This window comes from Coenobita brevimanus, chromosome 58, assembly GCF_032717465.1.
Source record: "Coenobita brevimanus isolate Jiangsu-jjx chromosome 58, ASM3271746v2, whole genome shotgun sequence".
NCBI lineage: Eukaryota > Metazoa > Arthropoda > Malacostraca > Decapoda > Coenobitidae > Coenobita > Coenobita brevimanus.
In genome coordinates, this window is record NC_137011.1 from 28,947,370 (window position 1) to 29,019,458 (window position 72,089).

Below are 72,089 nucleotides of genomic sequence, written 5' to 3' on the forward strand. Positions count from 1 at the left end.
ATGTCACTCTGTCCTCTGCCATTATGTTAGCCTTCCTCAGTTACTCGCATCCCCCCTCTCTCCTATCTCTTCACCCCATCCCTCCATCTCATCCTTGGTCCCTCCCTCTCTCTTCCCCTATCACCTCTGCCAAAAATAAAAATAAATAAATAAATAAATTATATAAGGGGCTTGCTTATATCTTGGCGTTCCCTGTGTTTTTAAGCACACTGTAAGTCGCGAGTGCTCTGTGATGGAAGACTGACAGCTCTACCGATGGTCTGTGGTGAGCTGGAGAAAATTGTCTGGGGTCATCGTTCTGCAGTGTTGATGGAGCTTGTATCTAACCAAATCAGTTGGAGAGGCCTTTCGTAAGCGGGATGAAGTATTGTGATAGTTGTGGTACGGTATACGTTAATAATAATAATAATAATAATAATAACAATCGCACCGGAGAAGCTTATGGATATTATTAACAGCCTACACGCAAGTAATCTCTAACCCCTTCAGATCTGACCATCTCTCCTAATCTGTACAAAACTCTGGCGGCAGCAGAAATCAAAAGAAACCATCACACGGAAAGGGACAAGATCCCCCAAAATAAAATAAATAGGACGTCCAGGGGTTCTATTTTAACCTTGAAAAAATAGTGCGGCGGAAACAGGGGTGGAATCAAGTGACATAACACTAAAAGGGACATTGGTTATGAGCCATTGAGAAAAATAAAAGGTAACATCTCAGTTAATGGGATACATGCCTCCAAGACAACACATACCTAAATAAAAAAAAAAAAAGAAAAAAAAAAGAAAGGGAAGAAAGACGTCCACAAGGTCTGTTTTAACCTGTCAAAGCGTCTGGGAGCGGAAGGAGTAACATAAAAGACGACATCACTCTGGAGGGGATACGGGACACTGAACGCCATAATGAGGGTGCCTAAAAGCGAGACTGTGGAGGCTGGTGTGGTGTCGTGGTGTATTGTGTCGCTACAGCTTCTCCTACTGCTCTTCCCACGCGCCGCAGCTAAGGCACAAGGTGAGGAAATGCAAAAAAAAAAAAGGAGCATAGATTAAGTTAGTTTAGGTTAGGTTACACAGGATTAGATTATTGGTCTCTGCAGCTTAAACAGAGGTGAGGCAAGGTTACAGTAAAGTAGTTGAGATTCATTAGGTTATATTAGATTGTGCTACATCATTGTACGCCTATCTTGCTCTCAGTTATATGGTAAAAAGTGTACGGTACTAGTCAAATACTCTCTCTCTCTCTCTCTCTCTCTCTCTCTCTCTCTCTCTCTCTCTCTCTCTCTCTCTCTCTCTCTCTCTCTCCGCCTACTGTACATCCGCCAAACGTTACCGTAAATAGGGCGGAACTCACAAACGTTAATCCCTTAAGCCCGAGAACATCATTTCCTTTTATTCTTGCTACTTCCAGACGATTTTCTTCAGCTCAGGGGAGATTTTTGGAACTGGGGGGATTAAATGTAGCCGTCATTAACTCTTTCAGTACTTGTGGTGCTCCTGTAAGCTGAAAAAACCGTCTGGTGTGGTAAGTATGAAGCCAAACCTAGGCCACTGCACTGGAGGGGTTAAGAAAGTATAATTAGCTGTTTGTCTGTAATCTGTTCTTGGCCTAAAATTACCATCCCTCTACCTTCTACGTTGAGCTATTGGAGATGTTGAGGGAGGCCTTCACGTGGTGGCACCGAGGTAATCGATAGGCTCCTCTGCCTGGTTATACAAAAATTCCTCAATCCCTCCTTACCTCTGAAAGGAGGATGGTGGACTGCCGCAGAAGGACAACTACAGCCTGCGGTCCACTGGCTCCACCTCTCATTATGAACCTGGAGGTACAACAACTAATACTAATACTACTAATATTAATACCAATGTTAATACTAATTCCGGTATTAATACTAATAATAATACTTCTAATATTATATAGAACTATACTTTTTTTTTTCACTTTTATTGGCCCCAAATTGACATAAATCTATCTTGAATGCTAAATCGTTACAATACATTGACGCCAGAGTATGGTGCTAGTCACGAAGAAGTACTATGGAAAGGATATGGAGTCGTAGCATTGTCTCTCTGCAACTGAGCTATGATATAAGCTGCAAAAAGACGAAAACTGGGCCAAATTAAGGCGAAATAAAAAAAAAAAGTGCTATGGAAAAGGTGTAGCGTTGTAGTTTTGTCTTATTCTGTTGTTTAGCAACAGAAAATTAGCTGCAAAAGGACGAAAATCTTCACCAAGTTGCCGTGAACGAACTATAGGTATCAGGAACAAATGATCTTTTTATATAAGATGGTCCATATATAACGCTCCTCTTCCACTATGCAGGACGATTTCTTATGTGCTGCTGGGACGGCCCAGTCAGCGTTATCATTCTGTCTTCCATTGTTTACCCATTTCCTCCTCCCACTGCCACACCCACTCCCACAGCATCAGACTGAGCCGTCCCTGCAACACACCAAGCTACTAACAAGTGTCTAGTGTGGCGCCATTTACGAACCATCTTATATATGCAACATTATAAGGCATTTATTGTTTAGGCTTTTGAAACTTCACCACTTTACTAACTAGACGTAATGTTTTTTCCGTCTTGCTATAATTTATTCTCTAACTTGGCCCAGAATTTTATCTTTTATGCAGCTTCTTTCACGTAGCTCAGTGACAGAAAAAGGCAATACTGTGGCTCTACATCCTTTCTGTAGCGCTTCTTCGTGACTAACATCGCATTCCAGTGTAACCTCTTGTTATAATTCAGCATTCAAGGTGGAAGGGTGGCAATTATAGGCAAAGTGAGCAGAGTGTACCATTTGGCGTCTGTTATATGCTTAGGTGCTGGATAGGGGCGCCTTCATGAGGTGGCTCCGATTTAACTAGGCAGGCTCAGCTGTCTGGTTATACAAATGTCCCTCAACTACTTCCCTGTCCCCCTAAAAAGAGGATAGTAGACTAGAGAATGGGGAGAACGGCAATTTAAGCCCGTAGTCCACAGAGTTAACATTCCAGATGAATATGAGGCTACAACAGCTGCTACTGATTACGATTTTTTTTATGCTGATGAGGAAAAAAAAAATGGCTGAATGATGATGAATGAATGGATAGATGGATGAACTGAAGAGGTTAGATTGCCTATAGCATTCATTAACTCTTTCACTACAAGAAAATATTTTCGAACTTGAGAACTTAGTTATAGCCTTCATTAACCCTCTCACTACAAAATACCTCCAGGAAGCTTAATTCAGTCATAAGGTCCGGGCCTGACGAGTGTATAAAACAAATAAAAAAAGTCCTGGGATTGAAAGAGGTAAAGCTGACAACGTTTTTCAGAACTTTTACATCGGTTACTTAAAAGTATGGATGGACAGTGGATGTTGTCATATGGAAACGGTATCAAGGCAGGAGCAACTGTATTCCATGTTATGCAGAAACGTTAATAATAATAATAATAATAATAATAATAATAACAGTGAGTGGTGTAATATTTGTAGACGCAAGTGGAAATCACCGGCAAGATTATGTAGTGGACATTACAGCCTGGGACAAAAGTTTACCTGATGTTTCACTTCTACCTCTCACTTTCCTTTACTGGCTAGTATTCCTAAGCTGATGGTATGTTTCTCTGGTCTAATATATCACCTCTTCTATGTCTCACTTTCCTCTGCTGGTTAATATTCCTAAGCTGAGAGAGATTTGGTACGTTTATCTGGTCATAGATGCAAAACTTTACATCACCTTTTATATATCCGACTTTCCACTTAAGTGAGACTTGGTATGTTTCTCTGACCTTAAAATATAGCTAATTTCACTTCTTCTGCGTCTCACTTTCCTCTGATGACTAATACTCCTAAGCTGAAGGAGACTTAGTATGTTGATCTACCCATACACACAAAACTTTTCCTAATATTTCATCTCTTCTCCTTCCCACTTTCCTCCGCTGGCTAATGTTCCTAATCTGAGAGAAGGAAGGAATAATAAAGAATTAGTACTAAGCCATAATATGGCTATAAGGCACTGTGCGAGTAGTGGGAAATGACTTGAAGAATCACGGAAATATGAAGAAGAGACATACGGTAGAAGAGTAGAAGAGAACAGTAAGGAGAGAAACACTGGAGACAAAAAGGCCCCTTTTAGTCACCTCTTACGACAAGCAGGGATACTGGGGGAGTATTCTTCCTCCCTCCCCCTCCCCAGGTGGTGTAAACTGAGAGAATTAGTATGTTTCTCTGTCCATAGATACTTTTCAGTTTCATCCGCTGGCTAATATTCCTAAGCGGACAGACAGAGACTTGATAGATTTATCTGCTTATTGATGAGTCCGTTTGCTATGATGCATCAAGGAGGAAACTGACGGATCTTCCCCAAGTATAAAATTAACTAAACGCAAGAGGATCGAGAGAACACCAACATATAATTCCCAGCAACACTCTATAATTCCAGTCGTTTAGAGATGCAGGTATTAGCATAGATGAAAGCTGCAGGAGAGAGAGCATGTATAATTAGTTGAGGGAAAGAAACTGGTAAATGAGAACTGGATAATTACAGGGAAATTATTTTGCGTGACGAATGAAGCTGCCGAACGACGTATATTGTGTGTGTGTGTGTGTGTGTGTGTGTGTGTGTGTGTGTGTGTGTGTGTATAAGCCTCTGTCTTCTTGTATGTATGTATGTATACGAATGCATGGATATAGAATGATGATGGCGATAATGGCGATGATGGTGATGGTGATAAGTTGATGATGGTGAGGACGATGATGATTAAGATGATGATGATGATGATAATGAGTACGTACAATGCTTGCGTTCTGACTTACTTATTCACTTATTTTCTTCACCGTAACTGCAGGGGTGGTGGCGGTGGGTACTCCAGGTGACGATGATGATGGTAAGTATTGTTATGTTGTTATTTGTATCATTTCATTATCAGTTAACCTCACCTCGTCATAATAGCAGGTAATTTGGACTAACTTTATTTTAACCGCACCTGACATATTCTATCCCGACCTACGAGTATAATGCAGCACTGAGGCCCCGGGAGCACGCATGAGGGTTTCCAGGGGGCTATTTGAAGGATCGGTGACACATTTGTACACAATGTACAGTCGTGGAAATAAATAATCACCTATCATCCGGTACCCCGTGCCTCAGGCTGGAGGCTGGCTCCTTTATGCGCGGCAAGTCACAGTGGAGTAAGAGGGGCAGAGAAGGAGGGGCCAGAGAGAGAAGGGAAGGTGGGTGGGGGGACGAGTGATGGTGCGAAGGTGGAGTGAGGGAGGAGAGGGAGGGTAGGTAGGAGAGGGAGAATGAAATGCGAAGTGGTGGTCACATTATTTGTCTATTCTCTTTCATTCAGGGCATGATATAAAGGAGTTAATATTCGGTAGATAATGCTGCAATACGTCTTGTATAGCGGCGTCAGATAACAAGCTTTAGATAGGTGGTGATTTCAATTGCTGGCTCGTGAGAGTAACAAGCTTTATATAGGTGGTGATATCAATTGCTGGCTCGTAAGAGAAATATACTGACGTGACAGATCAAACATTAGCGCAGAGCCATCAAAACTATGTGGGCACAAATCATCAACGCGTGAGAGCCAGAGAACGAGAGGACACAGGCCCGCCTCCTCCAGCACACCACGGACGAGCGGGAGCTGTTCAGACGAAATGAAACCAGCAAACCATCAACAACGTTGTTTCCTCGGTGCCGCGAAGACTGCAAGAGGTTTTTAAGAGTCAGGAGGCCACTGGACTATTTACTAAGACTTTCTTTGTTGCTTTGGCTTTACCAATGTCGGTAAATATTGACATAAATATATTTGGTGAGCTTCGGTAGAATTTTCTTTTATTTTCCTTCTAACATTTTTAAAGAGATATCGTAATTAAATCGACCCATGTGCACAGACATCAATTTTATTTTTCTTTTATGCAAAGTTATCTTAAATAGCCTTTAAATAAAGAGATGCCATAAAATAGTTGACATGATGGTGATGTATATATAGTGGGAGTGCAAACCGAGAGGATGATCATATGTACTGCGGACACAGCCATGTCAAAGGTTGCATATGATATTTAGTTCCAAAATTAATTACATGAAAGGGTAGAGGACGATTCTTAATTAAACATTACGGAAGTCAAAGCCATCCAGATTCCATGCTGCGTCCGAAGTCAAAATATACGGATAAACACAAATATCCGGCTCCGCACTAATATTTGATCTGACACGTCAGTATATTCCTCTCACGAGCCAGCCCTTGATATCACCACCTATCTAAAGCTTGTTATCTGACGCGGGTATACAGGATGTAATATAGCATTATCTCCCGAATATTAGCTCCTTTATATCATGCCTTGAATAAAAGAAAATATACACATAAAGTGACCACCAATTCGCATTCATTCTCCCTTCCCTACCCTCCCTCTCTCCCCTCCCCCACTTCACCCCCACACCATCATTCGTCCCTCAACCCACCTTCCCTTCTCTCTCTTGCCCCTCCCTGTCAGCCCCTCTTGCTGCACTATGACTTGCCGCGCATAAAGGAGGCAGCCTGAGACACGGGGTACTGGAGGATTGGTGATTATTTATGGCCACGACTGTACTCATTTTTATATCATCGTTCATTTGATCGAAAACTGATAAACTTGCTTCCATAAAACATGCTGATCATTCACACTTATGTACGGTACAATATTTAGGTGCTGACTAGGAATACATGGGGCCTGAGGCTAATTCTGCTTAGAGGCCCTTTCAATTACATATATACATGCATACATATACTGCACTGCACATTAATATACATATTCTAGTAATATAATACTAATACAATATTCCCAAATTTTCTCTGTACATCAAATTAATGATATATTTTTATTACATTCTTCTGCCTAGCATGTTCTTAAACTTTACCGATGTTATTTATTTATTTATATTTATTTACTAATTCATCCACTTATTTACATGTCTGAGGCCCCACAAGCTTCAGCCTCATTAGCCTCCACGTAAGTCTTCCACCGATAATCTTGGCTGTCTGTGTTAATATAATGCCTTGACATTGAGACAGCGTTGTAAAAATGTGTTCATACCTACTGGCTTGATAAAGTAATTACCACTTTAATCATTTTAAAACAGCGACGTGTATTGCTAATCTATACTGGAATAACGTTATGGTGTATCAGTCTATCTCCAGTGAATCAGGTATGGGGTTACGAGTCGATGATCTGATAACTGAGCTATACGTGATAAGGAAAAGTTTGAGAACCCTGTTGTAATGCAATGAGACAGACAGACAAACAGACAGAAATCAAAGCAACGCAGACTAATCACTTGTTACGCCCTAGATGAGGGGTTGGCGTCCCTCACCTGCCGAAACCTTGACGAGCAGTGCGAGGAGCTGGCGGAGGCGGGGCAATGCGAGGCCAACCCAACCTTCATGGAGCGGGCGTGTCAGTCTTCGTGTGGCACCTGCATACCGCGATCTAGAGGTGAGGCTGACACACGTGGCTCTGATTAACTTACTTTATAGACGTTAGGTCACCAGTGTGTATTAGTTTGTCTCATGTGCATTCACTTTGTTTCATATATATATATATATATATATATAATATATATTTTTTTACACCGAATTCTTAGATACATATATAAATTAGGTGGTACTGCGTTGCCTCTCGCGTTCGGCACTTACATTTCATATATATATACTAGACCATACAGCATTCACATCCTGCCAGTTTTTATCTATGAAATACCTGTACAGACTCTTTACATACTCATTCTCTATCTCAGGCTCCTGTAACTGTCCTACTGTAATCTTGCAACATGTAATATGTAATCCCTCTTCTTGCTACCCTGCACATCGCCCATGGTACCGCAGTGGAGGGGTGCACAGACCAGCGTGGTGAGTGTGGGGAGTGGGGTCGTAGGGGTCAGTGTGCCATCAATCCAGCCTTCATGAATGTCAATTGTCCTGCCACCTGCAATACCTGTCCACCTGCAGGTAAGTTTAATTATCTGTCTGTCTGTCTATCTACCTGTCTATCTATCTGTCTGTCTCCAAGTCTGTCTATCTATCTATATATCTATTTATTTATCTATACCTGTCTGCCTGTCTCTGTCGCCATAGACCTGTCAGTCTATCTGTTTATCTATTTATCTATTTCTGTCTATCTGTCTATCTATACATCCATCCATCCATCATCTTATCTATCCATCCATCTATCTATCTATCTATTCATCCATCAGTCCAGCCGGCGATGCATCCATCCATCCATCCATCCATGCATCCATCTATCTGTCTACATATTGTCAGTGAATCTCTCAATATACTGTATCTAAGAGGGGTCAGTATCACTCAAGCAGACTTCATGAATGTCAGCTGCCCCGCCACAAGCAACACCTGTCCACCGGCAGGTAAGTTTCATTCTCTCTCTCTCTCTCTCTCTCTCTCTCTGTATATATATATATATATATATATATATATATATATATATATATATATATATATATATATATATATATATATATATATATATATATATATATATATATATATGTATGTATGTATGTATGTATGTATGTATCTTGTAACTGTCTGTCTATTTAATTGTTTGTCTATCTGTACTTCATGAATGTCACGCCTTCGACCCAGTCTTGACAGTTTTGATAGTTCAGTGGAAATCTCATACATTCTTAACCTAAGTTTATTTCTTTCCAAGTCCCAAATAGTTTCATGTCATACATATATAAACAGTACGCCTACTTATATAGTCGTCTCTTTATCAAACTAAAATGCTGTATATTAAAACTAATATGTCTACATAATGGTCTCTCTGTACATTCCATATGTCACTTCATTCGTAAATTGTAACACTGTTGAGCTGACGACGCCCTACAAGTGGTGGCACTGTGCTCCCTGGGTACGACAGCTACGGCGTCTACCCGGGAGCCAAACCTCCTCATTTTTCCCTCGACCTCGCTGTGGGAATGACACTGGTCCAACCCTGGCGAGGTGCTGTCCACCACAAGGGAACACCTGTTCCCTTCACTCTATGTATGCACTATACTGTACCTGTAGGGAGGCCCCACAGAAGCAGCTGCTATCTGTAGTCGACGGGTCTGCGTGGCCAGGCAAGCAGGGTTTAAGCAGACAAACAATTCTCTCACAGTTCCCCTAACACTGAGTCCCCCCACAGCCAAGTCAGACTGCGTGGACCAGCACCAATACTGCTTCCTGGGTTCCGTGTTGGGCCTGTGCCGCACCAACCCGTCGTTCTTCCTTATCTTCTGTGCAGACTCGTGCAGGAAATTCATCCCAGTCTGTAGTCAGGGTGAGTGTGCGTCCATACTTGCCCTCGAGCATAGGTTGACATGTTAAACTACCCACTCACGAACAAGCTAACAACACAAAACTTATGAAAATTTTTCTGACATGTTGGCGATCAATTGTCCAAATAATTGTTGCTGTCAAGTAATGCAACATGTTGGTAGCAGTGTTGCTAGCATATGTTCGAAGGCAAGTGTGGACGCACATTAAGGTGATTAAGGTGATGTAGTGGGAAGAGGGGGTTCTTAAAGAGTAAAATGTAGAAAAATTGAATGTCAGTCCTTAACCTCGCGTAGTCAATAAGCATTAATCTACTCGTAAGTCTTTCTTTTGCTTTGCACTAGTTATCTTGCAACCCTCCATGGAATTATTCCTCTGTAAATTTTTGTACCCATGTATTGTAATATATATATATATATATATATATATATATATATATATATATATATATATATATATATATATATATATATATATATATATATTTTTTCAGGATGTAGCACCCATGTTCAGTTCTGTACCCATATAGTCTTTTTTTCCCCTATGTTAAAGAACCCGTAAATTTAGCTATCCAAATAACACAGTTCTTTTTTTCCAGGATGAAATACCCCGGTATATTTCAGTGTCCATATTCTGTAACCCTTCAATTTTTTCCTTCCAGGACGAAGCAGCACCGTGCCTGACTTATGCCTGACACGTGCACGGGGGGAAGGTAAGACTGTCGGGGTCATTAGTGGTGCCAGAAGGAGCTGCAGTTGAGATCATAAGTTGTGTCAGTTGTAGGGACAGTCAGGGAAAATGTTGTGTCAAAAGTCAATGTTAAAAGAGGTACAGTACATAACTTAAACTACCAATGACTCTCCAAGATATCTTTTGACTCCAACTGTACTTCCTCCGTCAAAGACTCCGCACAACTTGTTTTCCCTCTGTGCACTCGTGAGGTACATGATCTGTTCGCCATTTAGCCTTTTCCTGTCTAAAAACAAGTCACGTATTCCAGGTGGCACAGGAGGCTTCGGAACACCTCATTCTGTAGGACATCAGTCACAGAGAAAGGGCTAGTGAGATCTCATATGTAGAATTAATTGCTAAGGAAGGGATGGTACCGAATCACCTGTGCCACTCAGAATATGACCCTGTGCCTCACAAGTGTGTAATTCACCGGGTCGGTCAGGATCACTTGATGGTCGTGATCGTCAGCTTTTTACCCTCCCGGAAGGGAGCTGAGAGCCCCTATAGTCCGATCTAAGGGCAAGGCTATGACCTTCACACACGTACACACCCGTCCCCTTGCTCAAGGGGGACTGTAACCACCCACTTCGTCAGTGAAACTTTTCGTAACCTGAGCGAGGCGCGAACTCCCGTCCACCAGTTGGCAAGTGAGAACGTTAACATTGCACCAGCGAGCGGTGTGTGTGTGTGTGTGTGTGTGTGTGTGTGTGTGTGTGTGTGTGTGTGTGTTTGAACTCTGATACTGACTTCTAGAAATATTTATATTTAATGTTTGTCCTACTGCAAGGCACCAATACAAATAATTACATTCCAGAAGTACTCAAGAGGATTTTAGTGGTCAGAACTTCTATCTGTCTATCATCTATCTGTTGCCAGACTCCTTAATCCCGTGAGGGATGGCCACAAACAAATCGCCTACATGCCACCGTGTCCCCAGTCATTTCACTGCCTTTCCCAGGTCAACATCCCCCTCTCCCATATACCTCTAGACTCCATCCCTCCATCTCATCCTCGGCCTCCCCCTCCCTCTCCTCCCTTCCACGTCACTCACATACATTCTCCTTGTTAGTCTTTCACTCTCCATCCTCTCCACATGGCCAAACCACCTCAGTGTATTTTCTCCTAAGGCCTTCTATCACACCCACATCCACACCGCAACGCTCCTTCACTTCATTTGCCAGTCTGTTTCTCCTTGTAATTCCACATGCTCCTCTCAAATATCTCATTTCCACTGCTCTCACTCTTGCCTTGTGTCCTTCCAGCGAGGTTCAAACTTCACTTCCTTACGTTAGAGTTAGTATGACAATACTGTCATGCAGTGGCTTTTTAAATTCCTTGCTCACTTCCCTACTGTATCTCATATCACTGGTTTCAAAGAACCAGCAACATTTCTTCCATGTTGTATCCTTTCAAGCAATTCATCTTTCAAACTTCCATCCTTACTCATCACACTACCTAAGTACTTAAATGCACTCACATTTTCCATTTCCTCATCATCCAGCCTCATTGTACATTCAGTGACTTCATTTCTCTCGAACACCATAACTTTGCTCTTCCCTACATTTATCTTTAGATTACATTTCCCACACGCTCTCCCAAGCTCATTCACCAAGTCTTGCAGTTCCCCTTCGTCTTCACTTAACAATACAGTATCATCTACAAACAACATTACAGGAAGTTTCCAGATGCTGCCCTCTCTCATGAGGGCCGCTCCAACATCCGCCGCTCCAACTTGTATCTCTATTATAACTCCATCCATATTCAGACTGAACAATCATCGAGACATGACACCCCTGTTTCACTCCAAGATTCAGACAGAAAAAAATCACTCATTTCACCATCCACACACACTGCAGCCTCAGCACCCTCATACATACTCTTCACGACATTCAACTGCTTGCCATTTTCTTTATATATTCTTAGTATTTTCCACATTCCTTTTCTATCTGCTTTGTCATGTGTTTTCTCCAAATTCATGAAGGCCGCATATAACTTCTTTCCCTTCTCTAGAAACTTTTCCACTAAAGGCCTTAGGATGAATATCTGATCTACACAACTTCTCTTCCTAAAACCTCCCTGTTCTTCTCCATCTAATTGCTCTGTTATTTTCCTAACTCTGTCAATAAGTATCATACCATACCCTTTTCCTATTACACTAAGACACATCCCCCTATGATTACCGCACACTTCTTTTTTTCCTCTTTTCCTTTGTATAGGGGAATAATTATACCTGACTTCCAATCCCCAGGTACTCTAGCTTCCTCCCAGGCCAATCTGCACATCTTTCATATCCATTCCGCTACTGTCTCTCCCCCATGCTTCAGCATTTCACCACACACTGCATCAGTTCCTGGGGCTTTCGACTTTCTTCATTGTTTCCACTGCTTCTTTCTTACTGAACTCTTCCTCCCTTCTCACCTCCCTCCTTCTCCCAGCAAATCCCCAGCCACTTATACTCGCATTACTGTCATTCTCTATGTTTAACAGTTATTTAAAGTGTTCTCTCCATCTGCTCATTTTTTCTCCTTTCTCTTTCTCTTTGTGAAGTCAGACCTTCACGACTACTTAGATATTTCTCAGAAACTGACACTATGAACATGACTATCAAATAATTCAAACGTATTCGTGAGAAAAGACCTGAATGCGATGCATCGTTACAGAGTTTGAGTGTGGCGTCGACCCAACTTCATCCCTATCGAGGAACCGACGCAGCAGCACCAGCCACAGAGCCTCCAAGCGACCAACACACACTCTCACACCAAAACAGGACTCCCAGAATATCACGCAGAATCACACAGTTCCTTTACACAGACAAAACTCATGGAAACGGTACACGGTAGATGAAGAAAGTGAAATATTAAGTTCAGACCCGCACCCAGTAGCTTACGAGGGTGTTAGACTAAAGTCCGAGTTTCAGTTTAAGGCGCAAATTCCTCCATCTTCACCACATAGACTAAAATCCTCTAACCGATACACGAGAAATGAGGAAAGCGAAAAGAGATTCATTTCGGACTTGCACCCTGTAAGCATCGATGAAGACGTCAGGGTAAAATCAAATTCGCGGTACAGAACGCATGATCAACCACTTTCTTCAAACAGACACAACTCCTGGAATCAGTACGCTAGACCAGTACCTCGAGAAAAGCGCGAAAATAACTTCAGGTCAAATCAGGAAACCGCAGAGATATACAGTACGAAGAAACACAGTCCGGATTTAAATCTAGTAAACAATGAAGACAGTGCTAGGAATAAAAATTTTCTCGGTGTGTTTACAAATACATCAGGGATTCGTGTCCATGCGTCTGGGAACAAAGATAGCCTGACCATCCTAAGCGCCAAAACAGAGAGGTATACTCTTCTGGTTTTGGCTTGGGAAGTTTTGTTTAAGGGTTTGGAGAAGGGAATCCGGTGGAACAAGCCTGAAGAGGAGATGAGTGACATGGGAGACGATGAAATGTTTAACAATATTACATCTAGGTTTTCCAGGCAACTAGAAATAGATCTGATTGAATTATGTTGTAATCCTACCTCATCTACCACTCCTCTTCCCACTTCTACCAATGCTCCTCCTAATGCTACCAATCCTCCTCCCACTGATTTTCCCACGCAAAGAGAGTTTGGGACACTTGTGAGAGACGGAGAGCAAAGGGAGAGGAAGAGAGAGGTGAGGGAAGAGAGAGGGGGAGAGGAAAATGCGTGGGAGGAAGAGGGTACCGAGACGGTGAGGAGGAGGGAAGAGAGAGAGGAAGAAGAAAACTCTTGGGAGGAAGGAGATGGAGTGTGGAAGAGGAAAGAGGGTGTAAGAGAGGGGAAAGTGAGAAGAAACGAGTCATGGAAAGAAGGAAACGATGTATGGAAGAAAGGAAAAGGTGACTGGAATGAAACTGATGAATGGGCATGGGAGTTGGGAGAAGGAAGGAACGTATGGGAGGGAAGAGAAGACGTATGGGAGAAAGGAGAAGGGTTATGGACGGAAGGGGAGGGAGTGAGGGTGGGAAGAAGAAATGTATGGAAGAAGGAAGAGAATGTATGGAAGGAAAGAGAACCAACAACATGGAAGAAAGAAGACAGTGTGTGGGAAAAGGAAAGCAGTGAGTGGGAGAGACAGAGCAGGCTATGGAGAGACGGAGAGAGCATGTGGAAGAAGCCAGAGAGACGAGATCATTGCAGTACGGAGGAACAATGTAAAAAAGATGAAGAGAGTGACTCTACATCCCATCCGGCTCCACAAGCATCCCTACAAAACATCTACACCCTCTTAGCTACACCCAACCTCAACCAGGTGTATCGGCAGGAGCGACAGGAGGGACCCTTTCAGCCATTTCCAGGTAAGGAACAATTTAACGGCGGTATTCTTAATGTCTCTATTAGATCACGTCTCCACACACGAAGCAAGGGAGTGCGGGCTGGTGGGGGCGCGAGTGGGTTGGCGAGGCGAAAGTAAATGTTGCTCTCTCCCTCTCTCTCTCTCTCTCTCTCTCTCTCTCCAGTGCTAGACAGACGGTGCTAGTGAAACATCAGCTATGAATTCTGAACTGTCCATTTTATAAAGCGAGGGAAGTTAATTATCATCTCCTCTCGTGTGGACTGGGCAGGCTCTCCTTTTCTCTCTCCTCCTCACCGCGCCAGTGTGACTACCTGCATGGGTTACGGTGATGCAGTAGGTCCCACCCGCAGCCGCCCGCACCTCCCCGCCTCTTGTGTGAATGTAGCCATTCTGGGGGCAAACACACACACACACACACACACACACACACACACACACACACACACACACACACACACACACTGTGACACACACACACACACACACACACACACACACACACACACACACACACACACACACACACACACACACACACACACACACACACACACACACGCACGCACGCACGCACGCACGCACGCACGCACGCGCGCGCGCGCGCGTTTACCTACTTAGGGTTTCAGTGTTGGTGGGTACTCTAAACTGATTTTCTACGTCTTAGACAAGTGAAACTGTCTTGTATTATAGTACAGTAATTACAAGAGAGAGAGAGAAGGAGGAGGAGGAGGAGGAGGAGGAGGAGAAGAAGAAGAAGAAGAAGAAAGGAGAAGAAGGAGGAGGAGTAGAGGGAGTTCATAACTTCCTCTTCTCACAACTTTCGTTCTTTTAGGCAATACCAACGTCACGTGGTGGTATCAAGAATATAATCTGAAAATGGGCTGCTGGTTAAAAAAAAAAAAAATGGTGATGATGATGATGATGATGATGGTGATGATGATGATGATGATGGTGATGATGATGATGGTAATGATGATGAGAGAGGCTACCCTGCGATAGTCTAACTTCAGTGTTTTTCTCAATCAATAAGCAGATTCTTTTGTTCATTTGAGGGAAACTTAAGCAAGCAGGAATATAGAACTAAATTTATCTTTGCAGTATCACAGAATCACGTCGGTATTTTATTCAAAGTAAGGGCCGTACTGTAAGTGACTTTGTAATTACGTAACATCTCTTCCTTAGCGATTTAGTTGCATATAACACCTCAGTGTCCTCTAGTATGATATTGATTTAAACTATGTCAGTATTATAATGCAATATCTATCTATCTATCTATTGCCAGACGCCTCAATCCCGTTTGGGGTGGCCACAAACAAATCGCCTCCAAGTCGCCCTGTCCCCCATCATTTCACTGCCCTGCTCCCAACTCACCCCCTCCTCTCTCATATACCTCTCCACCCCATCCCTCCATCTCATCCTCGGCCTCCCCCTCCCTCTTCCCCCCTCCACCTCACTCACATACACTCTCTTCGTCAGTCTTTCACCCTCCATCCTCTCCACATGGCCAAACCACCTCAGTGTGTTCCTCATAACGCTTCCTATCACATCCATATCCACACCACAACGCTCCTTTATATCCTCATTCGTCAGCTTGTCTCTCCATGTGACTCCACAGGCTCCTCTTAAATAACTCATTTCCGCTGCTCTCACACTTGACTTGTGTCCTTCCAACAACGTCCAAGCTTCACTTCCATACGTTAGAGTTGGTATCACAATACTGTTATGTAGTAACTTTTTCACTTCCATGCTCACTTCCCTGTTTCTTATCACTGCTTTCAAAGAACCAGCAACGTTTCTTCCCTGCTGTACCCTTTCAAGCACTTCACCCTCCAAACCTCCATCCTTACTCATCACACTACCCAAGTACTTAAACGCGCTCACATTTTCCAATTCATCACCATCCAACCTCGCTGTACATTCACTGACTTCACCTCTCTCAAAGACCATCACTTTACTCTTCCCTACATTCACCTTTAGATTCCGTTTCTTACACACTCTCCCAAACTCATCCATCAAGCCTTGCAGCTCCCCTTCGTCTTCACTCAACAACACAGTATCATCTGCAAACAACAGTATAGGGAGTTTCCAAACACTATCCTCTCTCACCAGGGCCACTCCAACATCCACTACCCTATCTTGTACCTCTTTTATTACCCCATCCATTTACAGATTGAACAACCATGGAGACATAACACATCCCTGCTTCAACCCAACCTTCAAAGAGAAAAATTCACTTAGTTCACCATCTACACGCACTGCAGCCTTAGCACCATCATACATACTCTTCACAGCATTCAACAGCTTCCCATCTATTCCATATATTCTTAATACTTTCCACAATCCTTGTCTATCCACCCTGTCATATGCTTTCTCCAAATCCATGAAAGCCCCATACAACTTCTTTCCCTTCTCTAGAAACTTTTCCACTAAAGATCTAAGAATGAATATCTGATCTACACAACCTCTTCCCTTCCTAAAGCCTCCTTGTTCTTCTCCAACTAATTCCTCTGTTCTTTCTCTAACTCTGTCTATAAGTATCCTACCATACACTTTTCCTATTATACTAAGAAGACAAATGCACTTATGATTACCACACACTTCTTTTTCCCCTTTTCCTTTGTACAAGGGAATAATTATACCTGACTTCCAATCCTCCGGGACTCTACCTTCCTCCCAGGCCAATCTGCACATCTTCCACATCCATTTTACTACTATCTCTCCCCCATGCTTCAGCATTTCACCACACACTCCATCAATTCCTGGGACTTTCCCCAATTTAACTTTCTTCATTGTTTCCACAACTTCTATCCTACTGATTTCTTCCTGTCTTCTCACCTCCCTCCTTCTCCCAGCCATTCCCCATCCACATATAGTCGCATTATTTCCATCCTGTATGTTCAACAATTCCTTAAAGTGTTCTCTCCATCTGCTCACTTTTTCTCCCTTCTCCACTAGTAATCTACCATTTTTATCTTTCACTCCCCTGCTAACCTCACTTCCACCCTGTCTGACTCTCTTCACCTCTTTCCAGAACATTTTCTTACAGTCCCTCCACTTTACACTCAAATTCCTTCCAAATTCCTCATCCACTCTCTTCTTACTCTCTCTTACTAATCTTTTCACCTCTCTCTTTCTTTCTAGATATAACTCTCTCTTCCGCCTCTCAACTTCTTCCACGCCCCTATTTCTCATCCATTCATTGTATGCTTTCTTCTTTTGTGCCACAGCCTGTCTCACTTCTTCAGTCCACCACGCTGTTCCTTGCACCCCCCTCCGTCTTCTCTTCCTCCCACACACCACATCACATGCTACACATATTTCTTCTGTAAATATCCTGCACACACCTTCCACGTCTCCGATCTGCTCCAATTCATATTTGCCCAATCGTTCCTCCACTTCTCTCTTATACTCTGCCTTTTTCTCATCCTCTTGTAACCTTTCCACTCTCCTTGCAACTACTCCTTCCTCTCGTGTTTCCCTTATTGTATTTCTCCATCTTACTTGGATCCTAATTCTGGCCACCACCAAGCAGTGGTGAGAAAGTCCACTCCCCCAACCTCTATAAGCTCTTGCATCCATTACACATCTTCACATCCTTTCATCCACACACACATAATTAATCATTGCCTTCCTTTCATTAAGTTCACCACCCACCCTTCTCATCACTCACCATGTATACCTGTGGATCATTTTATGCCTGAAGAGGGTATTGGCTATTACCAACCCCCTCCCAGCACAGATGTCCACTAACGCACTGCCATTCTCATCTATCTCAGCAGGCACACCCCACTCACCAACTATTCCATCCACCTTCACATTCCCTACTTTACCATTCATATCACCAATCAAAAACACTCTCTCATTCCTTCCAAACTTTTCCATGCACACTTCCACATTTGTCCAGAACTCTTCTCTCACTCTGCTAGCACGATCTTGCGTTGGCGCATACACACACACAATCGCCCACATTTGTATTCCAACTTTCAACCTTACCCACACAATGCAATATACAGTAAATAATATAGAAGAGAATGTTAATGTGTACTATGTGTATTATCAAAAATAAATCGCTAAATAGGAGGTGTTACGAAGCCTCCTATGCAACACCAGACGACTCTACTCACCGGAAGGAGAATATCACAGTTAAAGGGTGGGGTGAGAGAGAGAGAGAGAGAGAGAGAGAGAGAGACGCCTTCATGTGATGGCACTAATATAACCAGGTGGCTCCACTACCTGGTTATATATCTCTAAACTATTTCTCTATCCCCTCAAAAGATGGATGGTGGACTAAAGATGGGAAATTTAAGCCTGCAGTCCGATGGGTTCACATATCAGATGAGCCTGCAGGGACCACAACAATAACGACTACTACTACTACTACTACTACTACTACTGCAAACAGTAATAACAACTCACTCCCTCCATCCTCTCGCCAGAGTGCATCACCGTGACTTGCCCTGAAGACATAACGCTCCCACCCCTACCACAAGTAATCGATATGTGTGTGATGTCTGCGTTCGGTATGTCTATAGACATGTGCATCGTGGCCATCTCCGCCCTTCCTATCGTGGCCGCCTTTGTCCTTCCCGTCGTGGCAGGTTTCCCGGCAGGAGCTTCACAACCCTTCTCCCCGGCAGGAGCTCCCCAGACACCCTTGCAGCAGCGGCCTCCCACGAATTTTCCCTCCACTACACCATTTATGTCAACTTTTACACCAACTACACCATCTTCCACACCCTCTACACCAACTACACCATCTTCCACACCCTCTACACCAACTGCACCATCTTCCACACCCTCTATGCCCTCTACACCCTCTTTCATACCACCTATACTCCCGACTGCGAGTGTGCGAGTGAGAGCCTTCGTACCCTTCTGCAGTGGAGGCGGGTACCTTAGCCTCGTGGAGCGCCTGCGAAGACTCATAGCCGGCAACACAGGACGTCCCCTTAGCCCCCTCGCCGCTAGCCTTGCTGTGGCTGTTAATTTCTGCAAGGTAAGTAAAGAGGTAGATCCCTGGGTGTTTGCCAAAGGATAATTCGTAAGTAACCCTCCACTAGAGATCCGGTTGGCGTTATCTTAATGTGTTGCGGGTACGGCTCAGTGTATGTGGCAGTGGGAGTAGGAAGTGAATAAATGATGCAGGATAGACACTGATAACGCTGGCTGTGCGGGCGGGCGTGTAGTAGTGAGAGCAGGAAACTAATAAATGATGCTGAATAGACACTGATAAAGTTGACTGAGTCGTCCCCGCAACACAATGGAAATCGCCCTGTGGAGTGGAAGAGGAGCGTTATATATGGGACACCCTGTACAAAAGGCTTTGGAGATTTCGTAACCCCTGTTCCTTAGTTATTTATCCTGTACATTGCACCTCAATATTCTCGCATTTTTCTAATGGAAAGTTTGTCCGTATTAAAACGATTAAATAATACAAGAAAGTGTTTTAACGCGTAACATGCAAAATAAATCGGAAGTACAATCTATAATCCTTCACCCTTACCCCAGTACCACCTATAATCCTTCACCCTTACCCCAGTACCACCTATAATCCTTCGCCCTTACCCCAGTACCACCTATAATCCTTCACCCTTACCCCAGTACCACCTATAATCCTTCACCCTTACCCCAGTACCACCTATAATCCTTCACCCTTACCCCAGTACCACCTATAATCCTTCACCCTTACCCCAGTGCCACCTATAATCCTTCACCCTTACCCCAGTACCACCTATAATCCTTTACCCTTACCCCAGTACCACCTATAATCCTTCACCCTTACCCCAGTACCACCTATAATCCTGCAACATTACCCCAGTACCACCTATAATCCTTCACCCTTACCCCAGTACCACCTATAATCCTGCAACATTACCCCAGTACCACCTATAATCCTGCAACATTACCCCAGTACCACCTATAATCCTTCACCCTTACCCCTGTACCACCTATAATCCTTCACCCTTACCCCAGTACCACCTATAAACCTGCAACATTACCCCAGTACCACCTATAATCCTTCACCTTTACCCCAGTACCACCTATAATCCTTCACCCTTACCCCAGTACCACCTATAATCCTGCAACATTACCCCAGTACCACCTATAATCCTTCACCCTTACCCCAGTACCACCTATAATCCTGCAACATTACCCCAGTACCACCTATAATCCTGCAACATTACCCCAGTACCACCTACAATCCTTCACCCTTACTCCAGTACCACCTATAATCCTGCAACATTACCCCAGTACCACCTATAATCCTTCAACATTACCCCAGTACCACCTACAATCCTTCACCCTTACTCCAGTACCACCTATAATCCTGCAGTATTACCCCAGTACCACCTATAATCCTTCCCTTACCCCAGTACCACCTATAATCCTCCCCTTACCCCAGTAACACCTATAATCATGCATCCTTACCCCAGTACCACCTATAATCTTTCACCCTTACCCCAGTACCATCTATAATCCTGCAACATTACCCCAGTACCACCTATAATCCTGGAACATTACCCCAGTAATATGTAATATTCCGATAGAGAAGAGGTCTGCAATCCTAATGGACCCAAGTTCGAATCCCAGCTGCGGCAGGGAACAGTTTAAGGATCTAAATTTCGTTAAGGCAGACTTTACTGATCTACCATAAGACCCGCCGACATGTCGCAAAAATACCCTCTCCAGTACCAACACACCAGTCCTGTTTGAGACAGCTCTAGCATGTTTTCAGTATGGACGGTGGGTTGGCGCCCAAGCGGTGACACGTGGAGGTATATGGTATGTAGGAGGACTGCTGGGCCTAGGAAACAGGCTGTTCAGTCTATGTCCAAAGTCGAGCGCATTAAAAAAAAATAGAATCAACCCCAGTACCACCTGCTCCTTCACTCATGTATAATCGCTTTATTCTTCCCCAGTACGGTGTGGGCACTGCACAGGGCACAGTGGGCACGGTACCAGAGGCCCCACAACAACTAGGGTCTCCAGCAATGACCACTATATTATTCAGGGACATGGAGGCAGCCAACGCGATGAAGCCTCCACACAAATGGCCAGGCATCGTGAGTACCCTGTCTTGCTTCCGTGCTGTGAAAACAGTGTGTGTGTGTGACTTTTAATAGCCACATATGGAAACTAGAGGGCACTCAGAGTGCGTATATCTCCGCCAATGCCATTGCAGGATCCGGAATGGCTCACCCGTACACAAAATTTTATTGAAATTCATTGAGAACTTATGGAGATATCGTGTGGACAAACAAACAAAAAATTCCTGGATCCGGATGATGACCCGGGCCATCACCAAAATCTAAATGATTGTTCCTTGGGTCATACCCTAATCCTCAAAAAATAAATAAATAAATAAATAAATAAAAAATAAGCAAAATCCGTGCATAACTTTTTGAGTAATCCTGCCAACAGACCAAACAGACAAACGAACAAACCAATGTGGGCAAAAACACAACCTCCTTGGCGGAGGTAATTATATATCTACACACTGAAATTATTCTTACTTGAGAAAATACCTGAAGAAGGCTGGTGATTGGACCGGAACTGTTGTGTGGGTCACTTTACTGAATATATTATAGGCTACTGCACAGCGCTTTCTCTTGCTCTGTCTCTTGATTCTACCTACACCATCTCTTAGGTGGAAAATAGGGTTGGGATGAGGGTGATGATAATGATGATGATGATGATGATGATGCCAAAAGTTCCCATAATTCAATGTTAGTTATATCTGTGTTTGTTTGATAGTGTAACGATGATGATGATGATGATGATGATGATGATGATGATGATGATGGTGGTGATGATGATGATGATGATGATGATGATGATGATGATGATGATGATGCCGAAAGTTTCCATAATTCAGTGTTAGTTATATCTGTGCTTGCTTGATTGGGTGATGATGATGCCTAAAGTTTCCAAAACTAAGTTATATTTGTGTTTGTCTGACAGAGTTTGCCAGCGCTGCACCTGTTTCTGCCAGGCGGTCGGCCGCCCCCTCCCACGCACCCCCCTCCTAAGGTCCCAGGTAAGACATCACATATTCTCATGGCATGCCATTTCTCTATTTCTCAGCTGCTGACGTGGACAACACCAGATATGTTACCCCCTCGTCGTTATATGTCTGAACTATTTCCGTGCAATCAGTAGGCATGATCTATTTTAGTTAAGTGATTAATGAACCTTGAATATTGTGGGAAACGGGTTGGGTACTGTTATTAGGCCTTAACTTCCGCTAAAGAAGTAATGTCATGCAGTTTGCCATAGCCTTTTTGTTCGTACTTAACCTAAAATTGCCACTGCCGTCTTTGATTTCTGAGTTGTAATAATAGTCTGAAGCTTGAATATGGTATGCGGTTACGAAGAAGTGCTCTGTAACGGATGTAGAGCCATTGTATCGTCCTTTTCTGCCACTGGCCTACGTAGAATAAGCTGCAAAAGGAAGAAAGTCTAGGCCAAGTTAAGGTAAAATGAGTAAAGTAGTTGTAACTCCAGCCTCAAATGAAGTTGCCCTTCTCTTGCAGTTCACCATCCTCCTTTCGGGTGATAGGGACGGAGGTGAGACGTTTGTATAACAGGGCAGCAGAGACGACCAGTTATATCAGTGTCACCGCTAGAAGGCGTCCCTCTCTAGCACCCATGACTGACAAGGAAAACACCAGACATTTTAGGCCTAATTGTCCCAGTCAACGGACATAATCTACTTCAACTAACTATACACTGTTCACTTCAACTAGGCGGCATTTTACCATTTTTCCGTCTTGACAAAGCTGACCTATAACCAGACAGTAGCATTAGAGTATGGTGCTAGTCACGAAGAAATGCTATGGAAAGGATGTTGTGTCCTAGTATTGCCTTGTTCTGCCACTGAGGTAAGGGAAATAAGCTGCAAAAGGACGAAAATCTCCGCCTAGTTAAAGTGAATGAATATTTACCATAGTAGGATATGGAATTATTCGCATTAACTTCTGCAAAAGAGGAGGCAATATAATGCATTCTGCTAATATATTGCTTTTTTTTTTTTTTATCAATTCACTTTTCTGAACATGATTTCATGATTATTAACCAGGCGTTTTGTGTTTGTTTTTGTGTTTCCCGATTTTAGAAGTGACGTCAGACGAAAATGATCCCGAGAGCCAAATTTCAGAAAGCACTCCCAGTCTGCATGGATGGTGAAAATGTTGGTGAAGTTGAAGGTAGCCTGTCAGCACTGTCTAGCAGCTGTAACAAAATGGGTATACATTTTTATAGTTTAGAGCTGTAGTCTGGAGATGAAAATGTTCCCTAGAGCCACATTCCAAAAGACACTCCTAGCCTGGATGGTGAAGCTGTTGGTGAAGCTGTTGAAGGTGTTAAAGCTATCTGACAGAAATTATAAAAAGTGGTTCTATGTTTCCTTGCTTTAGAGGTGTTGCGTGGAGATGAACATGTTCCTGAGCCTCATTTTCCAGTTGATGAAGGTGTTGGTGATGGCGGAGTTGCTGATGGTGAAGGTGTAGATGGAGCTGAAGGAGATGGTGTTAGCGTTGATGAAGATGGTGGTGTAGTGGGTGAGGAAGACGGTGGGCCCACACCAGTAACAAAGGAGAACCTAGGAGCTCGAGGGGCGTTCTCCTGCGGTGGTGCCCTGATATCTCCCTATCATGTACTTACTGCTGCACATTGTCTCATTGAGCCTGGCCTCTCCGATTCCCCTACACCCAGGTTCCAAAAGTAAGAGAATAATCTGTTTATCCGGCTATGTATTTATCTATCTAGCTATTTATCTATCATTTTATCTGACTACTTACCTGTTTGTCTTTCTATCTATCTATCTATTTTTCTAAATGCCTGTTTCTATCAGTTTTGGTTCCAAAATTAAGGCATATAAGCATTCATCACTGCAGTTCTCTCTCTCTCTCTCTCTCTCTCTCTCTCTCTCACATCTGTTTATCGCTATGTATCCTTGCTTCTGCAGTAAGAAATGGAAATTCTTGACTGTAGTGGCATCTCTGTCATAAAAGACTTTGTATAAACTTGCAGAGAAGTTATATATATATTAGACTCGTGGACGAGCGGTTGTTATAAGTGAGTTGTTTTATAAGTAGATAATCTGGTTCCCTTTTGTCATGCAATGACAGGAGAGGTAAAGATTAGTATGGGACTATTTTTATTTGTCTTGGAAATATTAACAAAGTCTCTCACACAGAGTGAAGTATAAAGTCCCGCTAGCTACCTCCCAGTCTCTCTCTCTCTCTCTCTCTCTCTCTCTCTCTCTCTCTCTCTCTCTCTCTCTCTCTCTCTCTCTCTCTCTCTCTCTCTCTCTCTCTCTCTCTCTCTCTCTCTCTCTCTCTCTCTCTCTCTCTCTCTCTCTCTCTCTCTCTCTCTCTCCTCTCGCCCACGTTGCTAGGCTGGTTCTCCCTATTACCTGCCGGTTCTATGGCCTGTCTCCTTCTGAGCTCTGCTTCCTAAATTCTGGTGAAACAGGGGTCGTGTCACGTGTGTTACATTGTGGTTGGAAAGTTCCAGAAATCTGTGTGTGAGTATGTGTGTATGGTCACTAGGCTTTGTTCGTATGCTATCTGGCTGACACACTACCTATATCATCCCCTGACTTGCTACTTCCTGTGTATGGTCAACATTTCCTCAGTTAACTTGCAAGATCATTTCCCTTTCCCAGGCTTGCGTGGAGCTCCGTCTATCTATCTATTTATCTATCTATCTATTTATCGCTATGTATACTTGCTTCTGCAGTAAGAAATGGAAATTCTTGACTGTAGTGGCATCTCTAGTTATCTGTTTATCCATCAGTTAATGTGTAAATCTATCTACCTTCTCTTTGTCCAACCTCCTAAGGCCCAGCAGTCCTGTGTCATACTCTTTAACATGTCACCTCCCTGGCACCAATACCCATCGTCCATATTAATTACAAGCTAGGGCTCCTTCGCTTCTTAACTCTCAGCTCCTCAACCTAACAGACCGTCCATGGTGAGGCTAGGCGAGGTGGACTTCGAGAGAGCAGACGAGGGCCAGGCCTTCGACTACGAAGTAGCAGGTGTACAGGTATGCGTAGCCTACAGTACACTTGCAGACAAATGAAACAGGGACACTGCCTTAACCTAGGCACACGGGAACTGGGTCACATCTGGCTGATGAGTTACAATGGGGGAGAGGGGACAGTGGTAGCATCTTCCCCTCACTTACCCCACCTGATACCATTCCCTTAATGTACCCACTGTAATTCGTTATCCATAAATGACCTTGTTCTTGTGTACCTGGGCTAAGGTAGTGTCCATAGGCGCAGGCTATAGGGCGTCTGGGGGTGCATCACCGCTAGGACTGGAAAAATGAGTTTTTTCAGGTCAGAAACTTATATTTCTGAGCAGATCCTTTTGATGGTGCGCTGGTATCGATATTTACACATTTAAAAGGAATTACAGTTAGACCTATTCGAATCCTCGCATTATCAAGGAGATATTCCACTTAAACTGATGTAAATGTTTTCGGTTTGTTCTTATACATATTCATTGTTCAGTTGCAGTTTTAATGTTAATAAAAACATGGACATGGGATTTTAAACATGTAAATTACACAGAAATTATACTTAATATATAGGCCTACTCATCCTGCTCGTGAAGTGCTACCTTGCAGTGGTGAACATGCTTGAGTACTGCAACGACCTAGTAGGGCCAGACTAAATACGTGAACCCATACTAGAAGGGGCTACTAACAGCAGTCACACTCAGAGCACTCCCCTGTGTCTTTCGAAACCCTCTTGAGTCAGAGTCCCAGCCGGAAAAGATGGTGGCTTTTCGGGGGTAGGGATGATAAGACCCTATAACCGCCATGGAGGATGGGAAGGCCACTTTATCCCCCACCTCTCCCAGTATCCTCATGAGTTAGAACCCCAGCCCTGAAAAAGTGGTAGTGGCCTTTTGAAATATGCATGAGGAGGGCACGGAGGAGGTCAGCTAGGCCATCTCATCATACACCTCTAAAAAGACCCTCTTAAGCCGCAGCCCCTGCCGGAAAAGGTGGTGGTGGCTCTTCAAGGGGGGAGATGAGCCTGTTCGTGGAGTGCTACCTACAGTGGTGGGCAGACCTGAGTCCTGCGTGGACTGAATGTGGTCATACTACTGTATATGTGTTCATTAGCAACAGTCAGCCTAAAAACACTCCCCTAGCCACTGGGGCAAGACAGCCCAACTCTGTGCCGATCTCATGTCCGAATAAATAGGGAGGGATGGTTGATGTCAGGAATGGAATCCGGCCGTAAAATTGACGAAAACCAAAATGACAAATCAAACCATGATAGCCACGGAAACTGTAAAGGCGTACCCTGTAAGCGACGTACAGAGGTCTTGCCTGAGCCCCGTGGGAAATGATGAGGTGAAGGACAGAGTAGTATGGTAAAGATTGGTCAAATACATCGACCCCATATAAAAAATGGGAAAAGATGGAAGATAAAGAAGATGACGGCCTAGTCATGTATTAGTGTACTGTATAGTGTTTAGGGAGTAGTAATTATTTGGAGATCAGGGTCACTCCGAGCATTTTCAGGGCAAACTCCTTCCCCTCCTCCATCCCCCAGAAATGTCTGCCCGTATGCACATGGGAGCGCCTCAGTTTCATTTAACCCCACCTGTACGTTAAATTCACAAACTTTATGGTGATTATACTGCACATAAAATATATATATATATATATATATATATATATATATATATATATATATATATATATATATATATATATATATATATATATATATATATTTTTTTTTTTTTTTTTTTTTTCAAACAGCCATAAAACGCTTTACCACCAAAGTTCATTGAGCTTAAACTTTATATAAGATTGCCTGTTCATACTTTTACTTTCATTCCTACAGTTACAGAATACTTTATTAAAAATTATAGAGCTTAATATGCCTAGTCATACGTTTAACTTCACTAAAACAGCTACCAGGCCCCTCAACCGAAGTTCATACAGCTTAGACTGTGTATAGGATCGCCTCTTCATAAACTTTATCTGCATTCATTCTGCTACAAAACACTTAATAACCAGAATTCATTGACCTTAACCCCTCCAGTATGATGATAGTTTTATTCACTTTAGGAGAGGCCTTCAGTAGTGACAGCGTTAATGAAGACTCTGTTTAACACCTATTGTTTGAAAAGTCTATCCCATGCCGAACAGTATCATCAAGAAACAGATAGAGTACAATAAAAATAACGTCCTAGTGCTAAAGGAGTTTAATTTGTGCATATGACTAACAGTTTTTAATTTCATCTTCGCTCATTCAGTTGCGTAACACTTTAAAGACAAACTAAAGTGAATATCAGAGCGAAATTTAAGATCACTCAAAAGCATTTCCGACGACAACTTTTTTGGAGACTTGTTCATGGGGAGAAAATGGATTGGTATCTGTTGTGAATACTTCCCCTGCAGGTCCACGAAGGGTACGCACTCCCTGCCAAGTACAACGACATCGCCATCATCACCCTCAAGAACAAGGTGAGTGTAGAAAAAATTAGGGTAAGAATGCGATATTTTCCATGGTTAGCTTCACTTCAACTTTCATTTTAACTTTCACTCCATTGACATCACCATCACTGCTCTCAAGGAAATGTTGAAATAATATGTAATATACAAATTCGCTTTTTCTTAATATTAATGGCCAATTTCATCTTGACTTTCATATCATCTTGACTTTCATATAAAAGACATCACCATCATCACGCTCAAGAACAGGATGAGATAAGATAATACTGGGACAAGAGCCGTATTTCTACTATATTTTAATGATCAACTTTATCTTGACTTTCATTTAACTTCCACGTAAGTTTAAGGATGATCTGGTTGTTGTTTTTGTCTTCGTTGTTGTTGTTGTTGTTGCCCCAGGCTCATCTGAGGTGTGAACCTGAGATGTGACTACAGGGGTGAGTTGCCCATCTCCTGCAGTCCACCATTCTCCTCTCGAGGGATAGGAAAGTAGTTGAGGAATGTATGTATAACCAGGCAATTGAACCGACTAGTTATACGTGTCCCACCACTCGAAAGCATTACTCTCGATAAAATGGTAAAATGATGCTTTGAATCAATGCATATTTAAAAATATAAATAAATAAATGTAAAACACACACATGAAATAGCTCGAAGTCTGTTTACAAAACGAAGGTCAAGATCAAAGTTAGGGGAAGCCAAGATACGTCAGTTACTATCTTGACTTGAGAACTCCAATCCTTCATATTAGCCTTTACCACTTACGGTGTTGCAGGTTGAGTTCACGTCGGCGGTGCGGCCGTACTGCCTGCCAGAAGAGGTAACTGATCTAGTGGGTCGCATCTGTACCGTGTCTGGATGGGGTAGGAGACCGGGAGGTGGGTTTTTGTGGCTATCTGGTAAATTTTCACTAATCCATCAAACTCGTCCTGGGAAAAATCACTAGGCCTATATTACTCTTTCAGTAGCTCTACGCAAATCCTTTTCTATAAACATCCCCCGGAAACTAACCGTTTCCGAGATATTAATGTAAATTATCATCTTTACTGGGAGTGAAAAAAAATAAACTAATATGACCAAAAATAATTAGAAAATTAGAATCGCCGTATTTTGACATTAAGCCAAACTGCCGCCACTTTACCTAACCTTAACCTAACCATAATACGTTTACCTCATTTTGTCTGAGAGGGACACAGGAAAATTGGCGACTTACAAGTTTTGTCTGGGAGGGACACAGGAAAATTGGCGACTTACAAGTTTTGTCTGGGAGGGACACTGGAAAATTGGCGACTTACAAGATTTGTCTGGGAGGGACACGGGAGAACTGGCGACTTACAAGTTGCGGTGATACTATTGCAGTCATGGTACAGCTGACATGTCAGATCAACTCAAAATTTCAAGCTGAGCAACTATGTGTTTAAAAAAAGGGGGGTGGGTCATTAAAATGCCTATTTATAGCTGAAAATGAAAATCGCTTAACAGTCAGCTGACGCAACAGCTGACACGTTAAATCAGCTCAAAATTTCAAGTTGAGCAACTTTGTATTTAATAAGAAAATCACTCAGAGGTCTCCAAGACCAGATATTCCAACTTTCCCTGAGAGGGGGAAAAAAAAAAAAAAGATCCCGCAGGTAACAAACCCAAACATTCTATCTGCCTATCTGTCTATAGCTGGACGCCAAAATCTCGTAAGAGGTGGCCTTTTGTCTTTGAGTTAGTTGTTTTACGGGGAGGGGCTCTAACCTTCTGCCAACCCACTTGCTGACACGTAGGGAACACGTATGGGCTGGTTGAATGGTTACCATCCAGCGTTGTAAATTATTTCCTGGCTTACAGGAAACCATTAGGTTTGTCACTCAGTGTAAAGCCACCTGAAATAGAAAGAGGAGTAATAAAATGTGACAGGAATGATGGGAGAAATAGGAAGAGAAGAGGGCAAACACAGAAAAAGTGTGATAATGGTGAAGGCAAAAGTAAGCAGCATAACATCAAGTGAGTGGATCATGGTGAGAAATAGGAAGAGAGGGGACAGACAGAAAAAGAGTGATAAAGGTGAAGGAAGAAGTAGGCAGCATTACATCAAGCGAGTGGATGATGGTCGCCACCACCCAGACATTATAAATTTAAACTGGTCTCCGGGATATGTTTACAGGAGAAAAGTTGACTAGAAATACGCTCTGTAATTTAAGTCTACTGGTTTTCCCGGCATAAGTTTGGTGTAAAAAAAAAAAAATCTTTTGGCAGTATGCTTGGTGGTATAGGAAGTTTCGTAGCACCTGTTCCTTAGCGAATAATTCTGCATATATCACAATAACATTCTATTGCATGTTTTTATATCGTTTAAATACGACATATTTTGCCTTAACTGCATACAAGAGGATATTGACGTGTAATGAGCAAATAAGCCGCTAAGGAAGAGATATTACGGAATCTCCTAAGCAAGCTATTAAACCTACACATTCTCGTATGTACTTTTTATACCATTTGAGCATGGAAGTAAAAAAGTCGCTGCATGACAGTATTGTGATGGAAGTGAAGCATGGACCTTGTTCGAGGGACACAAGTCAAGAGTGAGAGCAGTGGAAATAGGTTATTTGAGAGGAACCTGTGAAGTTACATGAAGAGACACTTTGACAAATGAGGAAATGAAGGAACGTTGTTGTGTGGATGTGGATGTGATAGAAAGAGTTAGGAAAAATTCACTGAGGTGGTTTGGCCATGTAGAGGCGACGCAGAGCGAGAGACGAACGAGGAGAGGGTATCTGAGTGAGGTGGAGGGGGGGAGAGGGAGGGAGGAGGCCAAGGATGAAATGGAGGGATGGAGAGGTATATGAGAGAGGGGTGTGTGGGCTGCGAGCAGGGCAATGAAATGAGGGGAGACAGGGCGACATAGAGGCGATTTGTTTGTGGCCACCCCTTACGGCAGTGGTTCTCAACTCGTTTCAGGCCATGGACCACCAGCCCAATTTAAAAAAAAATATAGTGGACCATTTCATTTTTGAGTAATGATAAATAAAACATAGACAACAAACATTTATGGTTAGAAATATGTTTCTTACAAACAGAATTTCGAGAAATGATATAAAATAGTAGACAGCTGACATTTTGGTCTGAAATATATTTCTTCCAAACATAATTTCCAGGAAATACAAGAATACTTCCCTAATATTTTTCTGTGAAATTTATTTCTAAGAAACAGAATTTTGAAATTATGTAGGAGTATACAACCAACATTTTTCTTTGTAACCAGACTTTTGGATTCTCTTCTCACTGACAAGCTTTTTAATGTTAGGAGTGGTACTTGGTAATGCACAATGAATATCGCTTTCCACTGCAATCCGATTCCTCTGTTTGGACTTAATGTGCAACAAACATGAAAATCTGCCTCACACATGGAAGTTGATGCAAATGGCAAAAGACATCTGACTGCATGTGTTGACAGATTTGGGTAAGTACCAATCACACTGGAATAATCAATCGGAATAATACAATAAAATGAATGGCCAATTATTTATTTTGATAAATTTTTTCGTACTGAATTTTCAATAAATTAAAAAATATATGCACCAATCTCCAGTTTATTACCAAATATAGTGAACGTCCTGTGGACCACCCAAAAAGTCATCATGGACCACCAGTTGAGAAACACTGCCTTACGGGATTAAGACGTCTGGCAATAGATAGACAGATAAATAGAATATACAGGACGATATTGAGGTGGAATCGGCAAAAATTAGTAGCTAAGGAACTACGAAAGTCTCCAAAACCACTTAGAATACGAAACTTTTCTCTCAGATCAAAGGTAGAATCATAAAATGCCAGAAATATTGATGAAAAGCGAGGAAAAAAAAAAGGAATATCGACTCTCTCTCTCTCTCTCTCTCTCTCTCTCTCTCTCTCTCCTCCCTGGTCACGAGTGGAATACCTTACATAAAGTCACGGTGGAAGGTACAGTACTTTCGAATGAAGAAGCAGAGAAAGTAAAAAAAAAAAAGAATAAGAAACGAGATAAAATAGATACGGAGAAAGAAAATGTCGACACCTAACCACCCCCCTCCTCCTCTTCTTCCTCTTTCCAGGTGCAGAATCGACAGTCCTGCACAACATCGAGGTGGAGGTGGTGTCGAATGAGGACTGTGGCTCGGCGTACCTCAACGATTCGGCCACCAGACCATTCTTCAACATAGATTATCCTGACGGCATCACTACCACCGTTATCTGTGCTGGCGGCATTAATAACGTGTGTAGGGTGAGTGTGCCAGAGTTAGAGAGGGTGGTGTGTGTGTGTGTGGGTGTGTGTTGAGAGAGAGAGAGAGAGAGAGAGAGAGAGAGAGTGCTTGTAAGATGTGTGTGAGAGGTGAATATCAGAGAGGAGCATTTTCACGTGGCGACACCTATATCATGGGGCGGCACTGCCGTTCAGTTAAAGGTTACTTAACACCCTGCCTATATCCCGAAAGGGGGATGGTAGACTGCAGAAGGGCACCTTCAATCTGCAGTCTACAAGGTTTATGCGCACATGAACCTTGGCCAACAACAACAACAACAACAACAACAACAACAGCTGCTTCTACTACTAGAGTTAATGGATGTGCACAAACTTGGATAGAAACGATACAGGAGCTATAGTTGCATGGCCATATCAGACGGAAATATTTTATCTGGCTGTCACCTCCTCAGAGAGCAACAACGGACTTTATACAGAATGTCCTGGGAAGAAAGTACATAAAATCGGGAAATGATAGATGAAGGAATTCTAAGTTAAAAATACCATATGAACATGTGTTCGTATCGTAACCCTTACGGAACTACAGTTCCTGATGTCCTTATGAACGAGAATGGCCTCAGTCATAATTCAGCCATAAGGACATCAGTAGTGTGACACAGGTTTATATAGTATTTTTATTTAGAATTCCCTTAGCTATCATTTCCCAGGGTTTTGTCCTTTCCTCCCGGCACACCTTGTATATAGCTGTAGTTCTCCCATACACCAACAGATACTGCTGCACACCATCACATGCCACCACTTGGGCTCTACGGCCGCCCAACCACCTAACGTGCTGTTTTCTCCTCAGGGTGACTCCGGTGGCCCCCTGGTGCTGAAAGAGGATGGTGTTGAGGAGGAGGTTGGTGTGGTGAGTACTGGGTATGGGTGTGGCTCTGTGCAGTACCCAGGCATGTACACACGCGTTGACCAGTACACACAGTGGATATATGATGAAATGTTTGCAGGGTGTTAGTGACTAGTGGAAGTTGCTGGGTAAGTCGTGTCTTGTAGGTTACCTATACTTTATTTACGTCAGCTAAGCTTAAATTAGCCATCTCTCCATCTTAAATAGTAAGCTGTAACAGTAGATTTACTTTAGAATATGATGCTATACTCAGTTTTTTTTTTTTTTTTTTATCGCGGCGAAGATTCACTTGACAGGTTGGTGATTATTGGCTGAATGCAACATTACTTCATAATCTGGCATTATTAACTGACAATAAATATCTGAGGGGGAAATTTTGGTTAGTAAATAGTTTTTGGACATGTTGCATTCAGCCAGGCATCATCAACCTGTCAAGTGCATCTTCGCCTCAATAAAAAAAAACAGGGTATAGTCATGAAGAAGTGCTATGGAAAGGATGTAGAGTCGCAGCATTGCCTTATTCTGCCACTGAGATATGGGCAGGAAGCTGCAAAAGAAAAATCTGCTCCTTGTTGAAGTGAATGAACTGTAATAGCGTCATAATAATGTAATACAGGCAGCTGTACACTAGGTTACGTTATCTTATGTTACACTCTGACCAGATGTTACGGAGTAGTTGACCAGCACACCGTTTAAATAAGTGAAATGTTTGGCGAGTGTTTGTGAATGGTGTAGCCTAGTGGGGCAGGCGGTGGCTTACTCAGTGGAAAGGTGATCTGTAGTCCCAATGGACGCGGGTGCGAATCCAGGCAGGGGCAGGGAACAGTCTGCATTAACAAAACTCAAATCATTAAGATAGGAATTTCGTTGAAGCAGAGTCTTTACTGATCTATAGTACCACCCTCCGACAAAGTCGTAAAAGTACCCCCACTAATACCAGTGCACCAGTGGTGTATGATACAGCCCTAACATGTATTGAATATGGACGGGTGGGTTGTTAACGTCGAGGTGGTGACATGTGAAAGGTGTATGGTACGTAGGACGACTACTGGGCCGCAGGGAACAGGCGGTTAAGCCTATGTCAAGAGTCTGTTACAATAAATCAACCACATAAAAATAGTTGTTTTCGCTTGTGGGTGGAGTGGATACTATTATGCTTTTGGCAGCAGTTACGACTGTATGTACAAAATATTATTTGAGGAGGCACTTGGAAGGGTTACTAGCTGATGCTGTAGGTTAGTATTTGGAGCTACTCTCACTCACCTCATTGCCGGATTCACCACTGTGGAAGAAGGGAAGGGGGATGAGTCTTAGCGAAAGTACCACAAGTTTGAATTCATGCAAATTTCCATATTCCTTAAACTTCATTACCCTATCCCACTTTTCACTTAAATAATTCTATGATAACATTTATGTAAGAGATTTATCGCATATACTTCGGTAAATAGCATTCTTCTATTATTATAAGTAATATCAACAGTTTGCCGGAAATAGAGGAATGTACACGTCCTCTACCTTCCCCTCCCTCTCCCAATATCAGTGCTTCCATGAACTCAGTGACTGATCTCATATTTGGTAACCATGATCTTACCACGGGCTTTCAGAATTAGATGATACTGCTACTAGTACTGGTAATAATAATAATAATAATAATAATAATAATAATAATAATAATAATAATGATAATACCGGTAATACTAATAAAAACAGCAACAACAATAATAATAACAATAACAATATTAACAATAACAGCAACAACAACATCTTCATCATCAACATCAACAACAGCATCATCAACAACAACAACAACAACAACAGCATCAACAACAACATCAACATCAACAAAACAGCAACAACAAGTTCAACAACAACAACAACAATAATAGTTATAATAATAATAATAATAATAATAATAATAATAATAATAATAATAATAATGGTAATAATAATAATAAAAACAACAGTAATAATAATAATAATAATAATAATAATAATAATAATAATAATAGTAATAATAATAAAGTAACTGTACATCATGTAATTCAACGAGTAACTAATTTTTGCTTCTCTTCTCTTCCTTCCTTGTGAATTGAATAAAATAAGAGAGCTGCAGACACTGTTTAGCATCATTACCATCGCAGCAGCATATTTCTCACCTCTGTCTAGATATATCACGGTAATGTTGAAACCTGTATTGTAGCTTTAACACATACGCATAAATTCATTCATCTGAGTAATAACGACTTCGTGAATGAGCCACAATTAGGCGTTTGGTAATATTCTTGTGATTAATATATTTTTTTTTTTATCCTCAGCGATATAATAAAAATATCACGGACTACTGTGCATTTTTTTTCCCACCAAGCCAACTCCCTCAGGCTCCTATAATAAGATGCTAGAGTTCCTGCGACCATGAGAGAGTTAATAAAGAATTCCACTAGCTACTGTTTTGTTATTCTCATGAGTTTATGCAGTGTATCAATGCAGCGTCTGTATTTGATTCATTGCTCACTGCTGGACATTCCTCCCTCAGAATCTACCCTACACCGAGACACGATTACACCCAGCCAGACTACGATGCGGCCACCACCTTCCCTGCTCCATTACCAACACAGAATACAACTCACAATCCACTACGCCCTCACTGTAATGCAGCCCCCTACATCACAACACACCTACTCACTTTTGTCCACCACGCCATCTCAGCACACTACATTCTCTCAACATAACATCAACAAAAGATCTCTGGGAGCACCTGGTTTAAGTTTCCAGTTTCCTGCAGTCCATTGGGTTCACGACCAAAACAACATCGGTCCCAACAACAGAAATCACTCACTCTGCATTCTAATATATGCCAAACCTTTTTATTACTCGAGTCAGTTTGCTTTCATCTGACAGAGCTGGGCCACGACCACAATTTGAATACAAAGCCATGGTTGCACGACATTCGATGAACCTCAGTTATGGGGAAGGACCGAGTCTCCTTCCTTACTAGTCATATCAACACTCCCATTTGACGACACTTGGTCATCAACTAAACGGAAAGAGTCAAAGGATCTATTTTCATGTTAGAGTAAATGAGCAACTGTATAGTCATGAGTTATACTGCCTTTCCTACAACGCTGAACATATAATAGGTATTTTGGCCACCTGTATTTAAACAGTTCTTACCTAAGATAGATCCCAAAGCCCATTAAGCTCGGTTGATGGCCAGGTGTAGTCAAACGGGAGCATCATTTTAACCGTACTCTGGTCACCTTGCCTGTAGGCGTAAAACTGCCATCTCTCCATCTTGAATGCTGAGAAAAAAACATTAACACTGGAATATGGTGCTATTTACGAATAAATGATACAAAAAGATGCAGAGCTGTAGTACTGTTTCACCCTGCGCATGAACTGAAGAAAACAATCTATAAGAAAACTAAAATCTCCTCCAAGCCTGAATGAATGAACTACAAAAACCTTGGATATTCATTCCTACCTCCTAACTAAACCTCATCAAATTCATGCAATCACGACACAGTATTCAAGGTGTGAGATTGGCCCATTTACGTCAGATGAAGCCAAACCGACTAAGTCAAACGCAGCCCTACGTTTGATCCTCACATCCTCTACCACTCCGAAAACCACCCTGTTCATCTCTCATTATATATTTTATCATTGTTTACCTTATCTGTCACTATTGTTTTCCGTACGCCTTTGCTTCAACACTCCCGTCAGAACTTTCTACGAAGAGAGAGAGAGAGAGAGAGAGGGAGAGGCATCACAAAGAGACACCGCCTACACAAACCCAGATGCCACAGTCCATATGATAGCATCGCAGGACTACCGGGCTTCGAGTTGTAGGGAAGAGGAGACACATTGACCACGATTTTATCCAGTTGAGGAGAGAGCCCTAGTACTGAAAGGTATATATTTATCCTGACACACATTAATTCTCTCCCAGACTGAATAAAGGCGTCTGGAGATAGCAGAAAATAACACGATAAATATGTTGCCAGATTCAAGGGGCTAAATGCAGTCCAGTCGGGCATTTTGAATTGAAACTGTCTTAAAACTGGTACTATTTTGCTCGACTTCCGCTGAAAAGAATGGCACTTGCGACCTTAGGTTCTCTTTCTTCCACTGGTCTCTTCGCTAAATTATAATCTAATATGCTATCACCCTCGGCGTGCGTGTGTGTGTGTGTGTGTGTGTGTGTGTGTGTGTGTGTGTGTGTGTGTGTGTGTGTGTGTGTGTGTGTGTGTGTGTGTGTAATGCAGCCAAAACCGAAAAAAAAATCTGATTAAACTTAACAGGATGGTTGGAACTGGGTCTCAAATAGGCCAGTTTCAATTCCATGTCAATTGCTATATTCTGAAGGAGTATTTTGGCCCTTAATAACTGTCCCCATTGGTGTTATAGTAGGCGCACGTGGAAGAGGTGGAGGGGCATTTCTGTGGTTTTTCATACGTCTTTGACATGAGAGAGAAAGAGAGAGAGAGAGAGAGAGAGAGAGAGAGGGGGGTTACATCTACACTCCTATGTCTGTTACTTCATTGATGCTACGGGTAGATGATTTTATTGAGCAGAAAATGGTGGTGATGATGGTGGTGGTGACGGTAGCTGTGGTGTTGATGTTTGTGGTGATGGTGGTGGTGATGGTGGTAGCTGTGGTGGTGGTGTTGATGGTGGTGGTGGTAGTAGCTGTGATGATGATGGTGGTGGTGGTGGTGGTGGTGATGGTGGTAGCTGTGGTGGTGGTGTTGATGGTGGTGGTGGTGGTGTTGATGGTGGTGGTGGTAGTAGCTGTGATGATGATGGTGGTGGTGGTGGTGGTGGTAGTTGCGATGATGATGGTGGTGGTAGCTGAGGTGGTGGTGATGGTGGTGGTGGTGGTGATAGCTGTGATGATGATGGTGGTGGTGGTGGTGGTGCTAGTTACAATGATGATGGTGGTGGTAGCTGAGGTGGTGGTGATGGTGGTGGTGGTGGTGATAGCTGTGATGATGATGGTGATGGTAGTGGTGGCAGTGGTGGTAGTGATGGTAGCTGTGGTAGTTGTGGTGGTGGTGATAGCTGTGGTGGTGGTGGTGGTAGAAGTAGTGGTGGTGGTGGTAGTAGTAGCAGTGGTGGTGGTGGTGATGGTGGTGGTAGCTGTTCAGAAACGGCTCTCATTTGGGAAAGTGTTATGCGGCCCATTTGCTCCAAAGTGAAGCATGGTTCAGAGATGGGTCTAATTTGGACAACTGCTAAACGGCATGATGATGATGATAATAATAATAATAATAATAATAATAATAATGATGATGATGATGATAATAATAATAATAATAACAATAATATTAATATTAATAATGTGAGTGTAAGGGACGGGTGGCACATCGGCAGACAATAGGCGGTCTTCTGGTTGGGTTAGGGGAATTTGTATCAACTCTTTTTCAGCGAATTATTTTGTTTGCATCACATTAATAATATTCTTATGTTACCGACACAAAGTATGTAAAGAAAGTACTAAAAGAAATTAATATATATGAGAGAATATTGAAGCATAATAGACAAAATAAATGGCTAAGGAAGAAGTGCTACGAAGTCTGCTAGGCCAACACAAAATCATCTCGTAGATGGCAGCAGCCACGGAGGCATCCAGGCTGGTATGTGTGTGGTGATCACAGTGGCCTATTGTTTACCAGGCGCGTCGAATTTTGATGCAGCGGCTGACTGACTTATCCCTCAGTGTGGCCGGACCGCAGTGATGTATGGCTGTATTGTATGTATGGGGCTTTGATGGCATAGGCTTAACTCTAAAGAAAATAGGATAGTCTTCTAGGTATTACAATAGGTAAACTTTGCTATATATATATATATATATATATATATATATATATATATATATATATATATATATATATATATATATATATATATATACACGGAGCCTCTGTGGTACAGTGGTAAAGTGTGCGTTTTCGTACACTGAAGAACGAGGGTTCGCGCCCCGCCAGGGTAATTAACTTTGGGAGCGTCCTTCAGGCCACATACTACATTGGCTGACATAATGGATGCTGTGGTTGAACCAGTGTCGCTTACTATAAAGTATGCTTGCACCCAGTCGGCTTGCGCGGACCGATTACACTTGGTTCACAAACTACATACACATCCAAAGCCACTCCAACACTACAGTTACACTTACAAGCACTTCTCACCCTACATACAATCTCTACTAGACAGTCTAAGCCACTTGGTAGAGACACATTGGCTGTATCGCCCCCACTTCGGTCAGGATAGGCCGGTCCTGCAGTGGACATTCAAACGGCTGATGAGATGAGAGGAGATATATATAAAGATAAATAAATAGATAGACAGATAGACAGATACTCTGATAGAAGCATAAATGTAGCAAGGCTCCCCCTGTGCTTTACATTTTGATTCACTCGTTTGACATTCTGATTGCCCTAACAGTGCATTACAAAGACACTGGATCATGTCATCACTTAAAGTAATGGTATTTAGCGTCAGTCTCAGTACTCCTTTACTCAAAATTACATAGTCTAGGTCCAGTCTAACTGAACGAAGAAGTCTGGTTGCTTCGTTTTTTAAAGTATTTTCAAGAATGTCGTTGTTTAATGGGGAGTAAGAAGACTTCTCATTTAAGTGGATAGGATGAAAACAGGCTGACCAGAAGAGCGTATGTGAATGAGATGGAGGGGAAGACCGAGGATGATATGAAGGGATGGGGTGGAGAGACATGAGAGAGACAGGTGTGAGTTGGACGGAGGACAACCTAATGGCAGAGGACAGGGTGACATGGAGGCGATTTGTATGTGGCCACCTCGTATGGGATCAAGGCGTCTGGATATTGACAGACAGACAGACTGGCAGACAGACAGACACACCGATAAATATGTTGACTGACTGACCAGTAGATAGGTAAATAGACTGATTGACCATCTGACTGACTGACTGATTGACCGATTGAGTGACTGACTGATATAGACAGATAGAAAGATAATGAACAGCCACACACACACACACACACACACACACACACACACACACACACACACACACACACACACACACACACACACACACACACACACACACACACACACACACACACACACACACACACACACACACACACACACACACACACACACACACACACACACACACGGACGCGGTGCGGTAAAAGAAAGGCGGTGAAAGAGCTATAGGATTGACACTTATCTGGCAACATCTCAGATAATAGCCTTGGACAGTAGATTAAAATGGTGTTTGTTGAAATAGCGTCTTGTAGCTGCCCCTGGCTAGATTTTCATGAGGTTATGTTTAAGACTGAGTGGTAAGACTCTCAGGTTCCTACGCCTCAGTCTCAGCTGAATAAAATCTCTGGCGTTAGTTGGATGTAAGTAACAGAGTTGTCTTGAGCGTGAAGAGACAAATGGTACTAATACTGATAAGAAGCAGCGCTCAGAGAATGCAACACCCGCGTCCTCCGACTGGTCTAAGGGCCAAATATTTGACTTCAGTCTGTGACCTTGACCTTTAACAGATTACTAACACTATCCAGCTGCTTCACTCATGTCTAACCCTAACCCTTCCTCCAATTTTGATTCAAAACAAATCAAAACTATCTGAGCTGACTTTGCCCAGTGACCTCGACTTTTCAACTTTCACTATGACCTTGACCACTGATTGCTGACAAAATCGTAGCACTTTATTTTTATTTAACCTTGACCGCTTCCACAAAGGTTATTCTATATCGGATGACAATTGTTAAATTGACATTGCCTTGTAACCTTGACTTTTGACTTATTGTTCTCAAAAACAAAAAACAGCTTCATTGGTGATCCTCAAATCATTTACCAAGTTTGATCCAAATCGGATCAAAACTGTTTTAGCTGTTTTGTTCGTACACAGGCACTGGTCTCGCTTTGACTTTGACTCAAAATGGAATGCCTTTGTTTTTGTCTGACACTTAACCCTTCCACCATGTTTGGTTCAAATAGTATTAAAACCGTCCGAGCTGACCTTGCCCTGTAATCTCAGCTTATGACCTATTTCTGTGACCTTTACCTTTCACTGATTGTTCGCAAAATCGAATCCTTTTATTCATGCCTTAGCTTCAAGTCTCCCACAAAATTTGGTCTAAATCGGATAAAAACTTTAAGATGACCTTGCCTGCGTCCTTGACTTTGACTCACTCCTCTATAAAGCAATAGGTTTGCTCCTTGACTGACCCTCAAACCTTCCATCATGCTTTGGTTAAAAATCGGATCAAAACTACTAATTTTGTCAACAAACAAACACGCAGATCAAGCTCTGACTTTGTCTTGTGACTTTAAGAAATTACTGGCCTCAAAACTGAATCACTTCATTCTTGCCTTACCCTCCACCTTCTCCCAAGTATATTCTGAACTGGATCAAAATTGTTTAAACTGATATTGCTGGGTAACATTGATCTTTGACCTGTTGTTCTAAAAAGATCGGTTTACTCATTGGTTGACTCTCAGCACCTCTACAAAGTTTAGTTGACGGCGGATACAAACTGTTTGAGTTATTTTGTTACACACACACACACACACACACACACACACACACACACACACACACACACACACACACACACACACACACACACGCACGCACACGCGCGCATCCCCCTCTCTTGCTTTCCGAGCGGAAGTGTAATAATCTCGGCTTCCTATAGGTCACTCTTAGGTAGACAAAATCGTCTGGCGTTAATTGTAATAAAATAATAGGCGCTGTCACAACCATGAGAGTTAATGCTAAAACAGAATGAATGCAAGAAAGAGTACTCAGAGAGTGTAACACCCACGCTACCAACTGGTCTAAGCACCAGATAGTTGACTTTGCCCTGTGGCCTTGACCTTCAGTGAATTGATTTTAAAATAGAATTAATTCATTCTTGCCTCACCCTGAACCCACCCATTGGTTCATGTCAAAACAAAGCTGTCTGAGGTAGCTTGACCCAGACACCTTGGCTTTGAACGTTTCCTTGTGACCTTGACCTGATTGTTCTCAAAATCGAATCTCTTTGACATTGCCTTGACCTGAACCCTTCCACAAAGTTGATGTACATTGCTTAAAAACTTTAAGTTGGCCTTACCATGTGAGGACCACTGACCTACTTAAAAAAAAAAAAAAAAAAAAAAAAAAAAGAGAGATCAATCTCTTTCAGTCCGGTGCAAAGTATAAAAAGCATATTTTGTGGTATGGATGACGTTTATAGCTCTTTCTGGTACTATGGCATGCCCTGATCTGGAAATATGTGGTTATTTTGAATATATACGTATCTGATTATAATGAGACTCAGAAATATTTTGTTACATCATCATTTATTGCAGACATGAAGAAATAGGTTACAAAAACGGATTCATTGACTTTCAAAGCATATAAATAGACAGAAATGTCGACTTCTTATCACCAGTCATAAAGAATTTATGAATGATTTTCTATCGGCAGGAGGCCATTTTGTTTTTAGGCCTAGAAAAAAAATCACCAACTGCACAAGAGTGGCACCCGGTAAACCGCAGATCAGGACCTGCCATAGTACGAAAAAGAGCAATAAAACTTCATTCATACCGCAAAAAACGGTTCAGTCCCAGAAGCCCTTTTGGTAACTGGGCTACTTGCTCTCCAACACATATTTTTTTCCATAACAGATCAAAACTTTTAATTGTTTTATAAACACACACACACACACACACACACACACACACACACACACACACACACACACACACACACACACACACAACACATACACACAGTAAAAAAAAAAAAATGGCTCTAACGGAGGAAATCGGTCCATGGAGGAAAATAGATCAGTGGGATGAAAATAAGTCGATGGGGGAAAATAGATGGGTGAGGACTTGACCTCTAGGGGATGTAGCCACTGACGGGCTGATGTACTAGTATTGCAGACCTTACTGCAGTGACTTCTTATTCCTTTTATTCCTACTATTCCTTGATGACTTCTCGAGCAAGAGAGATTAGTTATTGCCTCCATGAGACTTTAAGGTAGAAATATGGCAAATGGATGAAAAATATATATATATATATATATATATATATATATATATATATATATATATATATATATATACATATAAGAGAAAAGTGGAGGAGAATTGGGTAAATATGATTTGGAGCAGATGGGGGAGGTGGAGAGTGTGTGCAGGATACTCACCTAAGAAATCTGTGCAGCATGTGAGGTGGTGTGGGGGAGGGGTAGAGAAGACGAAAGGGGGTGCCAAGAACAGCATGGTGGAATGAAGAGGTGAGACAAGCTGTGGCGCAAGAGAAGAAAGCATATAGTGAGTGAATGAGAAACAGGGGCATGGAGGAAGTTGAGAGACAGAAGAGGGAGTTATATGTAGAGAGGAAGAGAGAGTTGAAAAGATTAATAAGAGAGAGTAAGAAGAGAGTGGATGAGGAGTTTGGATGGAATTTTAGTGTCAAATGGATGGAATGTAAGAATATCTTCTGGAGTTAGACAGGGTGATAAAGAAATTAGTATGGGAGTGACAGTTAAAAATGGTAGACTGCCAGTGAAGAAGGAAGAAAAAGTGAGCAGATGGAGGGAACACTTTCAGGAACTGTTTAACACAGAGAATGAAAGTAAGGCATGTATAAGTGGCTGGGGAATGGCTGGGAGAAGGAGGGATGTGAGAAGAGAGAAAGAAATCAGTACGAAGGGAGTTGTGGAAGCAATGAAGAAAGTCAAAATGGGGAAAGCCCCTGGAATTGAGGAATTTTCCTTCATGTGTGGTGAAATGCTGAAGCATAGGGGAGAGATAGTGGTAGAATGGATGTGGAAAATGTGCAGATTGACCTGGAAGGAAGCTAGAGTCCCGGAGGATTGGAAGTCAGGTATAATTATTCCCATGTACAAAGGAAAAGGGGAAGAAAAGAAGTGTGCGGTAATCATAGGGGCATTTGTCTTCTTAGTGTAATAGGAAAAGTGTATGGTAGGATACTTATTGACAGAGTTAGGGAAATAACAGAGGAATTAGTTGGTGAAGAACAGGGAGGTTTTAGGAAGGGAAGAGGTCTTTAGTGGAAAAGTTTCTAAAGAAAACATATAGCAGGTTGGATAGACAAGGAATGTGGAAAATATTAGGAATATATGGAGTACATGAGAAGTTGTTGAATGCCGTGAAGTGTATGTATGAGGGTGCTAAGGCTGCAGTGCGTGTGGATAGTGAACTGAGTGAATTTTTCTATTTGAAGGTTGGATTGAAACAGGGATGTGTCATGTCTCCATGGTTGTTAAATCTGTATATGGATGGGGTTATAAATGAGATACAAGGTAGGACAGTGGATGTTGGAACAGTTTTAACGACCTGTACTGTTGTTTGCAGATGATACTGTGTTGTTAAGTGAAAACGAAGGGGAACTGCAAGGCTTGGTGGATGAGTTTGGGAGAGTGTGTAAGAAACGGAATCTAAAGGTGAATGTAGAAAAGAGCAAAGTTATGGTCTTGGAGGGAAATGAAGTCACTGAATGTACAGTGAGGCTGGATGATTAGGAAATGGAAATTGTGAGTGCATTTAAGTACCTGGGTAGTGTGATGAGTAAGGATGGAAGTTTGGAGGATGAAATGCTTGAAAGGGTACAACAAGGAAGAAAGGTTGCCGGTTCTTTGAAAGCAGTGATAAGAAACAAGGAAGTGAGCATGGAAGTAAGAAAGTCGCTGCATGACAGTACTGTGATGCCAACTCAACGTATGGCAGCGAAGCTTGGACCTTGTTGGTAGGACACAAATCAAGAGTTAGAGCAGTAGAAATAAGTTATTTGAGAGGAGCCTGTGGATTTACATGGAGAGACAGACTAACAAATGAGGAAGTGAAGGAGCGTTGTGATGTGAATGTGGATGTGATAGAAAGCGTTAGGAGAAATACACTGAGGTGGTTTGGCCATGTGGAGAGGATGGAGAGCGAGAGACTAACTAGGAGAGTGTATGTGAGTGAGCTGGAGGGAGGAGAGGGAAGGAGAGGCCAAGGATGAGATGGAGAGATGGACTGGGGAGGTATAAGAGAGAGGGGGTTGTGAGCTGGGAGCAGGGCAGTGAAATGGAGGGAGACAAGGTGACATGGAGGCGATTTGTTTGTGGCCACCCCTTACGGGATTAAGGCTTCTGGCAACAGATAGATAGACAGATAGACTTTTCAGTGTTTGTGGGCAGCTGGGGTGTGGGAATACCATGCATTCACGGGTTGAAGAGTGCGAGTGAGAGTATGCAGCCCTGTGGAACTGCATTGGGATTTTTTTTTTTTTCCCTCGTTGACTTCCCTGGTATGTAATATGATTGTCTACCACATAAATAGGTCGGACGCCTGTGTCTGGTGTTTTTCCCATGTATGTGTCGTATATGTTTAGCTGTAACATGTTTATGTGTGTTCAAGACGGTGTACATCCGGTGTGAGCCTATATTGTGCTGCAATGCCTGTAAACAGGGAGCGAGTTGTGTGAGTGAGGGTTCGTTAGAGAGGGTGGAAGAAGTTGTGATTGGTGTGACAAGAGTGTCTGTGGAAGGGCTGTACCTGTCACACACCCTTATGTTGTGTTGTCTGGCATACGTTAGTGTAGTACATATGATGGGGATACATTTTCTGCAAGAAATACATTGAACAGATGCATGAGTTTGTCTTGCACTTGTGATGTGTAAGGAGCAAACAGGACATATCAGGGAGCAGCTGCCCCCACGTGGGAGACTGCGCTCTGCAGGAAGCAAGTCAGGATGAGGAAATTCTGTTCCCAGGCAGGAGGCACATCTGCTTCTCTCCATCCAGGGCAACAGCAGCACCGCGGGCAGGCTCCTCTCCAGCGCCTCAGTTGCAGTAAATGCACTAGAGTGAGTTATTCCGGAGTCTGTCATGTATCCAGTGAAACATGTACTAAGCTTCAGAAGGTTCATTTCTCGGCCATTACTGAGCTACAATAACTAATGACGTGAAAATCATGAGGGACATAATTTTCACCCCTGTCTTCAGTAACTGTAGCTCCGTGAAGATTGAGAGCTGGACCTAAGTCGAGCAAGAAAAACACGTTTCACGGGACACCCTGTATAAGATGGTCTGGAGGTGTTAACAAAATGTACGAGTGTGTTTGTGTTCTTGGTGCATAAGATCACTGAGAAATGCAGTGTGGTCTGTAAACAGCGCTCCACTGGAAACTCACCTGGAGGTATCTTATGTGTTGCGAGGACGACTCAGTTTACCGGTGTGGTCGTGGGTAAAGCAGTGGGAATAGGAAATGTTTAAATGATGCAGGACAAACATTGATAAAACTGGCTGTGTGGGTATGAATGTGGCAGTGTGAGTTGGAAATGAATAAATGATGAGGGACAGACACTGATAACGCTGACTGAGTCGTCCTTGCAATACACGAGAAGTCGTTCGGCGGAGTGGAAGAGGAGTGTTATATATGGAGCACCCTGTACTTCCTTCAGGAGCCACATTCACGAACAACCCTATGACTGAGTCCCTGTTTTAAAATAGGCTTTCATTTGCAGGGAGAACAGGTGACACGGGGGGCTTCTGCATTGTTCTTTCCTCGTCTTTCTTGCACAGACAAATCGTATGACCGGTTTGTTCTCGTCTGAGGAAATTTTGTCACTTTCACAAATTTTTTACTAAGTCATGGTTGCACAAAATTCGATGAGCCTTAGTTATGGGGTAGGAATGTGTCTCCGTGGTTATAGTCAAATCAAACCCCCTAGTCTCTTATCACATCTACCATCAATCAAGGGGTTACAATTTCTTGTCGGATTATAGTAAATGTGCTCTAGTTACACCAGCTACGGAACTGATAGCAAATTATCTGTGAATCAATGTCCTGGCTATGATGTCCGCTTTTGATGCATCCCTTGTCCTTCTTGTAAAAACAAGACCTATAGTCATTTTATTTCAAATGATGGAACTGGGTCACTCCAATAACTTGAGTACTAAGGCGTGGTGTCTTGAAATTGGATGAACCTTAGTTATGAGGTAGAGATGAGTCTCCTTGGTTACTATCAAATATATTCTTCAATTTGACAATTCTTGGACATCACCTTAACTGAAGAGAGGCTATGGATCTTTGGCAGTTGAAAGTAAATCGACTATAGGCAGAACAAAGAACTGATGATGATAAAATCTTTGTGAATACGGCCCTTGAGTTTCGCTGTGAAGGATTACATACAGCCTCCGTTTAGTTCTTCACTACGAGACAACCTTCCAGATTTGAAGAAGATCGTCTGGAGGTAACAGTTTATTTTCATTTTTATTTTTTTTAACACAAAAGTATCAGATAGATGCTGGACCAACAGAGCCATAAAACGGGGCGTCGCTAAAGTCCACGAGAATGAAACACCTTATGCCTAAAAAAGAAAAAAAAAATGGGGGTGACTGACTCAATAGGCTGTTCCCAAAGGTATTTCCGCATCTAAAATGGCATCACCACAGTAAGATAGTTTCGGTATATACTCCATTAGAGGTCCTTTAGGGAATCCGTTTCCACAGCTACTGGTGCATGCAGGGAACCACTGTAGATCCACAAGTCATTACCAGAATAATCTTTAACAGCCATGAACACTTGTTTTCTTTGAAAATCGTTTTATATCTTTATAACCTCCACCATGGCGTCCGTTTCAGTCACATCGCCGCCCCAGGGACTGATGCGCATTGGAAACTAAATCCACAAGTCATTAAAAATATAACCTTATCCTTACTTTTGAAAGCGTGTCTGTATGTATGTTTGTATGCCATGAAAATTAAGGAGCAACTATGTAGAGGGCTCCAAATGTGTCTAACAGAAGTAAGTTTTTGTGAGGACGTTGCTGACATGGCTTAAAGTCGTTAAAGTGGCTCCCTTCCCTGATGGCCAGAATTAGAAGTAATTAAAACTAATCAAGTCAATATGGTGGAAGTATGGTGACCAATTACCATGGAGTTTTTAATTTCTCTTACAACCATGTCAATATTAGCTACAATGGGTCGGATAGGTGGGTAGGGTGGGTGTGGTGGGGTAGCGTGGGTGGGTGAGTGGGAAGGCAGGATTGGTGAGGGAGTGTGGGTGAGTGGGTGTGAAGGATAGATGGGAGGGCAAGTGGGAAGGGTGGGAGGATTGGTGGGTGAGTGGGTAGGGGGAAAATAAGACCATGGGAATAGGTCCATGAGGAATATATCCTCCCCTAACGGGATTGAAGCGTCTGGCCATAGATAGATAAATAGTAATGGGTAAAATGGGACCTTGGGAGTCGCCTCCCACGGAGGGTGCCCCGCCAGTGTCAGTATTGGCATGCACTGTTATAGCGCTTTATCCGGGCAACGCCGGTTACCCCTGAAGTTCATGATAATATTTAACGGCTATGGAGGCTTTTTTTTTTCTATCCTGCAAGCTGGATCAGACCCATTTATAAATACATCGCCATAGGTTCCTTGCACTTCCTTCAAAGCGTCCGTTTCGACCGTGTCATCGCCCCAGCCTCCGAAGCGCGTAGGACACTCGATCCACAAGTCATTACCGCTACAACTTCGGTACGGGACCAGCTGTGATCACGTTCGGTGTGGAATTTCTGGTGAGGAGAGATCAGTAAGCCATTGACCACACGCCCGTCACCTTAGATCTTGTTTCTGGCCCCTTCCCTGTGTGAGAGACGTTTGCCAGTTTTGTTTCGTTTCGTCTTGTTTCGTTTCGTTTCGTATCTTTTCCTCTCTCTCTCTCTCTCTCTCTCTCTCTCTCTCTCTCTCTCTCTCTCTCTCTCTCTCTCTCTCTCTCTCTCTCTCTCTCTCTCTCTCTCTCTCTCTCTCTCTCTCTCTCTCTCTCTCTCTCTCCTGCAGCCTCACACTCACAAAAAAGACAGAAAAAATAAAACCATTTGGTATCTGCTAACCCCCATTCAGTTCTCAGTGTCACATAAGGCTATCAGTAATCTAACGCCTCTATTCAACGATGTTGCAAGAGTCATGATTTACCAGTTTACCCTCATATACCATGCCGAAGAGGGACGCCTTCGCTTGGTGATACCGATATAACCCGATATATGACATGTAGAGGTGTATGGTATGTAGGAGGACTGCTGGGCCTTGGAAGAAGGCTGTGAAGCCTATGCCCAGAGTTGGACACAAAAAAAAAAAAAAAAAAAAAAAAAAACTGTGATGGAGCTGCCCGGTTATACAAACGTCCCTCTACCCTGTCCCTATCAGTATTCATCAGCATTCATAGGTTTCGTAAGAGTCACAGTTTACCCTCATGTACCGTGCTGGAGAGGAATGAGTTCACGTGGCGGCACCGATATGACCGGGCGCTTGAGCTGCGTGGTCATACACATATACCTCAACGCTCTTACTACCTGCAGTTGAACGCCTTGATTCAACAGTGTTGCAAGACTCATGGTTTACCAGTTTACCTTCATGGGGATGTCATCACTTGGTGGTTCAGCTGCCTGGTTATACAAATGTCCCTCAGCTCTCCCTGTACCTCCTGAGAGGAGAAAGGCAACTTCAGCCTGCAGCCTGCAGTCCACCGGACCTGGGGTATCACCTACTACTATCCTGATGTATGGTTGTGGCCAATAGCTCTTTTACATTAATTCAAAGTGAGACAGCAAGCCACTCGATTGCTGAGTTTAAAAAAGAGGGAAAGAATTACGAGAAAGAGCTTAAAACCCAATGATATTATATACAGGCTGGTTCACAATAACATATATAGCTCCTCTTCTACTTCACCGGGCGAATTCTTGTATTTTACAGGGACGGCTCAACCTGTGTTATCAGTATGTATCCTGCATCATTTGTTGTTTTCTTGCTACCACTGCCATACCCATACTCAAACCAGCAGACTGGGCAGCCCCGCAAAACATAAGATTTTAGCGGTGTGCTATTTACGGACCCACCCCTAATATTCTGAATTCTGATCTTGCTACAACTAGACAATTTTTACTCAATTTAGGAAATATCTGTAGTGATAAGTGGGTTAATGAAGGACCTCTAACCCTTCCAGTTAAGAAAGAGATCTAAGTTTTTTGTTTTGTTTTTTCAGAATATAAACAGAGGAAAGAAAACCAATTAAATACGAGGGAAAATCATACACCAGACTACAGGTCTCCTGCATTCACTTAAATCTGTAACAGTTGGACTTGAACTGCTTTGGGATGAAGTCTGAGAGGAATCTTATCTGAGGAAGAGAATTTCGAAGAGAAGCGGTTCGGGGAATAAAAGAATTCAGATAGGCAGTTCTGCAATATGACTGAGTGACGGTCAAGCCACAACAGCTACTAGATGCAAGTGAGGCAACAATCCATCTTACTTCTAGAGGAGGTAGTTCATTTGTAATTGTTGGGTACATAGTTATTCTTATAGCTTTGTACTGAATTTAGTCCAATTGTTTTAGTGAAGCCTCCCCATCCACTCCACAAGGGTGGGCATTGTTCGAGCTGAGAGGGCAATGGTTCTTGAAAATTACGGTTAACTACTCGTCAGTGACAAAATTACGAATGCTGTGCAAAAATCCAAGTTTCCTTCTGGAGGATTTAGCAAGTGACCTAACGTGAGACATCCAACTGAGGGTACCGTGATGCGAAACACCAAGAATTTCAGTATTGTTAGAAACAGGAATATGGCTGCATTGAAGTTAATCAGTCTAAGCCAAGAAAATGTGTTACCGAAGTTAAGGGATTAGCTGTTAAGAAGTCCCATTGGATTATTGCTGATCCATCCATCATCCATCATCCACTCCTTTTTTGCCTTGTCAGGAGTGTAGGGGCCCTGGGCTAGACTACTTAGTCCCGACATTTAGGGAGAGGGTGACATTATGTATGCAATAAACTCTAACCCTCCCTCGGATGAAAACTCTTCCGGGCCCCATCCGGTTGGAGCGCCTTCACACATAAAATCACAAGGCGTCGTTTGGCTATATGGTTACCACCCAGCACAATTAATGTTTCCTGGGCTACAGTAAATCATTCGGTTTGTCACTCAGTGTGGAGCCACCTGAAGGTAGCGCTACACTGAGTGAGCGGATTATGGGCGCCCACTGCTACCATACTGTTGATAAGTTTGTAATATATATACATATTGTATATATATATATATATATATATATATATATATATATATATATATATATATATATATATATATATATATATATATATATATATATATATATATATATATATATATATATATATATATATATATATATATATATATATATATATATATATATATATATATATATGTGTGTGTGTGTGTGTGTGTGTGTGTGTGTGTGTGTGTGTGTGTGTGTGTGTGTGTGTGTGTGTAGTTTCTATTACATTTCTGTAGCTCCGAACTAATGAAACAAAAATTCGATTCCGCCAACATACTACTGATTAGTTCAGCAATTTCTGATTTAGTTTTGACGCGATTTATAGACAGTGTAAACAGGGACTGAATGGTGAGTGAATGTGTCCCCTCCCTCCTTCTGTCAGGCTTTTTCGTACTCTCTGAGACCCTACCTCACCCCAGCCACAGGTCGGATGAGAGATCTGCATGATGACGATTATGATTTTTTTTTCCTTGTTATCAGGATCCCAATTCACTCCATTCTAAGGTCGAAAATGGTCTGAATGATGATGATGGTAACAGAAATTTTGGCCACCGCTGCACAGCACATGAGTGAGAGGATATACAACGCGATTCGCCTTATCTTATTCAGTGATCATTCCTCGGATGCATTGAAATTTAGAGTGTAAAGTACATTCGCCCCTTTTTTCGATTTCGTCTGAGCACCCTGGAAAAAACAAAATCTATTTTGGAGGAAGAACCAGGATAGAAATGTACAGAATTTTCCTGCCTCAAAAAATAATAAATAATAAATAAATAAATAATCGTAAGTATACTCATTTTATGATAACTTAAAATTATATCTCTCCGTCTTGAATGCTGAGTTCCAACAATGGATTAACACTAAAGGACGGAGCTCGTCACGAAGATGCGTTGTGGAAAGGATATGAAGCCGCAGTATTGTCCCTTTCCGCCACTGAGCTACGTCAAATGTGCTGAAAAAAGACGAAAATATGAGTTAAGATGAAGAATTATACCACTAGTTTCTGCAGGAAGGGACAAGGTGATGAAAAAGCATAATATTCCAGTTTCTTGTTCGTCCGCAAAAAAATAATTATAGGTGCGATTTGTTTCTGTGGGAAGGAGAGAGAGAGAGAGAGAGAGAGAGAGAGAGAGAGAGAATCTTTTCGTAGTTTATTCTTGCAACTTCCAGACGTTTTTATTCAGTTTGGGAGACCAGCCTCGTAGTCAGCGGGTTGATGAGGGGCATATCCACCCCCTCCTTAAAAAAAAAAAAAGTACATTAAAACAGAACTGAATTGTCTGAAGATAGTAAGAATAAGATGAAATATACGTCATCGTAGTGAAGGATTAAGCAACTCTTCCTTCGCGATGAATTTTGCCTCTTACACCTTCTAGTTCTCTTGTATGCTATATTGTCTTCTTGGTGTGGATATTAACTGAACAAAGAACAAAGAGACAATATTATCTTTATACAGCAAACTAGTAAGAAGTGGTGGAGCACGGTTAAATTTTTGCTTCTTTCAGGCCTCTCGAGCGTTTCCCTTATCATTTTTTTTTTCCATTTGGCAACTAATGTTTTCTTATATGTAAATCCATATAAAACGTATTAATAACCTGTCGGTATAATATGAAACATAGTAAAAAGAATAAAGCGTTTTTATAAAGTGCTAGAAGGCGTACTTAGCTGATGAGATAGAAGCCTCTCACTCCATAAAGTTGCGCTTGCCGATGTGCATTTCATCGACTTGGTGGATGTGTGGCATACCGCCCTCAGTCAGCACTCATACATCACAGTGAACACGTACACTCCATCCGACTCTCACCTCCCATTAACAGCACACCCAAAAGTGCTTTACGACACTATCTCCGTGAAGCATCAGCAGTTCTCAGGTGAGCATTAGATAATAAGCAGACTCGAAATGACGACAGAAAGTAAATGAGATCAGTAAATTTTTGTGATGATCTCGAATCATTGTAAAAACGAGACAGTGAGATAACTTCTGATTTTTTTCTCTCTCTTTTGACCTTTGACCTCTTCACATAGCTTTGAGGTTAGAAAATAGATCTACTACCCTCTCCGTTCTAGAATTATCCCTTAAGCTGAGTAGAATCGAGTGGAAATAGCAAGAATCACAGAGAATGGACGTCAGCCTAGTGAAGCAGCCAAACGACGCAGTGCTTCGCTGTGAGTGAAGCAGGTAAACTACAGCTAATAATGCACTCGAGAATCCGAGATTTCACATTTACTAGTAGATTCTACAGAGTGTAGTATTTATATTTGTTTAAGCGTAATACAAGTAAAAAAAAAAATCGAACATAACTCTGGGTTGAAACTTCGCAAATACCTTTCCACTCAGTACACAACTATGCATAGGACATTCAAGCCGATAAAGTATATGAGGTGGTCGATATGTAGCTCTTCTCTTCACTCTGCCGGGCAATCGTCTCGTGTGTTGCGGGGACGGCTTCTTCAACGTTACCATCATCTATCCTGCATCATTTATTAATTTCCTAACCCCACTGCCATACCCACTCCCAGATCAGTTGACTGAGCCGCCCTTGCAAAACATAAGATACAGCTACGTGTATTTCTAATAAAGCGCTATTCATGTGCAGTCGCGTTCATAAAAAAAGGACTCGCATCTACCCGTTTTGTCTATTGTGGTGTTCATTGTTGGTGATATAAGGAACCTTTTGCTTTACTGTCTGGTGCACTGATGATACATACACCAGGCACTAAGTGAAACACTTCTGCATCTCACCAGCAGCGGACACTACAGGACCCACATTTTTGAACGCGGCTGTACAATACCAGCTTTATTATTGCCTTCTTAGTCCCGTTTGCATGATGACTTGAAGGCCTGGCTAAACTTGTTGCCCGCAAACGGTTACATTATGCATAAGAGAGGCTTTTCGAACTAGAGAGGTTAGGTATAGCCTTCATGAACCCTAGCACGATTTGCATTCAGTAGTAAGGTTGCTGTTGTTGCCCCAGGCTTATCTGAACGTGAACCCGGTGGACTGCAGGCTAGAGCTGTCCTTTTTGCCGGCCAGTATCTTCTTTTCGGGGATAGGGAGTGAGTGTAGGGTCGTCTGTATAACTGGACGTCTGCTCTGACTGTAGTGGTGCCACAGAATGAAGGCGTCCTCTCTTATCACCAGTAGCAATGAGATGAAGTCGATCACACTTTTTATTATCATAAGATAAGAGCACTTATTAGCATCAGATGAGAGTAGCCTGCATGCTACGTTACAGGCATTCAACAGCGGAACAGAGAAACCTAAGACAGTGTTCCTAACCTGGGGGTAATTTCCCCCGAAATGGTAATTTTGTCTTTTCAGTGGGGTAATATTGGTAAAACTTTGCTCGACGATATTTCTTTTTCTTTTTTTAATGACAATAAGAAAGATTATTATAAGCAGGGTCTAACTAATTTCCAGATAAAGTTTGGTAAAGATTACACCATTTTATCATAGCACACAAAATCCTGATGCCTTTTGCAACTACATACCGCTGTAAAATAGGCTTTTTTTTTCTATGCTTATAAAAAGGTAAAAAACAGGATACTTATTGATTATGATAGGCGATGCATATTGCCTTTAACTAAGCCACGCATAGAAAACCTGATTTAAAAAAAGAAATGTTTCACCCATCACACCAGCAGTCTCACAAAGCGTATGATCTACTGAAAACACTTCAGGTAGCTGACAACCATATACCGACTTCTTTCTGTAGCTTGTATATTCACTTGGAAATACATTACCATATGTTTTTCTAGTCTTTCTCCCGTTTTAAGGGATGGGGTAGTAACAGCCTATCTTTGTGTGTCAAGAGGTATCAACGGCAAAAGAGTTAAGAACCACTTTCAGATAATCAGTAACGGTACCTCAAGTGCGGTTGAAATTCAAGTCCTAGTTGATATAGCATTTATTGTTAAAAATTCCCCCCCCCCCAAAAAAAAAAAAAAAAAAAAATTGTGCATTTTTTGTGACTCCCCATATATCGCTGAATACACGAAAGAGCTAGGGAAATTTTGTGTTCTTTAATTTCCGTCTGAATATCAGCATACTTATGACTCAAACATATCTACTGTAGGTGATTTATTAGCATATATGACCTATTGCTAATCGTGCTTAACCCTGAATCTCAACAAAAAAAATCCTCTCCTTTTTCCTTTTTTTTTTTTTCTTTTTTTCATAGAGCACGGACAGGTCAGGTAACACCTGTGACGTCACCAGGTAGGGATGAAGGGGGAGGCAGCAGCAGGGGATAGGGATATGGGGCAGGGAAGGATTGGAGGATATAAAGGAACGTTGTGGTGTTGATGTGGATGTGATAGGGAGCGTTATGAGGAACACACTGAGGTGGTTTGGCCTTATGGAGAGGATGGAGGGTGAAAGACTGACGAAGAGAGTGTATGTGAGTGAGGTGGAGGGGGGAAGAGGGAGGGGGAGGCCGAGGATGAGATGGAGGGATGGGGTGGAGAGGTATATGAGAGAGGGGGGTGTGAGTTGGGAGCAGGGGAGTGAAATGGCGGGGGACAGGGCGACTTGGAGGCGATTTGTTTGTGGCCACCCCAAACGGGATTGAGGCGTCTGGCAATAGATAGATAGATAGATTCTTTACTTTAACTTGGCCTAAAATTGCAATCCCTCCACATGGAAGGATTGCAATGAACATCGTAATATGGTGCTAACCACGAAGAAGTGCTATGAAAAGGATGTAGAGCTATAGTACTGTCTTATTCTGCCATTGAGCCACGTGATTAATGAAAGGATAAAAATCTGGGCCAAGTGAAAATATTATAGTTGAAAAAGATTTATGCCCATTAACTACACAAGGCTCACCACGGCAGATAAAAGCTACAGGGTCTGAGTTTAATATGTGAGGAGGGGAGGTTCTGTGATGAGTGGGGAGCAGGAGGCAGGTTGGGGTGAGAGGGAGCAATGAGAGTGAGGTTGGTAAGGCAGGCTGGGGTGAGAGGGAGCAGGGAGAGTGAGGTTGGTAAGGTATGTGGAAAAGGACATGAGAAGGGACAGGGAAGGGGGGTTGACAGGGGGGCATGTGGAGAGGAAGGTGACAGGGGGTAAGGTGAAGTTGATAGGAGGGAGTGTGAGAAGGGGAAGGGACGAGAGGTAAGGAGGGTGATAGGGAAAAGGGTGAAAAGGAGCAGGCTGGGGGTTTAGGGGGAGAGAGGGGACAGGTTAAGGGTATGAGGGAGAGTGGAGGTGGTAAGATGGCATGTAGGGGGATGAGAGGGGACAGGAGGGGGTAGTAGCTATACAGATGGGGAGGTGATAGGGAGCATAGGGGAGAGAGAGGAGGCGGTACGAGGGCAAGAAGGGGGTGAGAGGGGGCAGGTGAGGGCGGGGTGAGAAGAGGGCAAGGGGGGGAGGATGCGGGGGTTACGAGGGGGTATGTGGGCTGGGCTAGTGGTGGTGTGTGAGTGACCCACCCACACTCCCTCTCTCACATCATCCTCGTCCCTCACCGTGTTCGCACCCCCACGCTGCCAGTCTCTCCCTCACTCTTTTGCACGTGGACAATTCACACACACAGTTACCGAAACATAAGGATTTGGAGGATTTGGTGTTACCTTCGATTTCTAGCCTTCTGACCTCGCGATATGCTTAATAAGATCGTACAGAGGCAATAATAATGAAATAGTTCCAGTAGCTCAAGTCTCGCACCTTGCACCTGGTTTTTGTCGCTAATGTCTCGGGCCGTGTTTTATTTCCGTCAGGTGAATCAAATCGTCTGGCTAATAGAGGAGTAAAACAGTCTCTCCCACAAGAACTATATCGTCTTGTGATTGGAGGGCCAATGCGGTTCAGATCTCTCCACATAGAGTTCCGTATTTCCTACTCTTAATTTGACCCCGAGTGATTTTCCTCAGCTGCATAATATCGTTTGACGTCAGCTACAGCATAGTATTCTTGGTATTAATGTCTGTTGAAAGGAAAGGTTAGAACATTTAAATGAAAGGTGGAAGAGATTTAAGTTTCATCATAATATTCATTTTCATTATCCTTAAAAAATGGAAGGAGCTGAAACGGGAAGACAGATATAAGATGCATTCCTCATTTCCTTAATTATTCATAACTTCAGAGGGATATCAGTTTAATAATATTTAATATGCGTTCATAATTATATAATCCCATAAACATACAGCAGTCCTCAGAGCTACATGTTAGGCTGCGGTTACTTAGCATTACTGAGTTAATCTACTTTAATTTAGTACTTTAAAGCAAAATTCAGAACGATGCGTCAATGTAGACCTTTGTTGTTTAACCAGTATTTATCACTAACTCTCATACGACAGACAAACTCTATTTCTTTTCATTCAGTTTCATACAGCAGACAGATCCACTTAATTTCATGCAGTTTTAAATAGTACGTATTCAGAATCGGGCAATTTACCTTCGAAATGTGAGCTCAGAATATTAGCACTTATAACCTCCTGTATTTTTTCATACAGATGGCAGTAAGTGAAGAAAATGTGCAGTTTGAGGATAACAGTGTGCAAGGAAGGACACTCGGTGAATCAGATTGCCAGGTGATGGGGAATGGACAGTGGTAAAAAGACTAAGAGAGAAAAAACATGATGCCTGTGAAGTAACCAAGCGTAGTAAAAATAAATGGATCAGTATATAACACATATAGTATAAGTGAAAAAACAAATGAACTAACACCAAAAAAATAACAATACGAAAACACTGAAAATGCATTTGCATCACTTGTATTTAGAATAATTTAGAAAAAATCAAGAATAACGACATAATAGATCAAAGAACAAGAAAAAGCAGCGCACTAACTTGGAAGAAGAGAACGATAATCTAAGAGAACAAAATCTGAGAATACAAACAATAGCACACATCCCGAAACGTAATAAAAAAAAATCTAAAACTTCCTCATCCCAAACTAAGAAAAGAAGAAAACGGAGGTAATGGAGACCTGTGTGTTGATGCCCAGGGAGTTGTGTCTTCTTCAGGAATCTGTAGGAGGCTCAGAAGAAGCCGTAGGTGGACAAGGAGGCACAAAACGAGAGCTAGGAAGAGCTGATGGACATCAGAGAAGTACTAGAGAAGACATAGGAGGAGCTGGAGGAGATCGAGATAGAATTAAACTAGAAACTAAAGGCGAACTCGGAGGCAAAGAAATCGAAGTTGAGAGAGTGGAAACAGAAGGGGCAAAAAGAGAATCAAACTCCTCTGAATGTGAATTGGGATCCAAACGAAACAAATTCGGATCCACAGATGAATTACGATCCAGAGAAGGTAAACATGGATTAGAAGAAAATGAATTTGAGGAAACTGGATTCAAGAAAGGTGGATTTGTAAATGCGGAAGAAGAATTATTAGAAGCCAAGCGTGAATTACAAGATACCGAAGTCCATTCAGGAAGAAAGAGGAGTGAACAAGAAGAGGACAAAGGTGAAGGAGGCGGTGTAGGAGGGTTGGTGAAGGTGGTAGTGGCCAGAACCGTGAGTCAGGGTACCACGTACACGCCCACCTCGGGGACGCTGCGCTTGGGTTCCATACCTCACCACGCCCTGCCACCACTACACCACTGTGGCGTGAGTACTGGCATTTCTTTTTTCTTCTTCTTCTTTCTTTCTTTCTTATGACTTTTATTTATGTACAGTCACCTGCAAGAGTTCTTTTCCTTTTTGTTATGTATTTTTGCGTTTGTGGCAACACCAAAATTAATCATGGAAATTAATTTATTACACGATTACTGCTTCATAGCAGCAAAACCTCCATTAACAGTCTTGCGTGCTTATTCTTTACAATTCGGTACATGATATTCAAATCACTGGATATGGAAATAAACTTTTGCCAGCAACTGTGCAAGTTTATTTTATCTATTTGCCTTTATTATGTATTGTTTTGTAGTTTTATTGATATATTTTAATATTTTTCTAACTGATGTATTTTATTTTCATTTCTGATATATTACCCAGACTTTTAATAATTATGTAAATATAAGAGAAGTTTTTTTTTACCTCTTTCCGAGGTGGACATGAATACAAACACTGTGCAACTTCCTTATGTACCGGTATGTTTAACCTGTCTTAAAAAATACCCATACTTCTTAGACACACAAGAGATAATAGCTACCGTTTAGGACTTAATGGTAAGCAGTTTATCGTATATTGGGTATCAGATTAACCTGACCATAATCGCTTACACAGAGTTAAGTAGGCTGCCTTGTAATATGAGGTGGGGGGGAGGCAGGGGATACGAGGGTGGTGATGGTGGAGTGAGACAGACGGTGGGGTAAGGTGGTGGGTAAGTGGGTGGTAGTGGTGGCAGATGCTATCACCACCACCCCCTGTACTGAGCCCCTCCCCCCACCCACTCCGCCCCTCCCTAAATCACTCCAGATAAGCCCTGCCTCCTCCCACATGATACCTGCAGCCCTGAGGCGGTGGCGATGCTTAATTGGTGATAAGAGGCTTGTGATGGAAATAAGGAGATATGAAGGAGCAATGATGGTGACGAGAGGGAAAATTTAAGATGCTTTTATAGTTTTGCAGTATCGTGTGTCGGCTGGATATGCTTTATAAGGTTTGTTTTCAAGGGCCGGTTGGGATTTCTTGTTGTCATAATGGTACTAAGGAGAAAAGGAACTAATTGCTCTCACTTTACACGTCAGGAGCAAGTTGCCTAGTCCCGATAGCTTTAACTTCCTGGTGGAGCAATAAATGATACGACATATACTGTATACCGCGACATAGAAGACATAGATATTAATAGATTGATAGGTAGATAGACAGATAGATAGGTAGATAGGTATAGATAGTTATAGATGATAGGTATGGATAGACAGATAGACGAACGGAGATGAATAGATAGATACGTACTGTACTATGATGGTTCAAATGAATGAATTACAGTATACCCTGTAAGATGAAACTAGGATTCCGGGGCTTTAGTGGTTTGTGAATGAGTGACAGGCTCATTTTAACTGGGTGCATCATTCGCAATTCTCCCTCTTTTGTGCTGTGTCTTTCCTTGCTTTCTGGTTTGTACCTCGCTCCATCCTCAGGTGAGAAACAGAGGTAACGATGACGATGATGATGATGATGATGATGATGATGCAGTGGGATTCGAACCAACAACGTCAACAGTTGTAGCTCTATATTCTGTGAAGAAGGCTTGATGCTTGAAGAGTGTGGTATATAGGGCGGGATGATGAGCTTGCTAATATGAAGCTACAGTTTAGAGCAGGTGTGGGATTTTTAAATATAGTTACGATCGGTTCTCTCTCGTATCTCAAATTTCTTTTGCAAGATGAGTGTAGAATCTTCTTACATCTTTTAATTCTTCCTGCAAAAAAACATCTTATTTACGAGAGGAATGTCATCGTGAACGGTTATATGTCATGCTACTGCAGGACAAGGACGCGTGAGAGCAAATGTTTCCATCCTCCTGCAGAAAGACCAAGTTAGGTCAGGGGTCTGTCCAGAATCCCATCCAGAACCGTACACTTGGTGGCATAGGACACTTCGTAGTACCTCTTCCTCAGTGATTTTGTTTTACATTTTGCACCTTATTTTGCACGTATATGTTACCGAGGAAAATTATGATCAGAAAAAAGAAAAAAAACGTAAATTAGGAGAAAGTCAAGACGCAATATATAAATACGTAGGCTATATATATAAATAAATAAATGTATATATATATATATATATATATATATATATATATATATATATATATATATATATATATATATATATATATATATATAATGTATTAAATTGTGAGGAAGAATGTTACAAAATCCTCCATGAAACTAAAAATACGAGCATTAATGTCGGGTATCAAACAAGGGTCACTCAACCAGCTTCAGAAATTGGGATGCCTTCATTGATATCCCTGGGGCCATTAGTCTCCTCTTCAATATATCTATCCATCTATCTATCCATCTATCAGTTTTGTTTCATTCTCTTTTTGTTTTTTGTCATTCTTTGCCATTCTTTTTCTTTCCTATTCTCTCTCTCTCTCTCTCTCTCTCTCTCTCTCTCTCTCTCTCTCTCTCTCTCTCTCTCTCTCCCCGCCTCCTCTTTCCCCCTGCCCTCTTCGCTTCTCCCTCTCTTATGGAGCTTCATATTAGGTAGTGATTTTCAGGGAACATGATATTTGAGTGCTCCGTGTGTGTGTGTGTGTGTGTGTGTGTGTGTGTGTGTGTGTGTGTGTGTGTGTGTGTGTGTGTGTGTGTGTGTGTGTGTGTGTGTGTGTGTGTGTGTGTGTGTGTGTGTGTGTGTGTGTGTGTGTGTGTGTGTGTGTGTGTGTGTGTGTGTGTGTGTGTGTGTGTGTGTGTGTGTGTGTGTGTGTGTGTGTGTGTGTGTGTGTGTGTGTGTGTGTGTGTGTGTGTGTGTGTGTGTGTGTGTGTGTGTGTGTGTGTGTGTGTGTGTGTGTGTGTGTGTGTGTGTGTGTGTGTGTGTGTGTGTGTGTGTGTGTGTGTGTGTGTGTGTGTGTGTGTGTGTGTGTGTGTGTGTGTGTGTGTGTGTGTGTGTGTGTGTGTGTGTGTGTGTGTGTGTGTGTGTGTGTGTGTGTGTGTGTGTGTGTGTGTGTGTGTGTGTGTGTGTGTGTGTGTGTGTGTGTGTGTGTGTGTGTGTGTGTGTGTGTGTGTGTGTGTGTGTGTGTGTGTGTGTGTGTGTGTGTGTGTGTGTGTGTGTGTGTGTGTGTGTGTGTGTGTGTGTGTGTGTGTGTGTGTGTGTGTGTGTGTGTGTGTGTGTGTGTGTGTGTGTGTGTGTGTGTGTGTGTGTGTGTGTGTGTGTGTGTGTGTGTGTGTGTGTGTGTGTGTGTGTGTGTGTGTGTGTGTGTGTGTGTGTGTGTGTGTGTGTGTGTGTGTGTGTGTGTGTGTGTGTGTGTGTGTGTGTGTGTGTGTGTGTGTGTGTGTGTTTGTGTGTGTGTGTGTGTGTGTGTGTGTGTGTGTGTGTGTGTGTGTGTGTGTGTGTGTGTGTGTGTGTGTGTGTGTGTGTGTGTGTGTGTGTGTGTGTGTGTGTGTGTGTGTGTGTAGGCAGATAGATAGGATTTAGCCAATGTAAGGAGAATCGAAGCAAATAGATAAAGGGTGTATACAGACTGCAGATAGCTAGTGAACACATAAAGGGCCATAACCACAGTAGAACAAAGCAGTAAAGAGGAAAGTAAAGTGACACAGCCCTGTTGGTACATGGGATGCATTTTGTTATTAAAAAAGACTATAACAATGGCATTAAATTTTGTGTCGAGGGCAAAGATCTAAATGCAAAAAAGTCTACAGCACCCACGAAGCTCTTCAGCCAAAGCTGGCAGGATAAAGCGAGAAGGCCCACCATACAGCATCGAAAAGTTATCAGGGAAAGTTCACATGAAAGGTTGGTTGGTAAATTAAAATTCTACATTCTCATTATAAGGGAAAAATAACCAATGACCACATAGCTATGTTCATCTGGTGCTGTCTTTGTATTGCTGTGTCTGCTCTGCTGCCGAGTTTTGTAGCATGTTTAGACATTTCACTTCATACACCTTGGTAATTATTTTTTATATGGACTAAAAACAGAATGTGGCCCAAATACGAACTTTGTGGCACTCCACTTATAATATATAACCAGTCCGATTCTTTTCAACTAATTATACTCTTTTATTACGTGTGGCCACCCCTTGAGGGATTGAGGCGTCTGGCGGTAGATAGATAGATACCGATAGTTTGTTTCGTAAGGCAGAATTATCCTCTGCAGATCTGAGTTTCTTCTTTTTCTTTTTTACTACAGAATCCTTGGTCATTTTCAGGCAAATAAAGTGAAAATAGAAAGGGACCCCAAATTGAACCTTGTGATATTTCACTTGTAACATAATTAATATTTTATATCAAATACCCATCTTTGTTTACGTTCCAGTGGAGAGGTAGGCAAGGTAGGCAGACAGTAGAGACGCAGGCGGGGACAGAAGAGGCTGGGAGAACAAGGTAGGACAGGGGATGGAGGACAGGGGTCAGGTTACCGCCTAAGGGAGACTGGCTGACGATGAAGACGAGGGAGGTGAGGCGTGTGATAGAGCGTGACGTATGTACACCTGACTCCACACACACACACACACACACACACACACACACACACACACACACACACACATCACAGTACCACAATACACCTACACATACCTACCCACGTGCATTTACCATCACAAACATCTACAGACACCATCACACACCTGACTGCTAGACCCACTTCCACACACCTACACTCTCTTGCATCCTGTACATCAGTAACACACCTGACCCCTCCACACACCTGGGAGTATATAGACATGGTACCGTAGTTGTGGGAGACGGTGTATGGTGGATGAGTGGCAATGTATGGGTATGAGAGAGTGGTTTAATAAGATGACATATTTTTGGATTCTAATCTTGCTACCTGCGATATTTTATTCCCCTTTAGGACAAACTTTTGGAACTGCAGGGGTTATATTTTCCATTAACCCTTTCGCTAAGAGGTTCTTCCTACTTAGAGTAAACTCGCCCTGTGGTAGCCAGAATCTGTCTATCTGTCAATTGCCAGACGCAATCATTTCGTCCTGGGTGGCCACAATCAAATCTCCTCCACGTCACCCTGCCCTCTACAGTTCGTCTGCCCTCCCTCCAAAGCACACCCTCTCTCTCATATATCTCTTCATCCATCCCGCCATCTCATCCTTGGTCCCCCCCTCCTTCTTGCCTCCTCCACCTTAAATTAATCTTTTAGTCAGTCTCTCATTCTTCATCCTCTCCACATGGGCAGAGCATCTCTATTTTTCTTATGACGTCCAGCCACATCCACGCCCTCGGACGTAAGGGATACAAAGGTATGATGCACTACGACCACTCAGGCTTTACCTCGTTAGCCTCCAGTTGTTTGGAGCCTTAGGACTAATTGTAAGAAGCATCAGAGGCTCGTAGCAACTTTTCCTTGACGATTTATATTGCATAATACACGTTAACATTCTTTCATGCCGTTTATATATCTTTATTTACGTCATAGCTTACATCGTTAACGATATAAAGGATATTCTCGAGTATTGTGCTGAGTAAATCGTTAGGGATTAGTGCTTTGAAACCTGCTATGCCGCTGACAATATGTCTAGTTCGAATCCCAGCATCGGTGGACACATGAACATCTAAAATTGGATCTGATAGTATGTCCTTTCATATGCTTTAATATATTGCACAGTCGATTCATACCGATAGCGTATACTCACACTGCCACTCTCCTATTGGTTCCATCTAGTTGTTTTCATCCGATAGAACTGGGCCACTCCTACAACATGAATACTAAGCTGCGTTCCATGAGACTTGGTGAGCCACACTGGTTACTGGTCATATTTACTCCCCAATCTAACTACATATGGCCATTAACAGAACTGAAAGGGGTTAGGATCTTTGTCAGGTGAGAACAAATCCACCACCCACAGTAGCGTAACACCGTGTCAGCAGATCTCGTTAAGGACAAATTGGGTAGCGAGATACACAGAACAGAACTTGAATTATTTGGTTTTCTCTAACGTTTGGGGCTACGCTGAACCCAACTTTCTCCAAAACGTTAGATAGAATAAAGAGTTCAAGCTCTGTCCTGTGTATCTCGCCCACTCAGTTTGCGTACTTATTATAATGGATCAGTACCAGTGCTCGATAAGACAGGCATGCGCTCCAGTATATCGAATATGTTTTTACAATTGATACTGTAAATTGGGGATAACTTGATAATCAGCTTTATACGTAACAATAAAACATTAATAGATTTTGTGTGTGTGTGTGTGTGTGTGTGGGTGGGTGGGTGGGTGGGTGGGTGGGTGTGTATGTGTGGTTTGCTAGGAATCTTTAAAAAAAAAAAAAAAATGGACTTAAACAGAGTAGTGAAATTCTTAGGACACTTCCCACATCATTTCAATCATGAGTGACCTGGGATAAGAGACGGCATTGTACGGTAAAAGAAAGTTCGTCAAATATTGCACCTTTCCTTACTTTTGTCTTTCCTCTGCTGGCCAAAATACCTCACCTGAGATAGGATTAGTAGGTCCCTCAGCCCATAGGTGATTCCCTGAGATACGATGCGTCAGGAAGTAAGGTGGTGAACATTCCACAGCTTTGAAGGTATGCACAGTGGAAGAGTTAGTGAACAGTTGTCTCTGGCTATGTTTCGTTATTAATAGAACACACACACACACACACACACACACACACACACACACACACACACACACACACACACACACACACACACACACACACACACACACACACACACACACACACACCAGAAGAGAAAAAAAGGGAAAGAAAGTCGAGAAATAATAGGGATAAAAAGACATTTAAGAGGAAGATGTAAGAGGGAGAGGAAGAATGAAAGAGGGACAGCAGGAGGAGGAGGAGGAGGTGGAGGAAGAGGAGGGGAAGAAAGAGGAGGAGGAGGAGGAGGAGGAGGAGCACGGAGCGTGAAAGTAGGGCAAAAGGAGAGATAAACGCAGGAATGTGATGATGATGAGGAGGAGGAGAAGGAGGATGAAGAGGAGAGGAGGAGGAGAAGGAAGAGGAGAAGGAAAGGAGGGAAGAGAGAGGGAAGCGGCATAGGGGGAGGAAGGGAGAGAGAATGAGAAAAGGAAAGAGAAGAGGGAGGAAACCTCGTAGGAAGAGGAAAAGGAAGAGGAGGAGGGGCAGAAGGAAGAGGAAGAGGAACAGGAAGGAGAAGAGGAAGAGGAAGAAGAGGAGGAGGGGGAGCAAGTGGGGTAGTGGAGGAGGAGAGAAGGAGGAGAAAGTGAGAATATTGAGGTGTAAATGATCCTAACTCATTATGGGATTCAATATGAAGCCTTGATGATCACACCTCAATACACGACCTGCAACCACGCCTCTCTCTCTCTCTCTCTCTCTCTCTCTCTCTCTCTCTCTCTCTCTCTCTAACAGATGAAATTAGTCAATAATCTTGATACAACAAGTGATGATGCTGTTGATGATGATAGATAATAGCGACTGCGGTGATGACGATGATGATGATCTTTGAACTTAGATTTTACAAAAATCATATTTGTACTTGTTAAACGATAATACCATGCTTAACTGAATATACAACTTAGGGTAACTATTATTACACATACAGTAAATAAAACATCGCCATTGGGATGATAAGCAAATGAAAGTAATAAAAACGACAAAATTCATAAAGATTACATTATACTGAGTACTAACTCTCAGGCGACCAGAAGCTACTTCTAAGCTGAACGGAGTCGTCTGGCTTTTTTTTTTTTTTTTTTTTTTTTTTATGTGTCCGACTCTGAGCATAGGCTTCACAGCCTGCTCCCAAGGCCCAGCAGTCCTCCTACATATCATACACCTCTACACGTCACCACTTCGGCGCTAACACCCACCGTCCATATTGAATACATGCTAGGGCTGTCTCATACAGGACTGGTGCATTGGTATTAGCGGGGGTATTTTTACGACATGTCAGCGGATCTTCTGGTAGATCAGTAAAGTCTGATTTTATGAAATTCAGATCCTTAAACTGTTCCCTGCCCCAGCAGGGATTTGAACCTGGGTCCGGTAGGACAGCAGGCCACCTCTCTACCGATTGAGCCACCGCCTCTCTCTCTCTCTCTCTCTCTCTCTCTCTCTACATACTATATATATATATATATATATATATATATATATATAGATAGATAGATAGATAGATAGATAGATAGATAGAGATAGATAGAGATATATAATATATATATATATATATATATATATATATATATATATATATATATATATATATATATATATATTTTCTCTCCTCTTCCTTCTGCCTGTGGGTGACTCTACACTGAGTGACAAGCCAAATGGTTTCCTTTACACCAGGAAACCATTTACTACGCTGGGTGGTAACCATATAACCAAATTTTGGCGCCTGGTGGTTTAGTGGGTAATAACGGTGCTCCGATCGGATTGAGCCGCTGAAGGTTTATAATCAAGGGGTGGTTGGGGTTTATTGCTCACGTAATGCCACTCAGGGATGAGTGAGGCTGGTCACTCTCATCTTAAATGCCAGGACCAACTTGCCTAGCCCTGGGCTCCTACGCTCCTCGTGGGGCAACGTAGGATTAGATGATGGATGGATATATATATTCATTTATTTATTTATTTATACATAAAGTTGTATGTACATGGAAACAAATCCGTATATAAAACGACAGACAGATAGATGAACAAATAGATAGAAATTATGCGTCCAAGGGAAGTGTCCAGAAACCATTGGATCATCACAAGAGAAGCGTGACCAGCATATGAAGTTGCTAATCCTCAAATCCACGGTTTGGTGTTCTCTCATTATCGGAGTAACGTTGTGCGGCATCAAGTGTGTGGTACTCATTAGGCCAACCAGCAGCTCACATGATACCCACATACCAACCAGCAGCTCACATGATACCCACTTTGTCTACCTTGGCCATTACGGGGAGGTGGGGGGGGGGAGGGAGAGACGTAACGCGACACAAGGAAAACCACGCTGGATTTGTGGTACAGAAAATGTCGGGAGGGACCTTCGAGGGGTAGAAGGATGTGTGAACGTAGGTGTGCATGTTTTTCTTGGACACTAATACGATTTCGTGTGTTTATGTGCGTTTGGTTTGTGTTTGTGTGTAGTTGTGTTTCTGTGTATTTGTGTTTGTATGTGTTTGTACTCGTATGTGTTTGTGTGTGTGCTTATATTTGTTTTCTTTGTGTGTGTGTGTGTGTGTGTGTGTGTGTGTGTGTGTGTGTGTGTGTGTGTGTGTGTGTGTGTGTGTGTGTGTGTGTGTGTGTGTGTATGAAAATTTTTCGCTTGTGCCTCTTACAGTTTTAGTTTGCTTCATTGTTTGTACGTGTGTATTTGTTCAGTCTGATGCTACTGGCCCTAGTTTGTTTTCCCATTTGTTTCTCCCCAGCTGAATATAACCCTCCCCTGGTGGCAAGAACACATTTTGCGCTTCAGTACGATCCTGTCTTAAAATATGATCATTCCTGCGACCAGACTATTACATCCAGCATACGAGAGAGCCATGTACCCCTTTTACTTGACCTTGGCCCAGGTTTTCATCCTCTTTGTAGCTTATTTCACGTAGTACAATGGGAGAAAATGGCAATGCTATGGCTCCATATCCTTTTTCGTGACACCTCTTCGTGACTAGCATCATAATCTTGTGTTAGTCTCTTCTTGCAGCTCAGCATTCAAGATGGAGAGACGGCAATTTCAGGCCGTTAGCAAAGGCGGTATATTTCGTGGGGGGGAGGGGGGTTAGCGAAGGCTGGCTTTCACCCTTCCAGCTCGAAAAGTCACTCCTATGCTGAATAACATTGTCTGGAGGAGGAAGACACAGTATAAATGATGGTCTCGGGATGAAGAGATATTATTAATCTTTGTGCATTTTGATCTAAAGGGAATAAATAATGACCTGAAGAAAACTGCATTTTACACTGCTTTTACACTGACTTGGCCTAAAATTGCCATTTTTCCATCTTAAATGCTGAGATGCAAAAATGTATTAATAAAAAAATAAGAGGCTAGTCACACAGAAGTGCTTTAGAATGGTTGTAGAGCCATAGTATTGTCCTATACTGCCACCGTGATACGTGAAACAAGCTGTAAAAGGACGAAAATCAGGACCAGGTTAAGGTAAAAATAATGTACCACATATCTTCTTTAAAGTGAATAAAAACTGCCTGGAAATAACAAGACTATACAGCAAAACACGCCCTGGGGCTGAGGAGGTTACAGATGTCCTCGTGGTGAAGGGGTAAGGGAAAAGTGTGAATGAATTAATGACATGTTATTAAATTTTACTGTTACTACCACCAAACGTTTTTATTTGAACTTTCGACAGACCTCTAGAAATGAAGCAGTTAATGAAGCTGTATCGAACCCTTGCAGTTCGAAAAGTCTCATTCTTAAGCTGAATTAAAAGATCCGGAGAAAGGATTAATAATAATAATAATAATAATAATAATAGTAATAATAATAATAATTAATAATAATAATAATAATGATGATAACTACAAAAGCATAACAGCAGTAACAAAACAACAACAGTAACAATAATAATAATAATAGTAATAATAATAATAATGATAATAATAATAATAATAATAATAATAATAATAATAATAATAATAATAACAACATTCTCGGGATGAATCAAAGAAATGTCATCGTGGTGTAAGGGTAAGGAGGGAAAGGCGTATGATAACAGAGATAGAGACTTACGAGGTGACCACTTTGTTATGCATATGGGAAAACTGGTTCTACGAGAAACTGGAGAACGTTGGTGGATGTAGTGGCTCGAGACTCGGCATAGGACGAGATATTCATGAGAGAAGGAGAGTGGCTTGTGGGCAGAGGGAGGGTGAGATGTATGAGCGCGAGACTTATTTTGTGGACAGCAAGGAGTGAAGAGGTTGGTTAAATGTGAGAGGAAAGATTTACAGTATTTGTGAGCTGATGAAATGTGAAGAGTGTTAAGCTCTAGCGAGTGGAACACTGATTTTGTGAGCAATGGAGAGTGAAAAGGTTTTTCTATTTAAGGTTCGTGAGAGTTAGGGGATGATTTTGCATGTAGTTATGTATTATAGAACGAGCAATCTTTAGTTCATTAATACTCAACTACATACAGCATCTCTTCCTAACTTTGTTAAGCCTTAAATATAACCCTTTTCACTTTCCACTGCTCACAAGATCATTGTTTCACTCCCAAAAACATTTAGTGAGAAGTCGGGTAATATTTAAATCTTTCATCTTAGGAGACAGAAGGAGAGCCTAATCCGAAGAACGCAGCCAGATCTTGTAGCACTGAGGGAGGAGGCACCAAAATTTAGCCTGTTATTTCACAATAAATATTGGCAGTTGCTGGATGAATAAATATCGGCACATGGGAAGTGAATGAAATTTTCTCAAGAACAGTAAAAGATGCATCTCTACAAGTAGGAGGAACTGTGGATGCCTTGGCTCGCGAAGCCCTCCAGTTCCCTTGTGTGCCCTTTCGATCTGTTCCAGTTTCTGATTTTTTTCCTGTCCTCCGAGCTTTCTTCCGACAGCGGTGGCAGTCCTGCTGGTCCTTGTTGACTGGTAATAAACTCAGGACTGATAAATCTTTTGATTCTCCGTGGTCCAATCCTTGTCATCGTAACCGCCGTTGGGAGACTGCCCTCGCTCGCTTACGAATTGGCCATACTCATCTTACTCATGGGTATTTGATGTCTGGCGATTTGCCGCCTTTCTGCCCTGCTTGCAATGTTCCCCTGTCAGTACACCACATTCTCATTGCCTGCTCTCGACATACAGGAGTTCACCTTCGACTACTCCGGTTTTTATCCTCACTTTGCCGACCTCCAGATTTAAGTGATGTTTTAAGTGAGTCTCGGTATTTTTCTATTACCCGTTTAATGTCCTTTTTAACTCATTAAGGGATTTTGTATGATATTTAATTTTATCTTCCGTTTTTCCCTTATTTTCCTCCTTTACCATATTTTCACTCTGCTATGAGACTTAGTGCCATATTTTTTTTTTTTTTTTTTATGCGAGGAAGAAGGAACCAAAGGCCATGAGCCCGCAGTAACAGTTCCCTCCAAGAGAAAAACAAAATACAATAGAGAGCCAAATTCAAGATCCGATCATTTTGAGATGCCTGGACACACTGCGTTTGAAAGACTGGAGATCATAGGCAGGAGGAAATACAGACAGAGGGAGACAGTTCCAGAGCTGACCTGTTGCATGAATGAAAGACTGGGAGTAACGGTTAACTCTTGCATAAGAGAGTTGGACAGAAAAGGGATGAGAGTTTGCTGCCAGACGGGTGCTACGCGCCCGTCGGAGAGGTGGAGGAATGCAAGCAGACAGTTCAGAGGAGCAGTGACCATTAAAGTAGCGATAGAAAAGAGATAAAGATGCAACAGTGCGGCGAAGAGACAGAGGTTGAAGGGAGTCAGTAAGAGGAGGAGAGTTAATGAGACGAAAAGCCTTTGACTCCACCCTATTGAGAAGAGCTGTATGTGAGGAGCCTCCCCACACATGAGAGTTGTACTCCACACAGGGGCGGATAAAACCCCTGTATAGAGTCAACAATTGTGCAGGGGTAAAGAAAGAGCGGAGTCGGCTTAGCACACCCAATCTCTTGGAAGCAGATTTTACAAGAGATGTAATATGATCTTTCCAAGATAAGTCCCGAGTAAATGAAACCCCAAGCATGTTCAAGGATGATGCAGGATTAATCTGAATATTATTAAACATTAGTGGGTATACCTGTGGAAGATTTTGTCGGGTTGATAGGTGTAAGAACTGAGTCTTAGAAGCATTAAAGACAACCATATTATTTTTACCTCAGTCAGAGATATGAGCCAAGTCAGACATTAGGTGTACCATAGCCTCATCCCTTGTTTCTTGAAGTAACTGTTGAGATGGGCGTTGCAGGAACCGAATGGAAAGGTGAAGGGTGGAGTCATCAGCGTATGAGTGGATAGGGTTAGATGTACAGCTTAGAAGATCATTGATGAATAAAAGGAAGAGAGTTGGTGATAGGACAGAGCCCTGAGGAACACCACTGTTGATAGATCTAGGAGAAGAACGATGGCCGTCGACGACAGCAGCTATAGAACGACCAGAAAGGAAGCTAGCGATGAAGGTACAGATAGAAGGATAGAAACCGTAGGAGGGCAGTTTGGAAATTAAAGATTTGTGCCAGACTCGATCGAAAGCCTTTGAGATGTCAAGTGCAATGGCAAAGCTTTCGCCAAAGTCCCGAAAGGAGGATGACCAGGAGTCTGAAAGGTAGGTGAGAAGATCGCCAGTGGAGCGTCCCTGACGGAACCCATACTGACGATCGGAAAGAAGGTTGTGATAGGAAAGATGCCTTAAAATTTTTTTATTAAGAATTGACTCAAAAACTTTTGAAATACAGGACGTTAAAGCAATTGGACGATAGTTGGAGGGTTGGGAGTGGTCACCCTTCTTTGGGACTGGCTGAATGAGAGCAAACTTCCAGCAAGAAGGAAAGGTACAAGT

General features: G+C 42.3%; 1 protein-coding gene across 1 annotated transcript; it reads left to right on the forward strand.

Moving 5' to 3' along the window:
• Positions 1 to 902: 902 nt before the first annotated feature.
• On the forward strand, positions 903 to 33,091 carry LOC145402713 (uncharacterized). Its single transcript, XM_080274683.1, has 17 exons — positions 903 to 1,011; positions 7,320 to 7,463; positions 7,853 to 7,975; positions 9,171 to 9,305; positions 9,963 to 10,013; positions 12,694 to 13,381; positions 18,998 to 19,207; positions 19,242 to 19,356; positions 21,281 to 21,424; positions 21,783 to 21,839; positions 22,323 to 22,398; positions 23,822 to 24,083; positions 25,328 to 25,412; positions 27,798 to 27,863; positions 28,627 to 28,729; positions 31,931 to 32,100; positions 32,927 to 33,091. Exons 1-17 carry the CDS (start codon positions 903 to 905, stop codon positions 33,089 to 33,091), a joined length of 2,703 nt encoding a protein of 900 aa, XP_080130809.1.
• Positions 33,092 to 72,089: the final 38,998 nt, after the last annotated feature.

What these genes read in the sequence shown, in the direction of transcription:
- LOC145402713 (XM_080274683.1), top strand. Translation starts at nt 903, where the DNA reads ATGAGGGTGCCTAAAAGCGAGACTGTGGAGGCTGGTGTGGTGTCGTGG. An exon ending in CCCCCCTCCTAAGGTCCCAG is followed by an intron (nt 22,399 to 23,821) that starts GTAAGACATCAC and finishes CTCATTTTCCAG; the next exon opens with TTGATGAAGGTGTTGGTGAT. An exon ending in CCTACACCCAGGTTCCAAAA is followed by an intron (nt 24,084 to 25,327) that starts GTAAGAGAATAA and finishes TCAACCTAACAG; the next exon opens with ACCGTCCATGGTGAGGCTAG.